Raw genomic sequence first — 62,051 nt, 5'->3', positions numbered from 1 at the left:
CGGAAGGTCTACCTTGTCTGTGGTATTCTGAGTAGGATTCAATGATTGGAATGACTGTGACGTGCTTCAAACTCCTAGCAGGCTAGGGCGTTAGTGACAGACCAAAAGTATCAATGGATATTATTCCGGCCTGAACGAGACCGACAGATGATTAGCCTATGCTGTGACAGAGCATCAAGGACGTATTTTCACTGAGAGGATGGGAGGTAGCTGCTGACAACAGTGAAACCCTACACGAGCTTGCCATGGAAAGGAGTAAGAATGATTGGAGAGGCAGTAGGAAAGCAGAGAGACGGAAGGGAATGCATCTTCATGCGCTTATCTGAAGTTCCTACCAATGAATTACATAAGTATCACTATCCTTATCTTTTATATTATTTTCGTTCATCACCATATCCATTTGAGTCTGCCTGACTAAGATTTACAAGATGACCATAGCTTGCTTCAATGCTAACAATCTCCGTGGGATCGACCCTTACTCACGTAAGGTATTACTTGGACGACCCAGTGCACTTGCTGGTTAGTTGTGCGAAGTTGTGTAATGCCATGGAATTGAACCACCAAGGTTTTTGGAGTTCATGACCAGGGATTATGAGAGTTGTGAAAAGTAATTGTTCACAATTTCGCGCTACCAAGTTTTTGGCGCCGTTGCCGGGGATTGTTCAAGTTTTGAGCAAGCTTTTGGTAACAATGCCTGGGATTGTTCTAGTTGGACAACTGACGGTTTTTTGTTGCTTAGATTAGGTATTTTATTTTATTTTTTTTTTTTTTTTCGAAATTCTTGAAGATGAATTTTAGAGTTTCATGATGATTTGTTGAAATCTGGCTGGCTGAGAAGCCATGTCTAATCTGATTGGACCGAGGTTTCAACTTATCACCACAAGAGCTTGTTGATTTTCATCAATTTTGCTTTTGGAGCAGTGATCTGCTAAGGCTTGGCTGACCTTTGGTCATGTCTAGTGTTTTGGACCGAAGCTTTCTTTGGAAGCTTGGCTGGCTGTGAAGCCATGTCTAATTCCTGGACCGGAGTCTTAGACTAGCATTGCACTGATTCCTGGAATTCTCATTAAGAATTTTGATATCTTTTTCCACTTAATTTTCGAAAAACACAAAAAAAAATCACAAAATCATAAAAACCAAAAATATTTGATGTTTCTTGCTTATGTCTAGGGTCTCATCTAAAGTTTGGTGTCAATTGCATGCATTCATTCATGTGTCTTAAGGATCTTCAAGTAATTCTTGTTGATTTCTCACTCTGATCTTTGAATTCTATTGACTTGAGTATCTTGGTGTTTCATATAGTGTCAGTAGTACACAAACTGCTAAGTTTGGTGCTTGCATGCATTGTTATTTGATTCTTGTTGCATTTTTTATTAAAAAATCCAAAAATATTTTTAATTTGTGTCTTTCAAGTCAATGATAAAGAATTGAAGATTCAGAACATACTGCAGAGGAATTATACAGAAAAAGCTGAGCATCAAAAATGCCCAGTGAAGAAGGCAGACTGGCGTTTAAACGCCAGCCAGGGTACCTGGTTGGGCGTTTAAACGCCCAAAGAGGTAGCATTTTGGGCGTTAAACGCCAGAATGTATACCATTCTGGGCGTTTAACGCCAGGATGGTGCTAGGGGGAAGATTTTGTTTTCAAAATCAAATTTTTTCAAGTTTTCAAAGTTTTTCAAAATCAAATCTTTTTCAAATCATATCTTTTCAATCAAATGTTTTCAAAATCAATTTCTTTCTTTTTCAAAGATACTTCCTAACAATTAATGATTTGATTGAACATTTTAAGTATGTTGCCTTTTCTGTTGAGAAAGGTTTAATGTTTGAATCATATCTTTTTCTTGTTAGGCAAGTCACTAATTTTTCAAAATCAATCTTTTAAAATTGTTTTCAAAACATATCTTTTAAAATTGTTTTCAAATCATATCTTCTCAATCACATCTCTTTAAAACTAATCATATCTTCTTAACCTCATCTTTTTCAAAATAGTTTTCAATCAAATCTTTTTGATTTCTAATTTCAAATCTTTTTTCAAAAATCACTTGATTTCTTTTTCACTTTGAATTTTCGAAAATTATCAACCAAATTTTCAAAATGTTTTCAAAATCTTTTAATTGAATTTTCGAAAATTCTCTTCCCTCTCTCTCACATCCTTCTATTTATGGAGTACCACTCCTTCTTAATGCACAATTCGAACCTTATCTAATTAAAGTTCGAATTCTTCTTCTCCTTCTTCTTTCTATTTTTCTTTTCCTCTGACACCTCAAGGAATCTCTATACTGTGACATAGAGGATTCCACATTTTCTTGTTCTTCTCTTTATATGAGCAGGAGCAGAGACAAAGGCATTCTTGTTGAAGCGACCCTGAACCGAGAGAACCTTGAAGAGAAAGCTAAGAGAAGCCAAGGCACAACTCTCTTTCGAGGACCTGACCGAATTCTTCAAGGAAGAAAGAACCCATGGCACCGAAAACAACAACAATGCCAACAATGCAAGGAAGGTGCTGGGTGACTTCACTGCACCTACTCCTGATTTCTATGGGAGAAGCATCTCTATCCCTGCCATTGGAGCAAACAACTTTGAGCTTAAGCCTCAATTAGTTTCTCTAATGCAACAAATTGCAAATTCCATGGACTTCCAATGGAAGATCCTCATCAGTTCTTAGCTGAATTCTTGCAAATCTGTGACACAGTCAAGACTAATGGGTTAACCCTGAGGTCTACAGACTGATGCTATTCCCTTTTGCTGTAAGAGACAGAGCTAGAATATGGTTGGATTCTCAACCTAAAGAAAGCCTGGACTCTTGGGAAAAGCTAGTCAATGCCTTCTTGGCAAAGTTCTTTCCACCTCAAAGATGGAGTAAGCTTAGAGTGGAAGTCCAAACCTTCAGACAGAAGGATGGAGAATCCCTCTATGAAGCTTGGGAAAGATACAAACAATTAATCAGAAGATGTCCCTCAGACATGCTTTCTGAATGGAGCATCATAGGTATCTTCTATGATGGTCTCTCTGAACTATCCAAGATGTCTTTGGATAGCTCTGCTGGAGGATCTCTTCATCTGAAGAAGACGCCTACAGAGGCTCAAGAGCTAATTGAAATGGTTGCAAATAACCAATTCATGTACACCTCTGAAAGGAATCCTGTGAACAATGGGGCAAGTCAGAAGAAAGGAGCTCTTGAGATTGATACTCTGAATGCCATATTGGCTCAGAACAAGATATTGACTCAACAAGTCAATTTGATTTCTCAAAGTCTGTCTGGAATGCAAAATGCACCTGGCAGTACTAAGGAAGCTTCATCTGAGGAAGAAGCTTATGATCCTGAGAACCCTTCCATGGAAGAGGTGAATTACCTAGGAGAACCCTATGGAAACACCTATAATTCTTCATGGAGAAATCACCCAAATTTCTCATGGAAGAATCAAGAGAGACCTCAACAAGGTTTCAATAACAATAATGGTGGAAGAAATAGGCTTGGCAATAACAAGCCTTTTCCATCATCTTCTCAGCAACAGACAGAGAGTTCTAAGCAGAATACCTCTGACTTAGCAACAATGGTCTCTGATCTAATCAAAACCACTCAAAGTTTCATGAAAGAAACAAGGTCCTCCATCAGAAATTTGGAAGGACAAGTGGGACAGCTGAGCAAGAAAATTACTGAACTCCCTCCTAGTACTCTCCCAAGTAATACAGAAGAAAATCCAAAAGGAGAGTGCAAAGCCATAACCATGGCCGAATATGGAGAGGAAAGAGAGGAAGTGGACGCCACTGAGGAAGACCCCAATGGGCGTGCACCAATCTCCTCTGAGTTCCTCAATGAGGAACAATGGGAATCTGAGGCTCAAAATGAGACCATAGAGATTCCATTGGACTTACTTCTGCCATTCATGAGCTCTGATGAGTATTCTTCCTCTGAAGAGGATGAGTATGTCACTGAAGAGCAAGTTGCTAAATACCTTGGAGCAATCATGAAGCTAACTGACAAGTTATTTGGAAATGACTTGGGAGGATGAACCACCTTTGCTCACCAAAGAACTGGATGACTTGTCTAGGCAGAAACTGCCTCAAAAGAGGCAGGATCCTGGGAAGTTTTCTATACCTTGTACCATAGGCACCATGGCCTTCAAGAAGGCCTTGTGTGACTTAGGGTCAAGTGTAAACCTCATGCCCCTCTCTGTAATAGAGAAATTAGGGATCTTTGAGGTGCAAGCTGCAAGAATCTCATTAGAGATGGCAGACAATTCAAGAAAACAAGCTCATGGACTTGTAGAGAATGTTTTGGTGAAGATTGAAGACCATTACATCCCTACTGACTTTATAGTCCTAGAGACTGGGAAGTGCATTGATGAATCCATCATCCTTGGCAGACCCTTCCTAGCCACAGCAAAGGCTGTGATTGATGTTGATAGAGGAGAGTTGATCATTCAAGTGAATGAAGAATCCTTGGTGTTTAAGGCCCAAGGACATCCCTCTATCATCATGGAGAGGAAGCGTGAAGAGCTTCTCTCAAAACAGAGCCAAGCAGAGCCCCCACAGTCAAACTCTAAGTTTGGTGTTGGGAGGCCACAACCAAACTCTAAGTTTTGGTGTTGAACCCCCACATTCAAACTCTAAGTTTGGTGTTGGGAGTTCCAACACGTTCTGAGTATTTCTGAGGCTCCATGAGAGTCCTCTGTCAAGCTAATGACATTAAAGAAGCGCTTGTTGGTAGGCAACCCAATGTTTTATAGTTAACTATTTTCTTTTGTTATTTTATCTTTTTTGTAGGTTGATGATCATAAGAAGTCACAAAAACAATGAAAAAAAGCAAAACAGAATGAAAAACAGGAAAAAACAGTACACCCTGGAGGAGAAGAAGCTGGCGTTCAAACGCCAGTAATGCTAGCTGTTGGGCGTTTAACGCCCAGTCTGGCACCATTCTGGGCGTTTAACGCCAGAAAGGGGCACCAGACTGGCGTTAAACGCCAGTAAAGGGCAACAACCTGGCGTTAAACGCCAGGAATGGGCACCAGCCCGGCGTTTAACGCCAGAAATGGCTCAAAACGTGAATTTTGATGCCATTTGGTGCAGGGATGACTTTTCCTTGACACCACAGGATCTGGACCCACAGGACCCCACCACCACTCTCTCTCTTCTTCCCCCATTTACCAATCACCTCAAAACCTCTTCCCCAAAAAACCCTTCACCTATCAAATCCCATCTTTCTCTTCACCACTCACATCCATCCTTCATAAATCCCCACCAACCTCACCCTTCAAATTCAAACCACTTTCCCTCCCAAACCCACCCATAATGGCCGAACCATTACTCCCCCTCTCTCCTATATATACCCTTCTTCAACCCTTCATTTTCACACAACCTAAACACCCCTTCTTTCCCTTCTTGGCCGAACACACCACCTTCTCCCTCTTCCTCATTTCTTCTTCTTCTACTCTCTTCTTTCTTCTTTTGCTCGAGGACGAGCAAACATTTTAAGTTTGGTGTGGTAAAAGCGTTGCTTTTTCATTTTTCCATAACCATTATGGCATCCAAGGCCGGAGAAACCTCTAGAAAGAGGAAAGGGAAGGCAAAAGCTTCCACCTCCGAGTCATGGGAGATGGATAGATTCCTCTCAAGGGTGCATCAAGACCACTTCTATGAAGTTGTGGCCTTGAAGAAGGTGATCCCCGAGGTCCCCTTTTCACTCAAAAAGGGTGAATATCCGGAGATCCGCCATGAGATCCGAAGAAGAGGTTGGGAAGTACTCACCAACCCCATTCAACAAGTCGGAATCCTGATGGTTCAAGAGTTCTATGCCAATGCATGGATCACAAAGAACCATGACCAAAGTGTGAACCCGAATCCAAAGAATTATCTCACTATGGTTCGGGGGAAATACTTGGATTTTAGTCCGGAGAGTGTGAGGGTGGCGTTCAACTTGCCTATGATGCAAGGAGATGAGCATCCTTATACAAGAAGGGTCAACTTTGATCAAAGGTTGGACCAAGTCCTCACAATCATATGTGAAGAGGGCGCACAATGGAAGCAAGATTCAAGAGGAAAGCCGGTTCAATTGAGAAGGCATGACCTCAAGCCCGGCTAGAGGATGGTTAGAGTTCATACAACGCTCAATCATTCCCACTAGCAACCGGTCCGAAGTTACCATAGACCGGGCTATCATGATCCATAGCATCATGATTGGAGAAGAAGTGGAAGTTCATGAGGTCATAGCCCAAGAACTCTACAAGGTGGCGGATAAGTCCTCTACCTTAGCAAGGTTAGCCTTTCCTCACCTCATTTGTCACCTCTGTTATTCAGTTGGAGTTGACATAGAGGGAGATACCCCCATTGATGAGGATAAGCCCATCACCAAGAAAAGGATGGAGTACAAGAGACCCCTCTCATCAAGAGATCCCTGAGATGCCTCAAGGGATGCACTTTCCTCCACAAAATTATTGGGAGCAACTAAACACCTCCCTAGGAGAGTTGAGTTCCAACATGGACAACCAAGGGTGAGCATCAAGAACACTCCATCATCCTTCATGAAATTAGAGAAGACCAAAGAATCATGAGGGAGGAGCAACAAAGACAAGGAAGAGACATTGAGGAGCTCAAGCACTCCATAGGATCTTCAAGAGGAAGAAAGAGCCGCCATCACTAAGGTGGACCCGTTCTTTGATTTCCTTGTTCTTTATTCTTCTGTTTTTCGAATTTTATGCTTATGTTTATCCATGTTTGTGTCTTGTGATCATTAGTGTCTTAGTGTCTATGCCTTAAAGTTATGAATGTCCTATGAATCCATCACCTTTCTTGAATAAAAACGTGCTTAATTGAAAAGGAAAGAATTGCATGAATTCTGAATTTTATAATAGTTTAATTAATTTGATGTGGTGGCAACACTTTTGTTCTCTGAATGTATGCTTGAACAGTGCATATGTCTTTTGAATTTGTGGATCATGAATGTTGGCTCTTGAAAGAATGATGAAAAAGGAGACATGTTACTGAGGATCTGAAAAATCATTAAAAATGATTCTTGAAGCAAGAAAAAGCAGTGAATACAAAAAAAAAAAAGGGGGGGCAAACGAAAAAAAAAAACCGAAAAAAAAAAAGAAGAAAGAAAAAGAATAAGAGTTGTGATCCAAGGCAAATAAGAGTGTGCTTAAGAACCCTGGACACCTCTAATTGGGGACTTTAGCAAAGCTGAGTCACAATCTGAAAAGGTTCACCCAATTATGTGTCTGTGGCATGTATGTATCCGGTGGTAATACTGGAAGGCAGAGTGCTTTGGGCCACAGCCAAGACTCAATAAATAGCTATGTTCAAGAATCATCATACTTTACTAGGAGAATCATTAACACTATCTGGATTCTAAGTTCCTAAAGAAGCCAATCATTCTGAATTACAAGGGATAGAGTGAGATGCCAAAACTATTCAGAGACAAAAAGCTAAAAGCCCCGCTCATCTAATTAATACTGATCTTCATAGATGTTTTTGGAGTTCATTGCATATTCTCTTCTTTTTATCTTATTTGATCTTCAGTTGCTTGGGGACAAGCAACAATTTAAGTTTGGTGTTGTGATGAGCGGATAATTTGTATGCTTTCTGGCATTGTTTTTAGTATGTTTTTAGTATGATCTAGTTAGTTTTTAGTATATTTTTATTAGTTTTTAGTTAAAATTCACTTTTTTGGACTTTACTATGAGTTTGTGTGTTTTTCTGTGATTTCAGGTATTTTCTGGCTGAAATTGAGGGATTTGAGCAAAAATCTGATCCAGAGACTCAAAAGGACTGCAGATGCTGTTGGATTCTGACCTCCCTGCACTCGAAGTGGATTTTCTAGAGCTACAGAAGCCCAATTGGCGCGCTCTCAACGGCGTTGGAAAGTAGACATCCTGGGCTTTCCAGCAATATATAATAGTCCATACTTTGCCCAAGATTTGATGGCCCAAACTGGCGTTCAAAGTCACCTCAAGAAATTCCAGCGTTAAACGCCGGAACTGGCACCTAATTGGGAGTTAAACGCCCAAACTGGCACTAAAGCTGGCGTTTAACTCCAAGAAGAGTCTCTACACGAAAATGCTTCATTGCTCAGCCCAAGCACGCACCAAGTGGGCCCGGAAGTGGATTTTTCTGTCATTTACTCATTTCTGTACACCTTAGGCTACTAGTTTTCTATAAGTAGGACCTTTTACTATTGTATAAAGAATCTTCGGATCTTTGGAACCTTTTTCGAGAGATCTTTTGATCACTTTGGGAGGCTGGCCATTCGGCCATGCCTAGACCTTGTTCTTATGTATTTTCAACGGTGGAGTTTCTACACACCATAGATTAAGGTGTGGAGCTCTGCTGTACCTCGAGTATTAATGCAACTACTATTGTTCTTCTATTTCAATTCCGCTTGTTCTTTGTCCAAGATATCACTTGTTCTTCAACTTGATGAAGGTGATGATTGACGCCCATCACCATTCTCACCCATGAACAAAGTGACTGACAACCACTCTTGTTCTACAAGCATCTGAGGCTTAGTGAATATCTCTTGGATTCCTGATAACACGATGCATGGTTGATCGCCTGACAACCGAGTGCTCGCCTGACAAACGAGCCAGCCATTCCGTGAGATCAGAGTCTTCGTGGTATAGGCAAGAACTGATGGCGGCATTCAAGAGAATCCGGAAGGTCTAACCTTGTCTGTGGTATTCTGAGTAGGATTCAATGATTGAATGACTGTGACGTGCTTCAAACTCCTAGCAGGCTAGGGCGTTAGTGACAGACGCAAAAGTATCAATGGATATTATTCCGGCCTGAACGAGAACCGACAGATGATTAGCCTATGCTGTGACAGAGCATCAGGGACGTATTTTCACTGAGAGGATGGGAGGTAGCTGCTGACAACAGTGAAACCCTACACGAGCTTGCCATGGAAAGGAGTAAGAAGGATTGGATGAAGGCAGTAGGAAAGCAGAGAGACGGAAGGGAAGGCATCTTCATGCGCTTATCTGAAGTTCCTACCAATGAATTACATAAGTATCACTATCCTTATCTTTTATATTATTTTCGTTCATCACCATATCCATTTGAGTCTGCCTGACTAAGATTTACAAGATGACCATAGCTTGCTTCAATGCTAACAATCTCCGTGGGATCGACCCTTACTCACGTAAGGTATTACTTGGACGACCCAGTGCACTTGCTGGTTAGTTGTGCGAAGTTGTGTAATGCCATGGAATTGAACCACCAAGTTTTTGGAGTTCATGACCAGGGATTATGAGAGTTGTGAAAAGTATTGTTCACAATTTCGCGCTACCAACGACCCAGTACACTTGCTGGTTAGTTGAACGGAGTTGTGAATTCAACCAGTGCCATAAGAAGCTTTCATCTCAAAATAGTTAGAACATGGATCACAATTTCGTCCACCAATAATAAAAGATGCAATTCTAGTGATTCCAAACCAAAAGGACTAATTTTTCCTAATCTAAGCAACAAGATTCACCGTCAGTTGTTCAAACTCAAAAAATCCCCGGCAATGGCGCCAAAAACTTGGTGCACAAAATTGTGTGTGCCAATATTAATGGACTATTTCTCACAGCTTCGCACAACTAACCAGCAAGTGCACTGGGTCGTCCAAGTAATACCTTACATGAGTAAGGGTCGAATCCCACGGAGATTGTTGGCTTGAAGCAAGCTATGGTTATCTTATTATTCTTAGTCAGGATATAATATCAATAATAATTTTTAGTTTCAATTGTAAAAAGTGAAAGAGCATGAAATAAATACTTATTATGCAGTAATGGAGAATATGTTGGAGTTTTGGAGATGCTTTGTCCTCTGAATTCCTGCAACATAATGCTTTCTCACTTTCATAAATGCAAGGCTCCTTACATGGTAAGCTGTATGTAGGGCATCGCCGTTGTTAATGGCTACTTCCCATCCTCTCAGTGAAAATGGTCCAAATGCTCTGTCACAGCACGGCTAATCATATGTCGGTTCTCAATCATGTCGGAATAGAATCCATCGATTCTTTTGCGTTTGTCATCACGCCCAACAACCACGAGTTTGAAGCTCGTCACAGTCATCCAATCCTTAAATCCTACTCAGAATACCACATACAAGGTTTAGATCTTCCGGATTCTCAAGGATGCTGCCAATGAATTCTAGCTTATACCACGAAGATTCTGATTAAGGAATCTAAGAGATACTCATTCAATCTAATGTAGAACGGAGGTAGTTGTCAGGCACACGTTTGTAGATTGAGGAAGGTGATGAGTGTCACGGATCATCACCTTCTTCATAGTGAAGCGCAAATGAACATCTTAGATAGGAACGAGTGTGTTTGAATGGAAAACAGAAATAATTGCATTAATTCATCGAGACGCTGCAGAGCTCCTCACCCCCAACAATGGAGTTTAGAGACTCATGCCATCAAAGAGTACAAAATTCAGATCTAAAAATGTCATGAGATACAAAATAAGTCTCTAAAAGTTGTTTAAATACTAAACTAGTAACCTAGGTTTACAAAAAATGAGTAAACTAAGATGGATAGTGCAGAAATCCACTTCTGGGACCCACTTGGTGTGTGCTGGGGCTGAGACTTAAGCTTCTCACGTGCCTGGGCTGTTTCTGGAGTTGAACGCCAGGTTGTAACCTGTTTCTGGCGTTGAACTCCAACTTGCAACCTGTTTCTGGCGCTGAATGCTAGACTGCAACATGGAACTGGCGTTGAACGCCAGTTTACGTTATCTATCTTCGCACAAAGTATGGACTATTATATATTGCTGGAAAGCCCTGGATGTCCACTTTTCAACCCAATTGAGATCACGCCAATTGGACTCCTGTAGCTCTAAAAAATTCATTTCGAGTGCAGGGAGGTCAGAATCCAACAGCATCAGCAGTCCTTTTTCAGCCTGAATCAGATTTTTGCTCAGCTCCCTCAATTTTAACCAGAAAATACTTGAAATCACAGAAAAACACACAAACTCATAGTAAAGTCCAGAAATATGATTTTTACCTAAAAGCTAATAAAAATCTACTAAAAACTAACTAAAACATACTAAAATTTACATGAAATTACCCCCAAAAAGCGTATAAAATATCCGCTCATCAAAAGCCATACCTAAGAATATGAAATTGGGATTAATAGTTGGAGTACTTTGAAAAATAAGTGATCCTTGTAAAGAAGAAGAAAAAAGTTTAAATGAAAAATTAAAATCATGGTAACAGAGCATAAACAAAAACAACTTAATAAGAATGAGATGTTGCACTCAAGGAAGTATGAGACATGTCTTGTTCTGAAAATTAACTGTTTCTTTCTTTCACTTTAAATTAGAACCTAATCGTTCATTGTATGATACATGCATGTCCAAAAACAAACTTTAAAGGCAAAGAAAGCTAGCAAAACTAAAAAGAAGAGCAAAAGAAAAAATACTAAACAAAAAACTTAGTTAGCAGTGCAACCATTAGAAAAAAAGCTGAAATTGATTCTTCCGTTTTCAATTTTCAGAGAATTTACCTTAAAAGCACGTCCCTTGTTACTTGGGTGAAGTATACCATCTCGATCTGTCGAGAGCTCAAGAAAAAAGAACTATCCGCGGAGTACTGCGGAAGAATGGTCTGTCGGACGATTTGGAAGCGCTAGGAGCCACCACGTATGATGAGACCTTTATATATTGTAGGACAGTAGGAAGATATAGGGTTTTGAATCTGAAAAAGTTCGACGGTCGGGTTTTAGGGTTGAACGACGTGAGACGATACAGAAAGAGACGAAGGAGGTTCAGCAGGGGAAAGGTGAAGGAAGTGGGTGATAAGGTTTGGCTTTTTACTTTTTGTTGCTGATTACTTTTGATCTTCTTAAAGATAGGGAAAAATTAAAGAAATATAAAAATAAAAGATATTTACATATTTTTTTAAAATGACACTGCACCATTATGAAGAATTAATTACTAATGATTAAAAAGACTTTTAATATTCAAATTGCTAAGAAACACTTATTTTTTTTAGTATTTATGACAATTAAAAAGAAGAACTAAATGTTGAAAAAAATATATGGTGAATTATTTTTTATTTATTTATGAGTTTTTTATATTAATAAATCTTATCTATTCTAAAGTTTAAGTAATCTTTACATTTTTTTCAACTTTTTTACGTATTCTTAATGAGCATAAGAATGACAAAAAATGAAAAAAGCTAAAAAAAATAATAAATAACTAAATAATTGATCAAAATTTTAGGTGACATAAAAATCATTAACATACAAATTATGAAAATTAGATAAGAAAATAATTACAAATATATTTATTTTTTTTATAAAATATTTGGTCCTTCTTCTTAAATACGATACATGTTAAAAGAAAAATTTATTATTGTTAATAATTTTGGTATTAAAAGTCTTTTTAATAGGACTTAATTAATGATCTTCGGTTCAAATAATAAAAAACTGACATTTTTTATTCTCAACTTCTCCTCTCTTTTTAATTAAAATTTTTTTTATATAATCTTGTAGTAGAATAAGATTAACACATTTTTATAAAATTTTAATCAATTCAAAGAAAAGTATTTTAGTTAAAAATTATTACTCAAATCACCAACAATCAGATCTTTCTTTACTTTTAAACAGACGTTCTTGTGTCCATGTGAAACTTTCCTTACAAACTCAAACGTTGTTCAACCTTGAACCGATATCAAACGACTGTGTAAGAATATATAACAAAAAATTACCTGCGAGTCCTGCACTGGCAAAAGAGAACAATATCACGGGTGTGCCTGAATTACAGAGATGTCTATGTCAGTACCATGTTACCAACTTGTAACCAGAGTATAAAAGTAAAGGTAAAATCCTAGGAGTCTTTCTCCACCACATAAGTAAAATCAGAATGAGACTTCATATGTATGAAAAGTGAATTTTATATAATCCAATGTGCAAATAATGGAAAATGAAAACAATAAGAACCACACTGAAAAATATATCATGCTGCAAACCGAATGAAGATTCACAAATTGCAAAATCACACTAATAGGAAATGGATCCAGCAGGAGCATAATTTTTTAGAAGCTAATTTGCAAATAAAGCAGAATGTTTTCTCTAGAAAATTCATTTAAACCCATGAATTATGAAGATTCACCCAGATAAAAATAAAATAAAAGCTACAAACTTTTATCAATCACCCAAAAGAGTTCAGCTGAAATTTCAAGAGAATTGAAAAATAAAATAAAACCTACACTGAAAAAAGATAAATTTCAGACCAACCCACACTAATTCAAAATCAACTAATCACTTTTTTTCCCATCGATAATTTTCTTTCAACCTGAACCTAGATTAGAAAATCATTAAGGAGGTTGATTAAAGTCTTACTTTATCACTTTTCCAACCTCCTTAAAACATATGAAGATAAGTGAATTTTTATCCTACCATACCAAACATAAGATAACTTTTATTACTAAAGAAAGCATGAGATATATATATATATATATATATATATATATATATATATATATATATGATGTTCATAGAATAAGAAATCTGATTAGAAGGAAAAGAATACAAAAATAATGTGTAAGCATCCATGAGTAAAGCAGAAAATCTAAAACAATATTAATGCAGAAAATGCTCTTTAACATCCCAAGAAGATCCAATGAAAAGTAAACCACAAAGATTGAGTTATTGTTTCCATGTATCTTTTATTTTTCCTTTTTTTTTCAAGAAAAGAGAAGAAGACAGAGTTGTTAAGAAAAGGGGTGGGTGGGGGGGATTTCCACAATAGAGACCGCAGTACCACTCACCTCATGGTAAGAATAGAAAAGGACACCATAACGGCAATCATCAATAGCGATTCTAGTGAAATGTATAGTCAATCATGTTACAAACAAATGTGTCCTTCAGTGCGCAAACTTTCTCACTCTTTGGGGATTGTCATTTGGAAAATCACAAACATAAAATTGTATTCAAGAAAATATCTCAATGAGTAGATTATATAAGAACATAAATACAGCTTATTGAAAAGAAAATCTTGAGAAATGATGATGTGGCAGTGTGGAAGTAACAGAATAAATGGACAAAAGGGGCAAGTTTCATGAATTACTCTATTGCTAGCTGATGCCAGGAAGTAACCATCAAGATATCATGTATGAAATCAGAAGAAAAAGTTAGAAAACATATTAACATAGCTTTAATTAATCTTAATGATGAATTTCTACAAACTAAAAAGCATAAAATTGATTCTGAAAACACATAATTAACTAACAATCAGAACAAAAAAAGCATCAAAGATTGTAAATACATAATAATCAAAACCCACCATTTGTTGCAAGGAATCCATATCCACGGGAAATAAAATTTAAAGAGAAGAAAAAACCCACTCATTACCCATAAAGTTATAATCTACTTACTTTAAAACATCTGTACTGAAAAATCTTTCTCCTTCATTTTATTTACAGTACATATCAAAGTTATAGCTATATGAAAGTGCTCAACCTTAACTTCAACCGGGATGCCAATAATTCAAACTCTCATCCATGTACATCACAAACCCAAAAAGCACACAATTATACCTAAGAGACACCTAATAAAAAACTAAGAGACAGAGAAGAGGAAACCACAACTACACCCAAGAATCTAATCTTATGCACAATTTCACTTAACTCTTAAAAAATATCTCGCTTCTAACCGAAATGAGATGAAACAGAACAGACAAACCCCCCCCCCCAATTACTACCTTCTGCCTCCAACTTACCCCTCAACTAACCTCATCCCGAAAACCCAAAATCACTCCAAAATCTCAAATTTATCCCGAAAATGCATAAGATCGGAAACGCGGCACAATTCTATCTCAAAATCAGCATTCAAATCCACCACACCACACACAAACGATTGCACAAGTTGCCAAAATCGCGCCCAACGCAGAACGCGAGAAAATCAACCATAGATTTGCAAAAAAAAATCAGCCATGAAAGAAGGGGGATAATAAAAGGTTCCTAGAGAAAAAGGCTAGGGTTTTGAGGTAGAGAGAAAGAGCATGAACTCACAGTGACATTAAGGTGGCTCCATTGAAGCTCGACAGTGATCCCCGCAAGAGTGTCGAGAAGCCAAAGCGTTAGGGTTTGAAAGCCGTGAAGAGAGGGCTAAATAATTTAATGAAGAAGACCCTTCTATTCTTCCCTAATTTGAAATTCTATTGCATACTCCGTAACAATTTTGGTTTTGGGGAGAAAAATGCTCACATAAGAAAGTATTCAGAGCATTTTTGAATGGAGATAAAGGCCAATTGAATACTATATTGAAAATTCAAGGGATCAACACCAAAATGTAGCACTAGAAAAGACAAAGAAGAAAGTATTCAAAATTAAAAAGAAGACACAGCTAGTTTCAAATAAATTATTAAAATTGAAATTCAAATATCTTGAAGATTGTCCAAAACAAAAAATATAATTCTAATTCTAAATCTACTATAATATTAGCAAGAAAAAAATTTAGACTTACTTTATTTAATATTTATTCAAATAAATTTATTTTTTACAGTTTTTAGAAAATTTTGGTTGTTATCAAAAGATCTGGGCTGAATCTATATACTTTGGTGATGTTGGGAATCGACTGTCCTAAATGAAAAAGGCCAAGCATAGGGTTTAGGGTTCGGAGAAATCATCATCTCTGATACGAAATTTGTGAAAAAAAGGAGCTTGCGTGTGCGAATGGCGAGAAGAGACAGCTAAGCGGCGGAAATAGAGGAAAGCACATGCGCGTTGATGTGGGGTTGCCACGCTGGAGGAGAGCATCCACCTGGGATTGGATCCGACCTGTATTGCAGGGAAAATTTCTAGTTTCACTTAATGCATAAACCAGAAAGAGAGGAGGAGGAGGGCAGGGGAAACGTTGTGTGAGAAATCATGAGTAAAAGAAAAGAAATTAAATACAAGACAAATCCTGAATTAAACACAGCTAAAACATAAAAGAAAATCAAAATCGAAGACACTGGAAAAAATTTGAATCAAATAATGCTTATAAGACTGAAAATTATTTTAATTGATTCACCTCATATTGTATTAACAGAAAATATATTTTTTCCGATAAAAAGGGAAGAAAGAAACAATAAAAAACTACCACACACACACATATTTTTTTCTTTTTTAAAATTCACTCAAATAATGTATGTAAGAGTAATAATTATTTAGAATGTTTCAATTTATAGAAAGAAAATAACTTTCTTTATATAAAAAAGGGAAGCATAAATAAGGACAAATTATAACACAATTGAAAAAAGTACATTTTTTTAATGATTTTGGGGTGCATTATATTAATTATTGCATACATTTTAATAACTTGTAAGAAAACAAAAAAAATATATGTATATACCAAACAAAGCACATGTCTATATATAATAATCATGCTTTATTCAAAAATATAGAGAAACATACTCACACAGAGAAATTTAAGTATATAAAAGAGAACAATAAGTTTCATAAACATCACAACTCCAGGAATTAGTTCATATTACATGTCAAAATAGATCTATTCACAACATACTTTACCAATTTTCCAACTACTTAACACGACTAACCAAAGTTCTGACAATTTTTTACAGACTTTGAATTATATTATAGATATCTATATATATTGTAATGAAACTTATGATTAGCCACTACACTCATCCATCCTTTCAACAGCCTCGACAGTATTTTTACATTGTCCAAAGGCACTCCGAAGCTCTTCCCTAATAGTGAGAGGCTGATGATTCCCAAATAAATTGGAACCTTGTGAGGACAAAATTCTTGCATGAAAATCATGGTTAACCATCTACAAAGAACACAGCAAAATATAAGAACAACGAATGCAAAAGCCCAAAAAAAGAGATGAGAAAAAAATTAGATATCATCAAACTTTGAAGACAAATAAAACAAATATTAAACAATTAAAAAGATTAAATGAAACATATGTATGCATATATGTATTACTATTCACATAGTTTACTAAGAGATAAAGAATCAAAGTTCATTAGGTCAAGAAATACCCAACAATTCCAGTTGAGAACAGAAATTGGGGAAACCTGATCCACTGGAGGACTTGGGCTCGATGAACATTGAATGCTTGCATTGGACTGAAACTCAACTGGATTCTTAAATTCGAAAGAAAAATGAGGAACAAATGGATCCAGATGAAATTTCTAAATGGAACAACAGAAGAATAACATCAGTAACTCTTAACACATGACACATGAAAAGCACAAAACAATATAGCCAATTCAGGTTAACTTGATCAAAAACAAAGTGGACTAACTCAACATCATATTTACATAATAATGTTATCACCTGCTGTTGATTATCATGGGTGGAGTCCTCCAAAAACTTCACAATATCAACATCATCACATATTGCACGAATAACGTGAAGAGATGTATTCAATTCATATCCAACGGGTCTAGGATCCACTATGAAGACAATTTTCTTGTTCATCAACTGAGAAATCATGCTATTCGGAACAGTGTAATCATCCTTTAACTAAGGAAAAAAAAGAAAAGATACATTAGCAAAATTCACATACCCGTAAATACTAAACTGAAAAGGACAATTAAATTAAAACCAAAATGATTACTTGGAAGGAATTTCTTTTGTCTATCAAAAATTCTGAACAACTCTTTTTGAGTATTTGTATCACCTCATCATCCTCAAGTATGAAAATATTGCTGCCATTTGAATGGAAAACAATAATTTTGATCCAATACCTAAATAATGTAAACAAAAAAAATATACACTAAGAAACATGTGCAGAAGATGCAATAAAATAAAAAGAAAACTGATACCAACAACTTCGAGAGATAAAATAGATACCTTCTTATGGCATCAACACACTCAACTCTACACAGATAATAATAAAATACATTCTCAACATGAGAAACAGGTGCATTACACAAACAGCAGTAGTACCACCACTTATGATGTTTCAGCACATCAATAATCTCACCGATCAAAAACCAAATCTGATCCTGTAGACAAACAGTAATTGGTATATTATGATACATATTTTATTATAGGGTAAAGTATACTTTTTGTCCCTGAAGTTTGGCAAAAGTTTCAAAAATACCCCTAAGTTTTATTTTGTTTCAATTTTGTCCCAGAAGTTTTCGATTTGCATCAAACATACCCTCGACGGCTAAATTTTAAAAAAATTTAAGATCAATCTAATAATAATGCATGAAAATTATGCTTGATTTACTTGTGTTGGGAGTTGTTCTTATGAAATTGTTATTGAATTGGTCTTAAATTTTTTGAAAAATTAGCCGTCAAGGGTATATTTGATGCAAATCGAAAACTTTTGGGATAAAATTGAAACAAAATAAAACTTAGGGGTATTTTTAAAACTTTTATCAAACTTCAAGGACAGAAAATATACTTTACCCTTTATTATACTACACATGTTGAAACACAGTTCAGATGGTTGAAAACACAAACATAAATACTAACATTTCTTGATGCAGAAGAATATATTTTAGCACAAAAAATATCAGCAAGCATCTCTTTAATGCTAGGCAGTTGTATTAGAACACCAGATATGACTTGGTTGTCATAACTTCTAAGCTATCCATACTGAGAGAAGTCTTCAAATATTAGGCTAAAGTCCGAATCAGAACTAACATCCTTAAAATTTAGAAGAAAAACATGAATTATAAAACGCAACCAACTTTGTAAAGTATGAGGCAAAATCATGTTGGCATGTAAAGGATACCTTTCAAAACAACAGCCAAATAATTAGAAAATGGGATCAACAAACTATATGTACAAATGATTCCTCCAATTCATTCATATCTAAAATATAGAAAGAGTACTAACCTTGATGCACTGATCAGCCTGAAGTTTGTTAAAAACCGTTCATCACTAATGAAATTGATGACTTTAAAGATACCGCAATAACCCTGAGTGCTAGTCCACTTTGCTTGAACTTTGAAAACAATTTCTTTTCCAAGGAGTTTATGAAAAAACTGTGGACAGTATCGGTGCTCAATTCTTTGTCATAGATATTGAAAAGTGATCACTAATTAGCGGACAAAATTCAACTATAAGAAATACTTATTCATAGAGTATACAACAATAAAATCTAAGTGGATAAACCATACATCCATTTCATCTTCTAACAACAAAAAGACATCAAAACAAGTTCTCCCTAATAGCGTAGTGGCTGTGCTGTCTAACAAGACAAACATTCCACAAGAAGTCCCGTCTTCAACAAGTATCTTAATCCTGTAACTATAACAAAGAAAGTGAATATAAGATTCACCTATTTCTGAGTCCAAGAAGAGGCTGATACATGAAGGCTACTGATAAACCACTATTTCATGGTTTATATTGTATTCAATTGAGTGATTTTATCAAGCTTTTTACCCACTTATTCATAGAATTTGCATGATTTTACAATTCCTTCCTAGTTTAGTTCTATGATTGAAAACATGCTTCTTTGGTCTTAATTTAGCTAATCTTAATCCATTCTTATTACCATTCGATGCCTTGATCTGTGTGTTAAGTGTTTCAGGCTTCATAGGGCAGGAATGGCTTAGAGAATGAAGAGGAAGTGTGCAAAGATGGAAGGAATACAAGGAATTGAGGAGATGACCAGCGAAAAGTCACGCGGTCGCATGGCTTACGCGACCGCGCGAAATGGAAGAAATCAGAGTGACACGTTCGCGTGCCTGTCGCGACCGCGCGGATTGGAAGCTGCACGAACAACACTAAAGCGTGGACGACGCGCGCGCGTGGTACGAGAAATGCTAAGTGACGCGAACGCATGAATGACGCGGACGCGTGACGTGCGCGATCTGCAGAATTACAAAAGTCGCTGTCAGAGATTCTGGGCCGCATTTCAACTCAGTTTTCGGCCCAGAAACACAGATTAAAGTCAGGGAACATGCAGAGACTCAACATGCTTTTCATAATTCATAATTTTAGGTTTTAGATGTAGTTTTTAGAGAGAGAGGTTCTCTCCTCTCTCTTAGGTTTTAGGATTAGGATTCCTCTTAAAGGATTTAGGATTCAACTCTTCATCAGGTTCAATATTTCATTTACTTTATATTTATCTCTTATTTTCAGATACTTTAATGCTTTTATTGGTATTTGATTTATGTTGCCCAATTGGCTTATGAACTTTTCATGTTAGGATTATACATTATTGAGATGTTTTCAGATTTATGATTTTAATTCAGCTTTCCACATTCTTGGCTTTGGTTAGGAAATCAGTAACTCTTGAGTTATCAAACTCAACGTGATCGATAACCGCTATCTTTACTAATTAGCTTGAACTTCTATAATCCCAATCTTTTCCTAGGAATTAACTAGGATTTGAAGATCAAACTAATTAGCCACTTGACCTTCCTTTGCAATAGCAGAGGTTTACTAAGTGGAGTCAAGATTCAATTTTCGTCATCATTGATAAGGATAACTAGGATAGACCTTCCAATTTCTCATACCTTGACAAGAGTTTATTTTACAGTCATTTATTTATTTTATTTGTCATTTATTTTATTTGTTCCTCATTCTCAAAACCCCCAAATTACAAACTCATAACCAATAATAAGAACATACCTCCCTGCAATTCCTTGAGAAGACGACCCGAGGTTTAAATACTTCGGTTATCAATTTATTTAGGGGTTTGTTACTAGTGACAACCAAAACGTTTGTAAGAAAGGTTAATTGCTTGGTTTAGTAACTATACTTACAACGAGAGTTTACTATAACTTCTAAACCATCAATCTTTAGTTCTTCAAAATAGCGCCGTTGCCGGGGAATTGCAAACGTGTGCCTTATTATTGGTTATTGTAAATATTTTTCAAAAAAAAATATTTCTTTTACTTGTTTATTTGTTTCTTCTTTTCCCCCTTATTTTTGACAACTACTATGAATTCTCACCCCCTCTCGCTTTGAGTTTGGTTCTAATTTTGTTGCAAGGAATGGAAACTATAACAGGACTATGCATCACGGTCAAAGCAATCAAAGATGGATGGAGCCAAGAGGATCTAATCACCCCTTTAGGCAACAACACTCTCCTAGATATCATGGACAAAGATCATTCTACAATGCATACCAAGCTGATAGATATGGTGGACCGCCTTGTAGCTACCAACAAGCCCCACCCTATGCTCAGAGATCATCCTTTCAACACAACCTCAACCCACCACACTCACAAGCTTCTTTTCACCATTCGCCACCGTACGATCCTTATCCACCCCAACACCAATCCAATTACTCCCAAGAACCACCACTCTCCCATACACCATGCCCATATCCATCAAAGCCAGAATCACAGGTTCACCTCGAAGAATCAATAAACCAATTAAATGCAACCCTTCATCAACTGGAGCAAGCAATAATTCAATTATCTTTCAGACGTTCAGACACTCAACAGACTTCCATGGCTTCATGTGGAGAATCTAATGAAGAATGTATTGTGAAGAAGACACGAGAAGCTCCAGTGGACAGCATAGAGCATAACTTCGTCCTGGAACAAGTAGAGGATGCTGTCATTGTAGAAGAGAAAGAGTTGGTTGAAGATTTAGGAGATGCTGAACCTCCATGGGAACACAGAGTCATGGAAGACTCCGTCGAAGATGCTACAATTGACACTGAGGAAGATTTTGCACCGCCTCAAATGCAAATATCTTATGAAGAACTGGACGGAATAACCTAGGACGCAGGTTTCCTTGATGATGATGATCACGAGTCCTGTTCTCTTAGTGACGAACTTGCATCCGCAAGTGATTTCTTTGAGACAGAAGAATCTTTTCCGAGTGAATATGAAGATGATGCTGAGGTAGATTTTTCTCAACTTCCAATATATGACTTGAGCGATGATGAGGGAGAAATTGAAGACTCTGATAAAGATATGGTTGAAGTGTAAGAAATTTGCAAAGAAATGAAAGAATTCACAGAAGATTATAAGGGAGTAGAACTTACAGAACCACTGGAACCACCTATCCCGAGGCCACTACCACCCAATACAAGCTTCGAGTGGGTACAATCCTTAACCATTAGCTTTATTTTTCCACTTGAATATGGTTTGCTTGAAACAGATGGCCAGCTTAGAGCTCTCTGCGACTTTAAGAGTAAGAGGGAAATAGCTCGTACTCAGAGCTGGTGCATAAGGTTCAATAAGGTTCCACACTTCAAATCGAAGTGCAAGGATTGCTGTCAAGCTCAATCAAATGGATTTCGGAAGACGTTTGATCACCGTGGTGAGAATCTACTTTTTAAACCGCCTGGATGGAAACATGTAGATCAAGACGGAGGTGGATTTAAAAGCAAAGCTTGGGATCATGGATTCTATGCTGACATACGTCACCCCGGGAGCCTGAGAATCTGTTTGAAGCTGCTCAGAAGCTTTACATGCCTAGTTTGGGACCCCGGAGGCTATTGGCATTCCAAGCATTGGTGGAGATTTTTGGATGAATTTAAACATAAGCCGCCATAACAGGAAGCTCATTCAATGTCCAACTTAAGAACTTTAACCAAAACTGCTAGGTGGGAGACAATCCGCCATGGTATGGTCGTTTCTTTTTCAGTTTTATTTCGTGTTATTTATTTTTATTTCCTTTTTAATTGAACCTGAATATTATTCATTCGCATTGCATACTGCATAATTGTATACCTGCATGAAAAAAAAAAAGGAAAAACACGCACGCGGCAGCGTCGCTGACGCGTCCGCGTCACTAGTGCATTGGGTAGAAAAGTAATTGAACAGAGAGTCACGCGAGAGCGTGGCTAGAGGTGCGCCTTTAGCATAATTTAACCCCACGCGACAGCGTCGCTCATGCGACCGCGTCACCCACGCGGCCGCGTGCCATGAAAATCGACGTGAAAAGGGTGCATAGCCGAAAGTTATGCTGGACTGGTGCTGAAAGCACACCCTTACCACGCGGACGCATGGCTCACGCGTCCGCGTCATATCCCATATTGGCCACTCACGCGATCGCGACGACCACGCGATTGCGTTACCCAAAATTTGGCAAAATAAGATTCTGAACAGAGAGTTGTGCGAGCGTGAGGCTGCCCTCGCGCCAGTAGCATAAAACGTGTCACGCGACCGCGTGACCAAGGCGACCGCATCGATTAACTTCAAACGCAAGTCATGCGACCGCGTGCCGCACGCGTCCGCGTCGCTTGCGCCGCACAGCTTATCCTAATTTGCCAAATATCTTATCTTTTCTTCCCCAATCCTAGTTTTTCCCTCCCTCATTTCTTACTCACTTCTTTCCCTTCTCATTCTTCTTATCTTTCATTTTATTTATTTGCATATTTTATTCATTGCATTTTAATTTAGTGCATGTTTTTCTTTTCTTTTCTAAATTTATTTTTTTTCCTTTGGTGTTGATTTTTCTTATTTAACTGTTGCATCTTTTCTGGTATAATTTTTAGTGACTTGTTTTACAATGTTGGGTGATGCTATTTTTCTGTCAATGTCAATCTTCTATGATACCTGTATTCCTTTTGCATTGATATGAACTTACATTGTCTTTTATTACCCACTCTCTTCCCCATTGTTGTACATTTTGTACCACTGGCATGCCATGGCTTCTATTGTTTTCTCACGTACATGTTGAAGCTTCCATGTAAATGAGACCCTTATCATTTGGCATTAACCCATCCATACTTCATTTATTTTCTTATCTTTATTTCTGGGTTACTTTTCTTCCCTTTTTCTTTCAGGATGGCCACCCAGAGGGGAACCGGAAGACGTTTACATTGGGAGACAAGACAAGTCCATCTGCACAATCTTTGGAGAGAAGCATCAGTTGGAACAACCCATCCACCTGCACATCTCAGCATGCACCGAGGACGGTGCAATCTTTAAGTGTGGGGAGGTCGATACTGATCTCCACGGGTTAGCTATTCTCTTCTCAACACCAATGTTTTATTTTATTTATTAGTTCATTATTACATTTGCATGTTTAATTGCATATTTGTTTGATTTTATGCATATTCTACTTAGTTGAGAAATAATGAATTTCTTTTTAAGATCCTATTTTTGAAAAAAATTTCACTAATTTAAAATAAAAAATTTTTCGTGTTAAATTTGTTTGGAAGTTGTATTTGGAACATAGTTAAAAGTTAGAACACACAACCTGTGAGATTTTGAGCTTATTTACATGGTTACATTATTTAACCATAAATATTTTATTCTTGTGTGTTTTCTTCTCTATTATTGCAAACTTTACTTTGTTCCAATCTATATGTCCAATAATTAGTGTATTTATATACTTGCATATGATTGAGGCCATCATTTGAATTTTTCCTCACTTATCCCAAATTAGCCCACCTTTTACATCACCTTTGTTAGCCCCTTGAGCTTTTAATCCCCTCTTGTCCTATAAACCACATTACTAGCCTTAAGCAGAAAAATAAAATAAAAATCCCAAGTTGAATCCTTGGTTAGCTTAAGATAGAAATTGTGTAATTGTTTAAGTATGGGAAAACTTTATGGGAACATGGATGATAGAAACAAGGTAGAAAGTTGAAAAGAATAAAGATATTTCAAAATAAAAAAATTTTTGGGAAGCATGCTCATGTGAAATCAAAGTAATTAAATTACCATGTGCATATATAAAAAAAATTCAGTATTTAAATAAAGGGGATACAAAAGAATTCCCCAAATGCAAAATAAAGCAATGCACATGAGACAAAATTCAGAAATAAGTTTGATACATGAGCATGTAATATAAAAGTGGGAAAATTTGGGTAGCTAGGTAAAGAATTTTAAATTTTATAAAGTATGTATATGTTAGGTGAGATCTTAGACTAATCAAGGATTCACTCTATTAGCTCACTTAGCCATACATATATCCTTACCCTTGCCTTGGCCCCATTACAACCTTGAAAAGACCTCATGATGTGTGCATTGGTACATTAAATATTTGTTGATTGGTTAGATGAAGAACAATGTTTAAAAAGTATGACTAGGGAAGAGTAGAGTGATTGACCCTAGACACTTGAGAGCTAGAGTGATATACACTACCAGTAAGGGTTTAGTGCTTAAATCTATGTTCCCTGCTTTCATGAGCTATCTTCTTACAAGTTTACTTGTCTTTTATTGTGTAATTTGAATTAGTGAAATTTGATTCATATTTGTCTTGAAGAACTTGTTTGCTTTTAACCAAGTAGGTAAAAACATTTAGCATGTAGTTGCATTCACATTCATAGGTTGCATTACATGAGTCTTGCCTTTTCCTACTAATTTATTTGGTCTCCTTGAGTTTAGCATGAGGACATGCTAATGTTTAAGTGTGGGGAGGTTGATAAACCACTATTTCATGGTTTATATTGTATTCAATTGAGTGATTTTATCAAGCTTTTCACCCACTTATTCATAGGATTTGCATGATTTTACAATTCCTTCCTAGTTTAGTTCTATGATTGAAAACATGCTTCTTTGGTCTTAATTTAGCTAATCTTAATCCTCTCTTATTACCATTCGATGCCTCGATCTGTGTGTTAAGTGTTTCAGGCTTCATAGGGCAGGAATGGCTTAGAGAATGAAGAGGAAGTGTGCAAAGATGGAAGGAATACAAGGAATTTAGGAGATGACCAGCGAAAAGTCACGCGGTTGCATGGCTCACGCGACTGCGCGAAATGGAAGAAATTAGAGTGACGCGTTCGTGTGCCTGACGCGACCGCACGGATTGGAAGCTGCACGAATGACGCAAAAGCGTGGACGACGCGCACGCGTGGTACGAGAAATGCTAAGTGACGCGAACGCGTGGACGACGTGGACGCGTGACGTGCGCGATCTGCAGAATTACAAAAGCCGCTGTCAGAGATTCTGGGCCGCATTTAAACCCAGTTTTTGGCCCAGAAACACAGATTAAAGTCAGGGAACATGCAGAGACTCAACATGCTTTTCATAATTCATAATTTTAGATTTTAGATGTAGTTTTTAGAGAGAGAGGTTCGCTCCTCTCTCTTAGGTTTTAGGATTAGGATTCCTCTTAAAGGATTTAGGATTCAACTCTTCATCAGGTTCAATATTTCCTTTACTTTATATTTATCTCTTATTTTCAGATACTTTAATGCTTTTATTGGTATTTGATTTATGTTGCCCAATTGGCTTATGAACTTTTCATGTTAGGATTATACATTATTGAGATGTTTTCAGATTTATGATTTCAATTCAGCTTTCTACATTCTTGGCTTTGGTTAGGAAATCAATAACTCTTGAGTTATCAAACTCAACGTGATCGATAACCGCTATCTTTACTAATTAGCTTGAACTTCTATAATCCCAATCTTTTCCTAGGAATTAACTAGGATTTGAAGATCAAACTAATTAGCCACTTGACCTTCCTTTGCAACAGCAGAGGTTAACTAAGTGGAGTCAAGATTCAATTTTCGTCATCATTGATAAGGATAACTAGGATAGGCCTTCCAATTTCTCATACCTTGCCAAGAGTTTATTTTACAGTCATTTATTTATTTTATTTGTCATTTATTTTATTTGTTCCTCATTCTCAAAACCCCCAAATTACAAACTCATAACCAATAATAAGAACATACCTCCCTGCAATTCCTTGAGAAGACGACCCGAGGTTTAAATACTTCGGTTATCAATTTATTTAGGGGTTTGTTACTTGTGACAACCAAAACGTTTGTAAGAAAGGTTGATTGCTTGGTTTAGTAACTATACTTACAACGAGAGTTTACTATAACTTCTAAACCATCAATCTTCAGTTCTTCAGCTACTTATATTATTGAATCAGAACACACGAAAGAAAATTTGTAAATCAGGATTTACCTTATCATAAAATGTGAACTTCTCTACTGCACAGCTGATAATGGAACACATTATCATCACCTATAATTGGATGACCACAAACACAAGAAAAAATTCACCACTCTGGATGTTCAACAATCTCCTTAATTTTTCTAACCACAAAGAATTGTCCATCCTATTAAAAAAATTTAATGAATTGAATGGGTAAGGCATGTCTACAATATTCCAAAATCAATTAACATGAGTACTTCTTACAAAGCACTAAAAGATGTTAAAAAACTAATAGTGCGCACCTCATTGTTTCCCTTAAGATTATCAATAGTCTGTATTAGCTTCCAGTCAAAAGATTCATCATCAATTACATATACTAAATCCCCAACCTCATTACTACGGAGTCTACTGAAATGGTGGCTTGCAATACCGTATCTATGTAAAAAAATTAATATTAGGATAAAAGAATTTCAGGAAGACAGTTATAGAGGGACATAAAGAGAGAGAGAGAGACAGGGAGAGAGAGATAGAGAGTGAGTGATAGAGAGGGGGGCACAAATTTCGAGTTTAGAGAGGCAAAAATTAAGGAGAATTGAATAAAACTAACTGATTCAGAAAATTCACAGTTTCCTGCATATCAGGGTTGATCGAAACTCAGAAAATATTGATCACATTTTGGAGACTGACCTTATCTACAAATCAGAGAAGACAATAAGAAGAAATTAATTCATAAAGAAACTATTCATTCGTATAAAAAAAATATTTAAACAAATCAAATTGAGACATGTGCAACATGGACAACTCTTCACCTCCATTGACTTTGATCTTGAAAGATTGTAGAATTACAACAGTTGGTCTCTGGTACCTTTTCAAAGTATTCATGTTTATAAGAGCAGGACAATCACCAACAAAATTGCAGGAGATTTTCTTCCTGGATAATGATTATAAGAAAGGATGGACAACAATAGAATAATTCAAGAGCAGTAAAAAAAACAAGAAAAACAGACATAAGGTAATTTAAAAAAAGGATCAGAAATAGAAACATAATCGATACCCATCAGCAAAAACTTCAAGGATCATAACTTTCAATATCTTTTCATTACACTCAACATCCCTTCTCTTTTTTAATCCACAAAGGACCTCGATGAAATCTATTTAGTAAAATTATAGAAGACAAGATTAAACCCTCAGATAGAATACCATGAGACATTTCATTGAATTCTTATTAATTTCAATTTAAAACACCTTTATAATGGTTCATATTTGAAAAAGTGAAACTTACCTATTAAGTACTCATAATCAATGCACTTCTGAAGAATCTGGTCTATAGAAGTTAGACTTAAACCAGGGTTAGGTATGAGTGTACTTGCAGCTGCAACAACAGAGGTACTACACTTGAAAATGATGCGAAACCGATGTCTTATAACCCTGACCAATCTACAATAGGTATCACTTTGAAGTCAGAAATAATGAATATATCTCCTTCTTTTAACTGATGAATAAAAGTTATGATCAAATCATCCTCAACAGTTGCTTGGATCTTGTGGTGCTGAAAAAAAAAAAGAAAAAAAAATATCTTAACCTTTATAAATATTATACCATGCGACATTACATGCTAAAAATTACCACATATACAATTTTAAATAACAGGTAGTTAACTAAAAAGTGAGTTTTTGATAGAACATACACACACAGACACACACACATATTCACCTACTTATCCATCAAGACCATGTGTAAGAGTTTCTGCATATTTTCATTAACAATCGTAGTATCTTCCCAAATGGTCAAGATCTTAGCCTCAAAACTCCAAGCTTCCTTCCATGGAGAGATTTTTCCAAGAGCATCAATAGCAAGACTCATCTTATAAATAGTAGAGATGAAAGAATGTCGATGAAAAAAATAGAAAGCAAAATGTTGGCAAGAGAAAACTGTGTCGGATCTGAGTCTTATCTCAAAGGAAGGGAATGCAAAAGAAGAAAAGCAAGTAAGGAACAAGTGATAGCTTTTGAGAGATCAGCATAATACTCCATCACCTCATCACTACTTATAGCAGAGAAATGAGCAATCCTGTAACACAAAGCTTGTAGAATACGTTTCTCTTGAAGTTATTGCATAGATTGATTGATTGATTGACATATGACATTCAATGTGTCCATACCTAATTAAATTATATATACTCATACCTCTATATATAGCTATGTCGTATCAACCTATCTATGAATCTATATACATCTATTTAATATCTATCTATAAACAAACCATACCTATTGATTCATGCTATCTTTGACTATATAATTATAATGTTCCCCATCAGTATGAGTGGCGAGATAGAACACATGATCAAGATTTACCCAAATAGAAATAAAATAAAAGCTACAAATTTTTATCAATCATGCCCAAGAGCTCAGTTGAAACTCCAAGAGAGCTGAAAAACAAAGTAAAAACTACACCAAAAAAAGATAAATTTGAAACCAACCCACACTAATTTAAAATCAACAAATCACTTTTTTGTCATCGATAATTTTGTTTTTAACCTGAAACAGAAATGAACATAAAAAACGGTATCCCTTTTTCAAATTCTTCGCTTTTAAAGATAGTAGAGCTCCCAATAACAACAGGCTTTGGAGATATTTCAATTCAAGAAATATTGACATCCTAGTTTGATTCTTATCAGCATAGATTTTAATGACACCATTTTCCTGAGACCAAACAGGAAAAAAAAACCTACAAAGGAAAACAAGTATACAGTCCCAAGAGCCCCTGTGTAAATGGCATAGTCCCTTGCATGCTTCCCACTTGAATCCCTTTGTCTCCTTCACTACCTGAACACACTCACAAAGAAACCAAATCACCCAAAATAGCTGGTGAGAAAAATGAAAAAACCGATCACAATTGAACATAGTTTATACACAAATAGCTCAGAAGAAAAATTATTTAACTTAACTTTCTTGCAAATTTTCCGACCCCATCTCCATTTTCAGTAGAACACGGTTGCAATTTCAGATCCAAAACCAGCTGCATTCTCAATTGATCTCTTATACATCTTCATCTACCAACAGATTATAGTATAAAAATTAGTAAATTAGAATTTTATTTGAAGCAGAAGCAAACAAATCATAGAAAATACAATGATGATAGCAATACTGTTCTGAGGGGTCGTTTGAGACCGAAAACATCGATCGAAGTGGGTAACCTTGATGCACAATTTTTTGACAGAGAAAAAACTCGGATAAGGATGGAGACAGAGGAATGGAATTCAGAACCTGAAAGAGTGGATTGAAGCCATGGGGAACAGTTGGTGGTGGTGTTAAGCCACCACCTGTGTGAAGGTTGATTCTTGGTCATTTCATCCATCATCTTCTTCTTCTTCCTCTTCTACTTCACTCTTCCCTTGTTGCTTATCATCAACAAAAACAAACATATAAATATGATGGCAAAACAACAAAGAAGAACCTCAGTTTCCCCAAACAAGAATTGTTAACTACTTGTTACTTTTAAAGATGTGGAGTTAACTACTTGTTACTTTTAAAGCCTTCACATACATTTTATATACACATATGTCAGCATAGTGAAATACACAAGAATCTGCTTAATACTCAGATAGCATCAATCATGTACAAGCCTTTCAATGAACTTTTGACCCACATTCCTAAGTTCATGATTTATGCACATTCATCCCTGCAAATAATCACACTTCACAGGATTAGTCCAACGTTTCTATAAGTTACTCATTCTATTCAAGTAAGAGACATTACTAGTAAAAGTTGTGCATTGAATTAGCTATAGCAAAATTTGAACATTGAATTTTTTACACATCATATCATTACAAGCTTCATATTTTAAGACTTAATCATAGGGTTACCATTCATGTCACCAAATTTCAATAATGAGCATCAACCAAAATTAAGTAATTTTTTATAAACCAGAGCATCTCCATAATGCATAACTCATAATTTCAATTCTATAAACAGTAATCAAATTATAGTTGGAAAAAAATATTAGCAGTAACAACAAGAGGAAAAGCAAAAGAACAAGTAATTGACAAAACAGAACTTCATCAAGGCTGATTTCATTGAGAACTTTCTCTTTATTGATATCTTTGGCAATGGAAGCTAAACCAATATATCTGATTGCATACATTTTTTGCCTCAAACATGAGCTAAAAATAAAAGCTTGGAATGGTAACAAGTAACATAAATCTAATACCATGAACATCAGGATTAACATTGAGCTGGTGAACTTGCTTAATCAAATTGGATTCGGAAACTTGCCTAGTCCCTAATTCAGCACATGTCTTTCTCTTCATTCCCACATAACTCTGTGAGTCCTTCCTTTTCCTTGCTATCACCACCGCCAGCCACAGAACCTGCAACAACACCATCACATTACATTATTCTAATTTCCAATTTTGAGTAGGTTAGATTGGGATTGGGATCGGGATTGAGTACATTGCCGACTTTTGAGAGAGGGAGCACACTTCCTCCGCGATCTCAGATCTAATAGTTTGCGGCACCGCCTTGCCCTCTATTGCGGAGCGATAGCAGCGTGAGTGTGACGGAGCGACGACGGGCACGAGAGCAGCAGAATGGCGACGGCGCTGAGGTAGTGGAGCGACGACTGCGCAGTGGCAGCGGATAGGGAAGGTTGGTGAAATGGTGGCAGTGAAATGGAGAAGGCCCAATTTGGAGTTAGTTAATTATTTCAGGTAAAATATAAACGGGGAATTGAGTGAAATGAGAGGCGTGGGAAATTTTTGTTTATAAAAGTCGACGACAAATTCGTCGATTTTAATTAAAATAAAATCAACAATGTAGCCGTCTATTTTATTTAATAAATCTATATCCTCCATTTAATTTCGAAAGGAGATCTTGATCGCTTAAAATTATCGATGACAAAAATTGTCTATATTATAATTATTAAAATAGACGACCTGTGTGTCGATTTTAAAGAAAAAATGAAGCAAAAGATGCGGGAAATAAAGGCGTGGAACTTTTTTGTTGATAAAAATTGATGGTAACTTCATCGATTTTAATTAAAATAAAAATCAACAACGTAACTGTCTATTTTATTTAATAAATCTATACCCTTCATTTAATTTTGAAAAGAGATCTCGATCGTTACAATTATCGACGACAAAAGTTGTTTTTATTATAATTATTAAAATAAATGACCTGTGTGTTGATTTTAAAGAAAAAATGAAACGGAAAAAATGCGGCAGGTAAGGGTGATGTAATTTTTTGTTGATAAAAATCGACAGTAACTTCGTCGATTTTAATTAAAATAAAAATCAACAATGTAGCCATCTATTTTATTTAATAAATCTATACCCTCTATTCAATTTTGGAAAGAGATCTCGATCGTTTAAAATTATCAACGGAAAAGCTATCTATATTATTAATTATTAAAATAGACGACCTGTGTGTCGATTTTAAAGAAAAAAAATTTTAGCCTGCCACTCCGTCTACAATGTGACGATAAAAGGAAGAGTTTTAAAAAGTTATTAAAATAATAGACGACATGGTCATCGATTTTAATATTTTATTTCTAATTATTTCTTTTTCATTTTATCGACGACAGGCCGTCGAAAAAAATCGATGAGATTTTCGGCCATCGATTTTTTGCGTCGATAATTACACTGTTTCTTGTAGTGAATTCCTAACAATAGCGCCAAAAACTTGATGCAGAATTTTACAAACCACACTTACTTTGGACAAGTATACCGAGTCGTATCAAGTAATATTACAGTGAGTGAGTTATCGCTCCCACGAGGATTAATGGACTAAGCAACAAGGATCAATTGATTATTCTAGTTAGACAGTCAAAAGTGAGTTTTTAAAATCAAAGAATGTAAACAAGATCAATTATAAACGTGTAGAATGTAATATGAGAGAAACGTTAAGCTATCGGAGATATTCATTCTCTAGGAAAATAATCTTTGTGTTCATTTATTTGACGTATGCAAAGATCAATCACGCCAAATCAGAAAGAATCAAATTCCAATTCCTTGGCAATTCAATTTCTCTTTAACCTAACTAATCGCTAATTTCTTATTCAATTATTTAACAAAAGAGGTGAAGCATAATTCTAATTTAATTTCAAATAAGATTCAAGAGTAGTCCTTAGGTTGAATTATATGTCATTTATCCAAGTTAGTCCTAAATAATTAAAACTTATAAAGTATCGCACACTCTTTAAAACTATTCCTAGTTAAATCAAAAAGTAGTGAGAGAAAGTTTCAAGATAATTCCAATATTATTTTTTCCAAAACAATATTTAGAATCCAAAACGGAGTTAGAATTTTTTTTAACAATTCTAAATCTTTAGGGATGGAGAATAAAAATTCAATCATGAAATAGATCAAAGCATAAACCTCAAATAAAGTAAAACACTTAGATTAATAATCTATAAAAAGATGAACAGAGCTCTTAACCTTAACAATGGAAGTGTAGTTACTCATGGTGCAGAAAAATTAAAAGCCTAATTATTGTCTGAAAACAAAAAAGTGAACGAAGAGGGGAGAAGAAGAAGAAGATTTGTGTGTTGTTGCCCCTCTCTTTTTAAAGGAGATCTTTTTTCTTTAATTCAGAATTCAATTTCAGCATCAAAAATGGATCTTCTCCATTCAATCCAATCAAATCTTTGTCATTAATTCCGAAGCTTAGAGTGATATCCTTGGATCTTGGGCCACGTTACAGGTAAACAGCATCAAACACCATTTTGGAGGTGTCAAACGCCACTCCTAACATCAAATTGTGCAATCCTTTCGGCGAGTCTCACGTTCAACACTGCTGGAGTGGCGTTGAATGCCATTTCGCTCTTCTTCACTGGGCTCTTGACATTGAACGCAGGGTTGCTGGCGTTAAATGCCACTTGTGATTCAGTTTATTGCATGTGGGAGTGGATGGCATTGAACGCCGCTGAAATGGCGTCAAATGCCATAACTCCCGAAATATTGTGCAGGTGGGACACGAAATAACGTTGAATGCCAATGTCACGGTATTTAGTTCCATGACTCTAGAGAGTAATCATAGACTATTATGTATCTTTGGAAAATTATGAAAGTTAGCTTTCTAATGTCGCTAGAATTGCATCATTTGGACCTCTATAGCTCAAGTTATGCTCGTTTGAGTGTGAAGAGGTCAGGGTAGACAGCGTCCACAAATTCTCTTTGTACTTGTCTTCAATTCTTGATTCCTTCTTGTTCTTTTCTTTAAGTTTTCAATACTTTCCTACATAAAATAAAGCTCAAAGCAACTCTAAGAAATATTGATTAAAAGCATAAGAATCTTAATAAAAATAAAGAAATCACTAACTTTATTCAAAGAAATAATAACTAAAAATAACTAAAGATGCTCATAGCATCACGTGTATCTGTACGCATCATATCCAGCTTGTGTCTCATTAAAAATGGCACGTCACTCTCGATTTGTAACCCCTTGTTTGGCCCAATTCAGTCCACATCTAATGCATTTGGAGGAAACATGAAGGGAGAATCAAACACAACGTATCATATACTCATTTCTTTTAGGGTTTAGATTCTTGAATTCTAGAGAGAGAAGCTCTAACTTCTCTCTAGAATTCAAGAATTTCTTATGAATTTTCTTTTAGTTTTAGATTTTAGTTTTATTTAATTGTAGTTTTTAGTTTATAATTTCTTATTTTACTACTCTAAGTTTTATAAAATTTTTTGTTATTTTGCTACGTTAAGTTCTTGAACCCTTATTAAATTTTTAATTTTTTATTAATCAATTTGATGTTTTATATTTTATTATTACTTATTTGAGATGTTATTATTGCTTTCTTGAATTTGGTAGTTATAGTTTTTATTATTATTGCAATTTATATATTTATGCTTTTCAAATATTTGGCAAAATGCTTGGACTAATTATGCGGTAGATTTTTTATAGTTGGCTTGGGTTGAAAATTTGGATAAACTTAAGTCATCAATATCTAAGTTGATTGATAATTTAGGATATTAATCAATCTTGTTTTCACTAACGCTAATCTTTTACTAATTCAATTAGTAAGTTAGTTAGAACTTGTGGATTAGAGTTAATTAAACTTAATTAACTTTTTTCAATTTGTAGAGGTTGACAAATTAGATTTACCTTTTATAAGTATCATGTTGTGGTTATTAATAAGGATGTTAATTATTAACCTTCAACTGTTGTCAAGGTCTTTTGGAATTTGAATTTACTTTTTTTTAGTTAATTTTCTTAATTGTTCTAGTTAATTTTTTTAATTGCTCTTAATTTAATTCTTTTTGATATTTAGTTATTACTTGTTTTTTGAATTTTTTATTATTTAAATTTTTGTTATTTACTATCAAATTTTCTAATTTTTCATACCCAATGATTATACATTTTATTGTGATTTCAAGAGATAATGACTTTGAGACTAAACTCTCTGTTATTATTTTGAATATTTGTGAAATCTTTTAACTAAACTTTAATAATGTTAAATTTCAGTTTAAAACTATCTATAACAAATTTTTGTAACGGAGTAAATCTTCATAATGGTTTCTGAGATTGACGCTGTGCACCAAAATCGTCTCTGAGATTCCAAATGCAATAATTACGTCCCTAAGATTGGAAAAATTAACCATAGTAGTCTCTGACCCATTTTTCGTTAACGACGCGTTGACGTGGCTTGATGACGTGGACTTTTGGTGACACGTGTCACCTCATGGTTTGGCCACGTGTAACGGTATGATGACGTGTCGGTCAACGAAACGTAGCATGCTGACGTCGATGGTATGCCACATGTCACAACGCTATTTTGCCACGTGTCACAACGCTATTTTGCCACGTGTCGCAATGTTATTTGTCCACGTGCCATCCACTATGTCATCGTTACATGTGCACCAAATTGGTCCCCTACTTTGTATCAAATGACTCATTTTAGCCCCTGAAATTAAATGCCGTGCACCAAATTAGTCCCTTCATTAGTTTTTTTCTCATTTTTCTATAAATTTAAAATTCTCATTATATATTTGAATACACTAATTTTAATTTTATCTTTTCACAAGTTATTTAAATACAAGCGTTTTTATAAAATATTTTTAAAATATTAGTTTTAATTATACAATTTTTTTCTACAATATTTTATTAAAAGAATTATGTGACACATTGATATTGATTTAATAAAGAGTGTAAGTTAAGAGTATAATAATATTCGTTAATACAATTTTTTAATATTTAACACTTTAAGAAATATTTTGGGAATACTTGATAAGACACTTATTAACTAATATAATTTCATTATTTCCATCCATTTTAAGAATGTCCGATTTTTCATATAATTAACTTCTCACTAAATTAATAAGATAGATTTATATTGTCGGTTATAATAATTCATTTTATCTATAACTTAGTTAGGCGGCTTTTTCATATATTACACTATTAATCAATATAAGTACTTACTGTAACCATGACTTGAACAGTATTAAAAAAGATAAAAATAAACACAAGAGGCAATAATAAAATTTTGATTTTAGTTAACATGTACTCTAATGATACAAGTTAACATTATTAATTAAAAAATTTATTATAAAATATGTATAATAAAAAATATAATTAAAATTAGTGTATAAAAAAATATTAAGAATTTTAAATTTATAAAAAAAATGAGAAAAAACTTATGAAGGGACTAATTTGGTGCATGATATTCAATTTTAGGGACTAAAATCAGTCATTTGATACAAAGTAAGGGGACCAATTTGGTGCACATGTAACGATGACATAGTGGATGACATGTGGACAAATAGCATTGCGACACGTGGCATAATCTGACACGTGACAAAATAGCGTTGTGACACGTGGCATACCCATCCACGTCAGCATGCCACGTGTTGTTGACCGACACGTCATCATACCATTACACGTGGGCAAACCATGAGGTGACACGTGTCACCAAATGTCAACGTCATCAAACCACTTCAGCGCATCGTTAATGGAAAACGGGTCAGGGACTACTATTATGCAATTTTTCCAATCTCAGGGACGTAATTAGTGCAATTGGAATTTCAAAGACGATTTTGGTGCACAGCGTCAATCTCGAATACCACTATGGGGATTTACTCCTTGTAATGTGAAAATTTCTAAACCAGTTCTTAACATTCACCTGCATTCGATACGGCAATTCTCCAAGGCTTGTCTTCGTCTGATGCATCTCATCTCCTTGGCTCCTCTGAGTCTGGTGCGACGGTCCTCGTCAGCTCCTCTGCCTCTGCTGCATCCTCTATGGCTCTTCACCATCGTGTCACTGCGGACTATTTTTCTTCTGATTTAGCTATCTGCTTCAATGCTTCATCAATCATTAGCCCATCAAATTGGACTTTATGCAATTCATATTTTCCCTGCTTGTTAGAACATCCAGTCAGGAGGGTGGATGAGATGGAAGATGGACAAAGGGCGAAAGGCAGAGGAAGACCTAAGAAGACCATCCATGAGGTGGTCAAACGAGACCTACATGTAAACGGTCTCTCTATAGACATGATACATGACAGAGCACAATGGCGTCGTTTGATTCATGTAGCCGATCCCACTTAGTGGGACAAGACTTTGTTGTTGTTGTTTTTGTTGTTGTTGTTAATGTTTTTCAAAAAAATTTTGCAGTTAGTTAATTTAAAACAAATTGGTATGGGTATGCTCTATTTCAAAATGGATTTTATGCAATTTTTTGTTCCTATATTTGTTTTCTTAAAACATTCTACAGTTGGTTGATTTTTTTTAAAAAATAATATGTTGCAATTTTAACAGCTTTCATAAAATGCTGCTATTCTAAATTATTTGTTTAACATATTTATTATTATTTTTTGTTATTACGTAATTTTTTTTTCAATTTTTATTTTTTTAATTTAAGATTTAATTACATATTTAATTATCTGACCTAATCCAACTCGAAAATAATCAGTTTAGATTAGTTCAATTTTACTCTCAAAAAAATATCTAATCCGATTCAAACTAGCCCAATGATAATTTAATTAGTTTTATTCCTATGTTCTTCCAAATCCGACCAGTCCAATCCGAATACCCTAGTGAGGATTTAGATGGAGTGGATAAAAGGATTGAGATGTATTTTTTATTTTTTAATTATTATTTTTATTAAGGATAAATTTATCAAAATAATATTTTTTAATTAAAGAGTTATTTTAATAGTTTATTGTAACATTAAGGATAATTTTGTAAATAAAAAATATTAAAGATAATTTTAAATTTTACTTACAACTTTAAAGATAAAAATAATACTTAATTTTTTTAATTATTACTAAATTGATATCTAAGTTGAACCAATTTATTGACGCAATAAAAATTAATTGAGAAAAAGAGAGGAGATGCATAACAAAAAAAAAGAAAAGACTTTATTTTCAACTTGACTATAAAAAAACTTATTCACCTAGTATTTTTTTATAATAATAATAATAAATTTAAAAGTAGTCAAGATAATAAATAACAATATTTTATTTCATAAACTACATATAAGACAAGATACTTTAAAAAAATAATATAGACACTAAACCACTTCCATATCTCTTTATATAATAGAAGTTACACCGATAGATTGATTCATAGATATATTGTTTTACGTATGTAACAAAAATGAAGATGTGTGATTATTTTTTTCTTTTGAAAAAGTTCAAGAACTAAATGAATTTATTATTTTTAGCCAATATTTTTAGTCATTAATTCAGCTCTTTTAATTTAGCAATCCAATAACATTCTTTTAGTCTATATTTTTAACTATTGCTAACTAACTACTAACTAAAAAATAATAAATCCTGCCTTCATGTAACATTCCTCCTTTGTTTTTAAAGGATGTCATATTTTTATATCAGTAAAATTCTACCCAACGGATTTTGCTATACAAGAAGTATATAAAATTATAAATACAAAAATGTTAATATGAACCAACCTGTTATCATTATTCACTCTTTGGGATAACAGTCACTTTAATTATTTAATTAGACATAATGGATTCAAATACTGAAAAGAGATCTTGAATGTGAAGAACAGAAAAAAAAAATAACGACAGCCAGGAATTCCTACACCATACACCTGTTCACGTCTGGTAGATTAGATGAGTTGAGTCTCTGTCTTTCTTGACAATAAGACTCATTTCTTGATCCAAACAGAAAATAAAAATTAAAAAAAAAAATAGTTTCCTGAATCTTGTCGCCTTTACGAAGGGACAAAGTAAAATAATAATTATAACAAGAACGGCAACTGTGTTGATGTAAAGATGTTGATAGCCAAATCATCCAAGGAAACCAAAGATGTTTTCCCACAATGAAGCAGCAAACTTCATAGTGGTCAACCAAGCAAATAATCATAAAAAAGTTATTGGACAAGAAACGTTTTTGACCTATTTCTAATCAATTACCAAAAAAAGGACTAATGGTGCATGTTGGTGTTAGAATTAGATTAGTAACAAGCAGTGTTCCCAAATACAATACAATCAATTAAAAGAATCAAACAACAGGGAACTAAAAAAAGCTTTAGAACCCCTAACCTAAGGTTAAACATGATTAAAAATAAATCACCACCAAAAGATAAATCATATCCCAAACAACACAAACACGAGTAATGATTTATCATCTTGAAAATCTTCTTAAACAAATTTCTAAATGCTAAATGAAGTAAAAAAAAAATCAAATTTTTTCTTCATTTAGTAACTAAAAAGATGTTTAAGAAAATCTCTGAGGACAATAAATCATTTAGCAACAAAGGGGACACTGAACAATTCCATTCTCATTGCACTTACCACACCTCACAGTCTTCTTAGGATCCTCACTATCCAAAACCTTGCAGCTCCCATTGCACGCCACACACATCAGAAACCTAACGCCACCGCATCCTTCACAGCCACCGCCCCCCACCGCCATGGGTATCCCTTCAAAAAGAGCACCGAGCTTCTCCTCTTCTTCGAGCTTCACAACTTGTTCAGCACCTCCAACCAACCTTCCCTTCACAAACACAACAGGAACCTTCACTTCTTTTGTCCCCATTAGCTTCCGCAACTCCTCTTTGAACCCCGAGTCCATGGAAACATCGCGCTCCACCACGTGAACGCAATAGGATTCAACGATGGACCGAACTTTGTTGCAATCTTCAAATGTCTTCCTTATACCTCGTAACGTTGTGGTGTATATAACAATGACGTTTTCTCCTCCAGGAGGGCACTTCTTCTCAAAAGACTGAAGAAGTTTCATCGAGTCTATTGATTTTCTTGCTCTTCGCGTTCTCGGAGTTGCCCAAATCATTCTCTTGATTTGTTCTTCTTCTTCTGAGAGTTCCCTTTCGTATGAAGCAACGAGGTCTGGATCAAACAGGGGACTCTTCCTCTGCAACGATTTCGCGGACCCGGTTTCACTCCCAACACTATTCCTTTTTGCGTGAATCGGAGACCCTTTTGGTTGAAACCCCGAATTGAACGCTGGCTTGCAAGTGTTGGGGCAAGAATGTGCGGTTTTGAGAACATTATTGCTCTTAGGGCTTGGATAATCCAAGCGCCTAACACCACCTCCTCTGGTGAAACCGTTATTATCCTGAAGAACTTTATTCTCCTTCCCGATGGATCTCTTCAACTTCAAGGAAGGGCTTCTTTTGGTGGTGTCAGAAGGAGTAGTAGCAGTGAAGCCGCGAAGAAAAGGCGTTGACTTGGGACTCTTCTTCACCGTCAGCGGTTGCAATTGTAGTTGCGTTTCCTCTTCGAGACCTTCCATGAGTTCCCAAGTGTTGATGATGGCCTCTGGCTTCTCTTCTTTACGAGCAGGTGATGGGGATGGAGATTCCCTGTGAGTCTTAGAATCAGAACAAGCAGTGGTGACCACGCATTGTGTTTTCTTGGGGGTTGGAGGTTGTTGTTCGTTGTCTAACTTAAGTGCTCCGTAGGTGGTAGAAGTGAGAGACACCACGTGGTTCAAGTAACCGCCGCCACCATTGTTGGTGAGAGTGACATGGTGGTGTTGTTCTTCTAGCTTCATTTCCTCCCTGATGCATTTTGAGGAGACACAGCCCATAGATGATGATAGGTGGGGTTCTCTAACTCCCTCTCTATGTGTTCTTCCTCGGAGTGTCTTTGTCTCAAGTTTTTGTTAAGGGGGGTTGTGCGTGATGAGAAACACAAAAAGGTGAAGACAACAACGGCACTGCTACCCAGAAAGGGAAGTTTTTGCTTCCCAATTCTAACCGTTACCTTCAACGCAACGGGCCCCAACGGTCCGAAAATTTCGAATCTCTCTGTCATAACGAAGGGCTTTTCGGTAAAACCATTTGTTTTTGTCTTAGTTTTTGTGTGTGTGCAGAAATGGTACAAGGCCCAATACCAGAAGAACTGGGCCAGCGCATAATACCTACGAAGCAAGAAACTATACTCTAATATCAAAAATAGTAAAAGAAAACTATACACGTATACATCATAGTGGTAAAAATCGTCGGTTCGATCGAAAAACTAATGAACTAGACTATAACTGATTCGGTTTATTTTTTGGATCGTTTAAGGCATAAACGGGTGAGAATTGGAGAAGATCGATTAAATTCGATAAAAACCGACAAAAATCAGTTTGATAACGGTGGACTCTGTGGTGCTCCATAGCACCGCATCTCCTCCGGTGCCTCCTACGATCCTACAGCGTGCCCCTTGTCCATCTGGTCGCATTAGTTAGTTTAAAAATTTTCAATGCTACTCTATTAAGGTGCATTTATTGTTGTTATATGTGACAAACATTAATTATATAGTAAATTTTTGAATTAAATAATTATATAAATATTTAATTTAATTTTAATTTTGTATTCTCTATTTTTTAAATTAATGATATTTTTAATTATGTATCATTATTAATAGAAATATAAATTTTACTAAAAATTTATTAATCTTTATCTATTTTAATGTTAATATTGTAATTAAAATCATCTATTTTGATATTAGTATTGAAATTTACTGATATTATGAATTGATATTCTTATTGTGTCAAATTAAAATAATATTGTAATAATATTAACTAATTTTATGTCTATATTTGTATTAGTTGTCTTTAAAATTTTAGACTTAGTTGTTCTTAAAATATTGATAAAGATGTATATTTTAAAATTTTTAAAATTTTTTACTATTTTATATTTTTTATTTATATATGATCAATTTTATCGGTTCAATCAATAAGTTATCAATTAAATCAATAAACCAATAAATTAATAATTTGACCGATTTAATTACCAATTCAATCTTACCGTCGTATACATTATTCTCACCCATCATCATCGTCATCACAGGATTATTCATGTTTTAGGAATTTGCTTTTGGTTCAAATGATAAGCTTATGTCATGTGTGAAACTGAATAAAGCCATTAGATTGATTTCTTTGTTTGATTATGTTATTATGACAAAATTATCAAGTTACCAATTCACGCATCATTGCGAGTTTGTGACCAAGTGAAGTGTAATTGCCAATTCGAAAATTGGAGGGATAATATGACATGGGACCACGCTTGTTAAGAAATATTATCATGAATCAGAATAGTGAGTTGCAACAACAACAACAACAACAACATTATTATTTAACATAAGAGAAGCTAACATTTAGTTCCCAAAATATTCAAATTTTGAGAAAATAGTCTTTAAAAAAATGAAATGACATTTTGACGGTAAAGATAATCTTAATTTGACAAAATGCGATAAATATAACGGGATATATTTGAAAAAAAATTAGAAATCAGATTTTAACCTGATTTTTTTGCAAATATATTTTAAAAAATAAGATATTTTTATGCGGTAAATTTTGTGATTTTAAGATAAATGAAATTTTGGTAATTCTTTTTACATGAATGACAATAAAATTCAAAAACAAAATCTGAAAAATAATGTCTAGAGATTGATTTTCTTTTCAGTTTTTTATATACGTTTTAAGTAATTTTTCAAATACCTCAATAAAAAATAGATCAGATGTATAAATCATTTGTCATCTTATAAAAAATTGTGATTTTGTCAAATTTAGATCAACTTTGGAGGATGAAAATATTTTTTTTCTTTTAAAATTATTTTGTCAAAAATAAAATTTTTTGTTGACTAAAATAGTATATTATCCTCTTTTAATTAGTTCATAAACATTGTTATATGACTAACAAAATTTATTATTTTTGGTCAATATTTGACTAATTTTCTATATCTTAATATAAATATTAAATACTAAAATCTAATTCTTAATAGTATAAAAATAAAATATTAATTAATATTGATAAAAAATATTAGCTTCTAATATTTTGTTATTTAATTATTTTATCTATTACCATTTGAATATAAATTATCTGTGACATAATATTGATGAATAATTTGGATTGCATAATACACTGCCTTGCCTAAAAAGAAGAAGAGAGAAAAGAAAAGGAAAGCAAATAACTTCAAATTGTGAGATATGAAAATCATTGGAACATCGATCGATGAATGAGTCTAGTCTTTAATTAGCGCTAGACTGAAGGTCCAACAACGATTAGTAAAAAATGGAGAGGAGAAGAGGGACAATAATACGAATTAAAATGGGACCAGCCACAACATTTTGTGCAGCACTAAGGTTTAAATGGAGAAGATATTATTTATCATAAAGTGTCAAAGGACATAATCAGTGGGTTTAAGAGGACCCAACGGTGCCGTCACACATTATATCGAACTTCCGTTATCTTTCATCTTCAACTGCTTCTACGTACCGCTGCTTCTTGCAAAGTCTGCATGGAACATAAGGAGAACCGGAGAAAATGCTTAGTTTAATCCATCATTTCTAAGTAGTTAAGCTTGGTGACTTGTACGTTGAACGATGCTGGGAAGGGATCGAATACTGTTGTTGTATCTCTATTAAATCTGCACTTTATTTTTAGGTGTAGAAGGGTTGTTACAAGTTACATGTAGTTTAACAGCACCCAGCCAAAATTGTTGGTGCGGCAGCCAACTCTGGCCTAAACTTTTTTTTTTGTACTAGGGTCAAGGCCCAAAAATCGGACCCAACCGACGGACCTAATCCATCCCCAACATTCCCATCCCCTAATCCGTTTCCACCCTTGCTGCCACCTCTAACGCTAACAATGGCAAATAACTCCATTGATGCTGAGAAGATGAAAAGGTCCAATTCATTCCTTTTACAAAATTTATTCTTTTGTTGTTTAATGTCTGAAAATAAATATTTACTTTCAAACATTATATCTGTATATAAAAATTAACCACTTGTATAAAATATATATTAAAATATAAAATAAAAAAATTATGATAAAAGATTGTTAAAAAAATTTAATTATTAAAAAAATTTTAATATTAAAATTATCGAAAAGGATTCATTTTTGTAAATTTTAGAGAAATGAACCAATTTTTTTTTTGTAGAGAGATGATGAATATATCTTTTAGTTATTTTTTAATTTTTTTATAAACATATTTTTTTCTAATTATCTATTATATTCAAATCTATAAAATATATATATATATAAGTCAAAATCTATACCATTTCAAAGCGTCCAAAAATGTTTAATTTGAAATCAATTAATATTTTTTGTATTATTATTAGGTTGTATATTTACCAACAGTTCATTATACATACGAGTGGACGTATTTTATATTTTGGTTTTGTTAGGTAGACAATGACCTTTTTTAATAATGTGAACAATAAGTTTTGGAATTGACCTAATAAAGTAAAAAAACAGTCAACTTCCAAATTATCTCATAAACCTTAACATTAGAATAATCATCCGCACAACTAATAAATTGAATATCCAGTCATTGTTAACGGTGTATGAATAAATCGAATAAAAAAATTATCAAATTAGAATAATCAACATAATCATATGTATACCTATTGAATATCCGACATATCTATTGTTCACATTGTTTAATATTTTTATTGTCTCTATATTTTTTTTATATTTTTACAGTGACTCAAAGGAACAAAATTTAGTCCAATAATAGAATAACTATGCAATTTTAGCCTAATCAAAAAATTTCTTTTCCAACACAACATTTATCTAACACAACATTTTAAAATGTGTCCCAAACATAGATACAATAATATAGCAAAGTGTTCATGTTTTATAAAAGTGAATCAAGCATATTTAAATTAAGATCTAAACTAAATTTGTAATAAGTAGCACTAAATAATGGTCCATCTCATCCGAGAAAACGACCCAGGAGTTGTTTAGGGTTGGTTTTTTCTTTCACCCCAGAATTTATCCGTTCCTTTTTTTCTAGTTGCTTGCTGCCATCATAGCGCACATGTTATCATACGCCAAAGTTGATTTATCATTTTTAAAGTGGATAGACTACTTTCTAATATTTTAATGATTATTTTCAACCCGGTTACTGCAACAAATCAACCACATCATTCTAAAGAGAATAAAAGTGGGGACGCTGCTAACAAAATCTATTTTTTTAAGTAAAAAAAAAAACAAAAAAAAAACAAAAAAAGAGAGAAAAGGTTCCTTCATCATGCTGACGAAAATAATTACACCATCATATATCCCACATTTTTTTATCAGAACTTTCAATTATTAGAAAATTATTTTTATTTTTTAATTTGTTTGTGGATAATACATATATTAATTATAATCACAAATTATGCTATTTTAAATTAAATGATTTATATAATGGTGATCTCATTTATTGTTATAAATGCTAAATTGAATAAGTCATTATTATTTTTTATTTGAAATTAAATGAGAATAAAATCGGATATTATCTTTTGTTTCTTAGATAATTATCTTTTTTGGATTTTAGATATATTATCTTTTAGATTTAGATACTATTTCATTTGTACTTTAGAGTTTAATGGATGACATGCTCAAATATAAATAGACCTTCAGAATTTCGGTCCCCAATATACCAAAACCGCCTTTGTTACTCTTTCCCCATAAAAAAAGTTGCAGTTCAGCCACCTAGCAATACAGAAGGCTTTGGTTGAGAAAGATCGAAAGACCACAAGATCCAAACTCTTCCGATCATGATTCACGTTTTACGAATTCAGGTACGCTTCCGCATCGGGTCCTCCGTTGCAATTGCTGGGGCCGACCGGCCTGAACAGGCCACGTGCCTGTTCTGTCCGACATGCTCGGCGGAACTCCTGTAGGGGTCGAATTTCGACGCAGTTTTTCCCAAGCACCCAGGGGCGGAGCCACATATAACCAAAGGGGGGCAATGGCCCCTCCCAAACTTTAAATTTTCTTTATAAATTGTGTACAAATTTTATTTTAGCCCCCCTTAAAAATTTTATTTTACTCTTTTTTTATTACAAGATTAATTTTTGGCCCCTCCCTCAACTTCAACCTAGCTTCGCCCCTGCAAGCACCTTTCGAATAAACGAGATCATTGCGTCGACGAAATTCGGCCAAGGCACACATGCTGGCCGTCCACACCTGGGCAGGTGCCCGTGCAGGCCGGGTCTATGCCTAGCCCGGGCACCCCCGCGGTCGTTACCCGGTTCACGGGATTCTGCAATTCACACCAAGTATCGCATTTCGCTACGTTCTTCATCGATGCAAGAGCTGAGATATCCGTTGCCGAGAGTCGTTCTTAACTCTTGTGGTCACTCGTCGCCCCACCGGATGCCGTCTCCGGAGCCGGCGGGGAGAGCAGAAACGTATTAGAGCTGTCTATGATTAAATCATTAAAAAATTATAAATTTATTTTATTTGAATTTGAATCTTAATTTGAGATTTTGAAATTAGATTCAAATATGTACTGCTTTTGGATTGCGTAGCACATATTAATAAAAGAATACATAAAAGTGCATAAAGAGTACACAAATAGTATATAAAGAGCATATAAAAAAATATAAAAGGTATATATAAAAAAAAGTTGTTGGATTTTTTTATATTTGTTTATACCATTTTTTTGTCTGTATCTCGATCCCAAATATCGGAGCTGTTGATTTATAAAATTAATAGAATTTAATTAATATTTTTTATTATGGACACTGCCCATCTATAGAATTAACATATTTATCATAAAATTTTTTTTGTATGCACTATAATTTAATCTATGAATATGAATCCAGTTTTTTTTAACAAAAAAGTTCTTCATTGTTTACCTTTTTTTTTTACAATTCTATATGGATTCATTCTTTCGGCAAATTCATTAATTTTTTTTGTTTTGTTTGGATTGAATTCAGATTGATTCTAATCTTAATGAATAAAAAAATTTTTTTGGCATATAAATTGTGTACAATTATAATCATATTTTTTTAAGGTCTAAAAAGACACCATTAAAATTTAATTCTTTTTGGGATTTAAATATTTTTTATTGTTACATAAGGAAATTAGTAATAATTTGGATTATTATACCCATCTAATATAAAGATTTGGTTTTGGAATAAATTGATTAAACATTATACTATCAAAGTAGCCTCTTTTGTGAAAATTAATTTATTCAAAACATTAGGAATATGGTGATACGTAATTCATACGAGCCCAAAGAAAAGTCTGTATTTGGCCGAATTACATACATATATTGATGGTAAATAAATATTTGGGTAACTAATTAAGAATAAAGTAATGCTTATTATTTATGCGAACAACAATCAGCTCAAAGGAAGTTTATTGTTTGGTCAAATAATAAGCATTGCACACTTTTGTTTATTTTTTATTAATTATGCGGTCAATAATCGGCCCAAAGGAAGGTTATTGTTTGGCTAATTAATAAAAAATATATGCGGTAATAAATAGGTTGCAAAGTTTAAGTTTCTATGTGCGCATTAACGGTCCAAAGAAAGGCTTAATGTGTGACAGAAATTTTGACAATATTTGATTAATGCGATGAGAGTATCACTTACAGTTAATTTTTCTATCCAAAGATTAAAAATTAATGTTGTTCTAGATATCTCAATATGGATTTTTTCCATTATTTAACTAATGTTTACTGCATGTTCCTTTTGTTCTAATCCAAAAACTATGGCTTTAGCTGCCAATGTTTCTGCACAAATTAGCAGTATTCCTATGCTGAATGGTTCAAACTTTAAGGTTTGGAAAGATACCGTGGAGATTGTCCTCGGTTGTATGGATCTAGATATAGCTCTTCGAGAGGAGAAATCCACTTCCACTCCGAAAAATCTCAATGAGGTTAAAATAGAGAAGTAGAAGAGATCCAATCGAATGAGCATTATCATCATGAAACACTTAATTCTTGAGACATTTCGGAGCTCAATTACTGATTATAAAGATGCCAAACAGTTCCTAAAGGATGTTGAAAAATTCTTTACTAAGAATAAAAAGGCAGAGGCAAGTAGTCTTTTGAGCAAACTTGTCTCCATGAAGTATAAAGGTAAAGAGAACAAAAGGGAGTACATTATGAAAATGTTTCATCTTGCTTCAAAATTGAAAGTACTAAAATTAGAGTTGTTTAAAAATTTACTCGTGTATTTCATTTTGATTTCCCTTTTTGCACACTTTGGGCAATTCAAAGTGAGTTATAACATTCTGAAGGACACTTGGTCCTTAAATAAGCTTATATCTCACTGTGTGCAAGAAGAAGAGAGGCTACAGCAAGATAAGACTGAAAGTGCTCACATGGCTTCATCTTCTCAGTATAAAAGAAAGCGTGATACTACTGCAAATATGCCTTCTCAGCAAAAAAAAATGCTAAGAAATAGGATCAAGTTTCAACCTGTTTCTTCTGTAAGAAGGCGGGACACATGAAGAAGGATTGTACCAAATATGCCACTTGGCGTGTAAAGAATGGTATAATTCTTACTTTTGTTTGTTCTGAGGCTAGCTTAAGTTATTCCCCTGTTAATACTTGGTGGGTAGATTCTGCTGCTACTACTCATGTAAGTGTTACTATGCAGGGTCGCCTGTGGAGCCGACCGCCAAGTGATGCTGAAAGATACATCTATGTGGCAGATGGCAATATAGTTGTAGTCGAAGCTATAAGAACCTTTAGATTATGTTCCACGAGTGGATTTTACTTAGATTTATTAGAGACATTTTCTGTACCGTCATTTAGACGGAATTTGGTTTCTATTTCTCGTTTGGACAAATCAAGTTATTTTTGTTCGTTCGGAGACAATAAAGTCAGTCTTCTATAATTCGAATAATATTTTCTCTGGCCATTTGGTGGATAATCTATATAGGCTTGACTTAAATTCCTATAATAATGAAATACTGCAAACGGGTACAAAACGAAAACTAAATGAGAATTCGGCATCATTATGGCACAAACGCCTAGGTTACATCTCTAAACAGAGAATTCAGAGGCTCGTGTCGGATGGAATTCTGGGACCCCTAAATTTGGCGGACTTTGAAGTCTGCATTAAGTGCATAAAGGGGAAAAGAACAAACGAAAGGAAATTAGGTGCCGAGAGAGTTAAAGATGTTTTAGAACTGATACATACTGATATATGTGGCACATTCCCTACTGTCTCTTGGAATGAACAATGGTACTTTATTACGTTCATAGATGATTACTCTCGTTATGGGTATCTATATTTAATTCATGAAAAGTCTCAAGCCTTGGATGTTTTCAAGTCTTTCAAAGCTGAAGTTGAACTTCAACTTGGAAAGAAAATTAAAGCTGTCAAATCTGATTATGGTGGTGAATACTACAGAAGATATGATGGTTCAGGTGAGCAACGTCCCGGGCCTTTTGTTCTTTTCCTAGAGGAGTGTGGTATTGTTCCGCAATACACCATGCCAGGAAAACCTAGCATAAATGGTGTTGTAGAGCAAAGAAACCGAACTCTTAAGGACATGGTGAGAAGTATGATTAGTTATTCTTTGTTGCCTAAATCACTCTGGGGAGAAGCCTTAAAGACCGCAGTGTACATCCATAATAGGGTGCCAAGTAAAGCAATTAACAAAAACCCATATGAAATTTGGACTGGGAAAAGGCCCAGTATTAAGGCATTTGCATATTTGGGGATGTCCAACTGAGGCGCAACCTTATGGGCCGCACGAAAAAAAATTGGACTCAAGGATAATTAGTTGTTACTTTGTTGGTTATGCTGAGCGTTCACGGGGGTACAAGTTTTACAATCTTGCATCAAGGTCTATCTTTTGAAACGAGAAATGCGAGATTTCTCTAGGGTCTTGAGTTTGGGGGGAAGGAAATATTAGGAATGTTGCTTTTGATGAGAATTCTATAACTGACAATGATTAGGTCCTTGTACCTATTGTTGTTCAAGATACAGTTATAGTACAAGAGCAAAATGAGAATCCTCCTGTAGATCTAACTACAGTACAAGAGAACAATGAAAATATCGTTGTTGCTCAAGATACTGCTACAGCACAGAAAAATAATGAGAATCCTTCTCAATTCCAATCCATACAGCAAGCTCAATAACCTCAAGAAGTGTCATTAAGGAGATCCAATAGAGAAAGGAAAAAATCCATCTATGGTCTCAAACAAGCTTTCCGTCAATGGTATCACAAGTTCATCAAGTCATTACCTCATGGTTTTGAGGTAAATATCATAGATGAGTGTGTATACCGCAAGTTCAATAGGAGTAAATACATCTTTTTGGTCTTACATGTTGATGACGTTCTACTTGCCAGTAACGATATAGGTTTGTTGCATGAAACTAAGAAATTTCTATCGAACAAATTCAAAATGAAAGATCTTGGTGATGCCTCTTTTGTATTAAGAATCGAGATACTAAGAGATCGCTCTCAAGGTATTCTTGGATGATCACAAAAGAACTATATCGAACAGATTTTAAGTAGATATGGCATGGAAAGATGTAGACCAATGGACACACCCGTAACTAAAGGAGACAAGTTTAGTCTCAAGCAATGCCCTAAAAATGATCTTGAAATGACAGTAATGCATGATAAACCTTATGCATCAGCACTAGGGAGCTTAATGTATGCTCAAGTCTGCACATGTCCCGATATATCACTTACAGTAGGAGCGGTCGGTAGATACTTGAGCAATCCAGGCATGGATCATTGAATAGCTGTTAAACGCTTAATACATTATTTAAAGAGAACAAAGGATTACATGCTTACTTATCGGAGATCAGAAAATTTGGAGATCATTAGATACTCTGATTCCGATTTTATTGCATGTGGTTGCGAAACTTTGTCACTGAGCTTCGTATAGTGAATGACATTGAAAGGTCATTAAAGATATTTTGTGACAATAAGTCAGCAGTACTATACTCCAACAACAATAAGAGCTTGACAAAATCGAAGCATATAGACATCAAGTTCTTAGTTGTCAAGGAGAAAATTCAAGAAAAACATATTTCCATAGAACATATAGGAACAGAATATATGCTAGCAGACCCATTAATCAAGGGATTGATCCTTAAAGTCTTTCATGAGCACACTGCTCGAATGGGAGTCAATATTTGTGATGTCTTGGTTTAGTGGGAGTTTATTTTATGCTATATGTCCTATGATAGATATTGGATTATTTTTCTACAGAATTAAATTGATGGTTGATTTCATGTTGTATGAAATGTTCATTTTGCAATATTTGTTTTGTGTTTGATCTCAATAAAGTTGGACCAGCTAGAAATAGACATGTATGAGATCACTTGGCATTTAATTTTCATATTACTCATCCAAATTTGATCTATGTCGTTAAGTATATTAGGATGGTGATTGCCGTGATTTAGTCACGACATTAATGTGATAAAAGCTGCGTTAGTTCCATATCTAATGTATGAGACAGACCAGATTGTTAAAGTAATGAGAGAAATAGCATTCAGATGCGCGCATAAAGTTTATAAGATGTGATTATGTCAAGAAAGAATATATGTATAACCCAAGTGGGAGATTGTTAGGAAATTATTTTAATTTCCTAATTTGTTTGTGGGCAATACATATATTAATTATAATCACAAATTATGCTATTTAAAATTAAATGACTTATATAATGGTGATCTCATTTATTGTTATAAATGCTAAATTGAATAAGTCATTATTACTTTTGATTTGGAATTAAATGAGAATAAAATCGGATATTATCTTTTGTTCCTTAGATAATTATCTTTTTTTAGATTTTAGATATATTATCTTTTGGACTTTAGATAATATTTTATTTGGGCTTTAGGGTTTAATGAGTGCCATGCTCAAATATAAATAGACCTTTAGGGTTTCGGTCCCCAATATATCAAAACCGCCTTTGTTGCTCTTTCCCCATCAAAAGAGTTGCAGTTCAGCCACCTAGGAATACAGAAGGCTTTGGTTGAGGAAGATCGAAAGAACCACAAGATCTAAACTCTTCCGATCATGATTCATGTTTTATGAATTCAGGTACGCTTTCGCATCCAGTATTTTCTTTCTTAATGATTTAACATGGATAATCTTTGGGCTAAGAAATTCTGAGAAAATTCCAACATCAATTAGTTGCACATAACTTAAAGCTAAAACAGAAAATGATGATAGATGGGTTGATCATGGAGCTGGAAAATAATAGAAAAGTTTTGTTTCACTATGAGAATTGGGTGAAGGTGTAGATCGAGACTTTCTTCGAGGATATTAAAATGGAGTGAGTTTTTTGAGATTGCTCATTTAACCACCTTAAATAAATGTGTTTCTTATTTTGAAAATGGATATAAATGAAACTTTTAACAAGTTCGATTTGAATAATTTAGAAATTAAATGGTTTGATATATAATTGGCTCTTACTGTTTAATCTGCTGGCCAACCCATCTGACACTTTTATTATCTCCAATTTTTTTGTGTTTCAAACAAAAGGAGAAATATGTTTAGTATAGGAATGTTTACGAGGCTGAGTGAAGTTGGATTTGTCGTGGTTCAAATCCAATTAAATTTTTTTATAGACTCGAAAAAATTTCAACAATTTAGACCAATTATAAACCAAATCTGAGTCGAGTTTAACGGAGAATAAAGTAGAAAAAAAGACAATAACTAATAATGAATAAAACAACAAATAAATTAACCAACAAGAACTAATGGTATCTGCTAAGCAAATTGATAGTCAAGAGAGTCAAAAATTGTAAAAAAAAAACTTCTTAAATATGGCTCAATATTTGAAATCAAAGTTTGTGCTTGGAGTTTATCACAATTTTATAATCATATTTTGGCATGCTTATCAAGTAGTGAGACAAGTTGCTAATTTGCTATACTAGAACTTTGTAGAGATATTAGTCGAAGTTAATTAAAAATAACTTAGCGATAAAGGAAATTAGCATATTCATGTCTACAAATAGGCATAATATATAATGGTATTATTTAAGTTTATGGGTTTAAAGAGTCTTTATTTCTTCTCTGTTACAAGAGTTAATAGAGAATATATATATATATATATATATATATATATATATATATATATATATATATATATATATATATATATATATTATTGTAGTTTTGTTTCTTTTCCTACTATATCATTGTGTTATTATTGAGAAAAAATATATTGAGGTCTTGTTGTATAGTTGTTGAGTTGTTTATATATTTGAGTGATCCTAGGCGAATAAATTGTGGATTTTTAATATACATTTGGAACCAGAGCTGATTTATTCTAGTGGCACTTGTTTGAGAGTTTGTGAGGTGTAGGAGAGTTTTTATATAATTCTTTCTTTATCAAGTCAGTTAAATTTAACATCAATTTGTGAAGAGTTAGAGAATTAGTGAGAATAGCTTTTTCATCTTAAAGCATTTGTAAAAACAAAAGTGTTCTTCTTAGAGAAGTTGTCAAAAAGAAGGTTCTTGCTAGAGAAGTGATGAGAATAAAAAAATTTTTCATGTTGGCTTATTATAGGCATAGCAGAGAAGTTCCAACATCAATGGGATACCAAGGAAGTTGATTGGAAAATAATCTCTACCCACAAAAAAGTTTATAATCTTTGAAACCTTGTTGATGCAAGTTTATGAGAAGAAGTTGATGTTGTAGCTCAAAAGAATTTTCAATTGATACTAAAAGAAATTATAGTGAAGAAAACTCTTCACATGATGCCGATGAGGTACAATATGTGGTGACTACAATATTAGAATCCCATGTTAGAAATATGAAGATATTTGATGCAGAATTGCATGAAATAAAAGATGGCCCAGCGTTTGTTGGAAGAGAGGAAACAAATCATCGTCAATCACAACAATTTTAAAAAGTCTACAAGAGAATTCAACCTGATACTGAACCAAATCATGATTGTTGAAAAGAGATTAGAATTTAATTATTGAAGCAGAAATAGAGGAGATTTTCAATACAGAGATTACAAGATCATTTATAAAAGAAGAGCTAAATACTAAAAGAGGTTCTTATATTCAAAGAATATTTTGTTTATGAAGGTTTTCAAATTAACAAATGAAAAAAGAGATTATTAGTATTATCATTTTGAAGATCAAGTCAAAGAAAGATTATTTTTTTATCAAACTTAGTTTAGGGGACTGTTGGCTAGGGTTGGGCAAAAAAAATCCAGATTTTGGATTTTAAACCAAATCCAAACCAAACCATTAAAAAAGTTAATTTTAAATAAAAAAAATTCAAACCAAATTGGATCTCTTGGTTTTCTAATCCAAACCATTTACACAGTTTAAATCCAGATCCAAATTCATATCCAAATTAAAATTCAAAATTGAAAAAATCCTAATCTAAGACTGAATTTGTGAAAACAATATACCAACACTACTACAACAACTATAACAACTCCTACAGTAATAAGAATAACAATCTGGGTAAAAGTGATGATGGTCACGCCGTGTTTATGTTCAAGTTCGAGGAGGACGAGGATTTTTTTATCAGCATATGGAAATTGTAATTTTTCTTTTGCACAAATTAGTGAAATTTTACGTGAAATGAATTGCTGATGAAGGAAATTATGCTTGTTATTATTTTTCCTAATGTTTGACAGTGTGCGTTCTAAGTGTTCGATGAAATGAGTGAATGAGAGCGTGTTAGTTAGGATCGGAGTTTAATTATTTTCATTTGGTATCCAATTAAGCTTGTTTGTACGAGGATAAAGCGTTACTAATTACAGCAAGGTTGGTTGAATAGTCCAACCAATATTCAATTGTTAGGTCCAATTCATTCAATTGTTAACATTAGTTAACATCACAAGATGTTGATGCTGTCATTTTCAACAAAAGTAAAAAAAAAAGAAAATAGAAAATTGGAAACGTACTTGCTAATTTTCAAATGGTGATTTTGATGATCAACACCCATTTGGTCAATTAGTAAGCAAGTTCGTCTTCAGAATTGTAAAAAAAAATCAAAGAAAATAAAAATAAAAACTCATCTTAATAGAGACAATAAGTGAATTTGTCAAATTCGTGATGAAGAAGAAAAAAGTTTTAGTGACGTGTGGAAGGTTGATATTTTAGGGAGATTTTTCGATGGTATCCTTTTGATATTTTGAGAATGATTAAATGTTATACAGATAGTTATTGTTATTAGATTTATAAAGAACAAATCCTAGTTGTAATGAACATATATAGTTTAAAAAGACTTTAGTATTAATTTCTCTGTTAAAAAAATTATGGTTTGAAAATTAGATTTCTAAATACTAGTTTTAAAATTGGATTTTTGGTTAAAAAATTTTATTTGAAAATTAGATTTTTAAAAACTGGTTTTAAAACTGGATTTTTGGTTAAAAAATTATATTTAAACCCAGATTTGTATATAAAAACTGGATTTAAATATCAAAACCGGTTTGAAACTGGTTTTTATTTTTCCAAACCAGTTTAAAATCGATTTCTCTTTTTAATCTGGTTCCAGTTTGGTTTTATAAACCACAAAATTAGTTTTAAAGTAGATGCAGTTTGGATTTTTGAAAATCCAAACTATGCCCATCCCTACCGTTGGCAATAAAACTAAACTTATTATTTGTTAACAAGCCTAGAGTATTCAATATAGTCAATGATGTTACAAGTTGCCAACATGAACAAGTGGTATCTACTAAACATGTAGTCAAAAAGGGTCAAAGATTACATGAAGCTTATCAAGTATGTTTTATGTTTGAAATCAAAGTTTGTGGCTAGAGTTTATCGCAATTATGTAATCATATGTTGGTATGTTTATAAAGTAGTAAAACAAGTTGCCAACTTGCTATGCTAGAAACTTGTAGAGGTATTATTTAGAGTTAATTAAAATTGACTTAGTAATTAAAGAAATTGACATATTCAAGTCTATAAATAGTCATAATATGTAGTAATATTATTTAAGTGAAGTTCATAAGTTGATATGAGCTAAGATTGAGAGTCTTCATTTTCTCTTATTGTAAGAAAAATGTCAATTATTGTCAAATTTATCCTCACATTTTATGTGCGGAAATGATGGTTTAGATTTTTTCCTTCGGATTCAATTCGTTTGAGAAATGCACTATGGTAACACTGTTGATAATTTTATCAGATTATTTCGACAAAAAATGACGTGCAGAATGACAAATTTAGGTAGGTGTTACCGTCGGATTTAACGAAACAATTGACAAAAACAAATTTTAAAAAAAATTTAAAATGAATAGCATTTATCATCGGATTTGTCCCTTACAAAATCCAACGGTAAAATGCAGAAATAAAAACTAAAATAATAAAATAAATTTGTTGAGAATTTTTATTGGATGTGTTTCATGCAAAATTCAATGGCAATTAAAATCAATATTAAAGAAAAGAAATTTAAATACTCAATTACATTATAATTTGATATTTTGTAATCTAAATATAATTGTAAATCCAGTTTCAAGGAATTTGAAATTCAATTATAATTTTTATTAAAATATTAAATAAAAGTACCAATAACACAAATAAAAGAGTTAAATTATTTTAAATTATATAGATAACAATGTCAATTATTTTAAATCATACAAAAAAATTAGAAATTACTCAAAATATACATCCTACAAGTCCACATAATAATTGTCGATGTCAATGTCGTCGCCTTGCTGATCTTGATCATTCTACTGTTGCGGCAGTGGTACATGTGCTGATGACTGCTGATGACAACCCCGAGCTTGGTCGAGCTCGCTTCATCTCTTATAATATGCAGCTGTCTTCTACCTCTTCTTGTGGATCTCCTCTCGATCCCTCAAGATTTCCACACAGGCTGCCTATATCATCTCGTCTTTCTCCTGCTAGACCAACTCGTGCTAATCGAGGTGAGCGAGCAACTCACAGATGCAATCTTCATCCTTATCGTACTATCGTCCTCACTCATCCAAGCTCTATGTGAGGTCGTGAACCCGCGCACGCAATTTAGCCATTGTATCGTGAGATGCCAAAGGAGCACTCGTATCCGAGGAGGTTGCTGCTAGAGGACCAGATCGAATAGTACTGATGAAACATGATCCTTTTTCGTAAATGCGATTCTTGTATGACTTTGCAACCATGTCACGCCATATTGCATTTGGATGCACCAAAACAACAACATTCGATTCATTGCCTTCCTTAGCACTCTTTTGAAATGTCAGGGTTCGAGTCTACATTTGTACCTCATATCACCTATGCAATACAAAGGAACTTGTTTAATGCAATTGCAATTAAAATTGTTGAAGATCAATAATAACAAATGGAGATTTACATTTGATTACCCTATATATATATATATATATATATATATATATATATATATAATAATAATAATAATAATAATAATAATAATAATAATTCAATCTGGTCCAATAAAGAATAGTAATAATTCAGCCACACTTCTTTAAATATTTTTTGAACCAATGCTGAATGTAAGATACACATTTGGGATTATAATTTTAATAAATTTTTAACATAATTTACTTCTTTCCTAACAAATTTTTAACAAAATTTCAGCATAATTTTAATAAAAATTAACAAAATTCATTCACTAACTCTTTCCCAATATTCCTTGTGTAGGAACTAGATCTGTGTATATCAATACTGCAACTTTAGCTCTTGTCGATGCTGGAATCCCCAAGTTTGTGCTCATCATCATTAATAGTTGGCTGACGAAACCGGTGTGGACTCTCCCATTCGCCCACAAGGATCAAAGAAGAGCAAGAGAAAAGGTGTCAAACGAACCATATTGTGACATATTAGAAAATCATTAAGAATTTGTTATTTATTATTATTAATTAATTATTAATATTTATAAATATAAAATAGATATAGCCCTTCGGCTCATGGCATACACGGTACTCCTTCCGTCATCCTCCATATCTCATATAATCATCGTTGATCACCATTGATCATAACTTTTTCCCTCATCTTTCATTCCTTCCGGCTTTTTCTCTTTTTTCGCTAGTGCCTTGTGTAACTTTTGTGATATAAGCAGATTTTTTATCTGCATCCTCCAATAGCCTCGTTTCGAATTTGACTTGAATGTAATTCGAATCATGCAACTTCGAATTACATGCAAACGTGAAACATACATAATTCGATATTTTTCACCAGAGTGTAATGTTGTGCTTTCCTACGGATTTTCTTAATCTCTTTTTCCTCTTTGGGGAGGATGTATATATATATATATATATATATATATATATATATATATATATATATATATATATATATAAAGCTCTAAACCCTAATTAAACCAAATTACCATAAACCAATTTATACATTTACTAAAAATAGACTAATTTAAATAGGAAACTATTTGTTTTTTGAAAGAGAAAACTTAACACAATAGATGAAGCATACAACCAACAAAAGATAAAAAAACATTAAGATTAGTCTGTAAAGCAACTCCTATGTCATCTTCAACATAGTAATTAATAACAGGAGGTAACTACCACACTATTCCCTAAAGCAACAAAACGACCTATCATAACACATTTTGCTAGTTCTGCTATTTTATTTTGAAATGTGAGATCATTCATGTGCATCCAAATATTTTATGTGGCAGAAAAGAACCCAACTAATTGCTTCTTTCACATTTCTTACTTTATATGCATAGTTAGCCTTCCAACTCTCAAAGTGCCTTTTTATGGTACTTGGGATGGTCCAAGTATGTCCAATATTAGCAATCTATACACACTACACCGGCCAAGTAAAATGACAAGTAACAAACAAGTGTTGTACAATTTCAACATTTTTCATACATAATGCATACATTATTACTTTGTTAAATGGTACCCTACAAAAAATTAGTCCTTAGTATTAACCCAGTCTCCTAGAACAAACCAAGTAAACAACCTAACTCGAAGCCTAATCAACCTTGTTATAATTTTCAAAACTAATAAAAAAAATTTCAAACAATAAAGCATGGTTCTTAAAGGCACAAAAGTTAAAACCAAATAAAATAAGCACCTTAAAAAATAAAATAAGCATTCTTTTTAATTAAACATACAAAAAAAACTTAAATAAATTAAAATCAAATTAAAAACAAAAAAAATTATAAATAGCAAAAAGTCAATGCTTTGCTTTGCTTTACAAAAAAAATTGATGCTAATCAAATCATGAAAATGAAAAAATAAAAAAATTTCAAAAAAAATAATTAATAACCCTAATCGACTGCGGAAAATTTTTCTCACGGGATGGGGATAGAGGCAAAATTCTCCCAAGGCAAGGTCGGGGACTCGAGCGGGGATTCCCGCCATATCTCTGCTAATTCACAAAATTCATAAATTTACTTAATAGTTCTTAATAGTTTATTTCTCATATATGTTTTTTAGTAATTTTATATGCCATATATAAAGAAACTTTAAATTTCTAATCCTCATCTACATAATCCTTCTCCAATTCAGAGATCTCTAACATTGTCCATACTCTATCCAATCTCTCTATAGCAAATCCCCTTGCCACTCTCCCTTCTCACTATGTCGTCACCCTTCACTGCCATGTCACCCCTCACTGTGTTATTCTCTATGTTCGCAGTGTTCTTTCTTCTCTTCGAGGGTGCGCCCATTCTCCTTTCCACAACTCTGCCATTGTGTCCATTCTCCTCTCCGCTACCGCATCTCCTACCTCGTCTTATGGATGGATACTTGCAGCTCTACTCCTATGAAAATTAATGATTAGTCAGAATTATCGAAGAGATGAGGAATAGAGCTCTACGGGGAATGCGGCACGTGAAAAATGGGGATGAGGGCAATATTCTCCCACAACGGGAATAGGGAGAAGATACGGGGAACAAATCTAGGTCAGGAACGGGGAATAGGGAGGCATCCTTCACCCCTTACCCTGCCTCATTGCCATCCCTATAAACATACCTTTGAATCCAAAACAAGGGGAGGAGAGAGAATGACTCAGCAATAGTAGTGCGCGAGAAATTTTGCTCCAATAGAGGACATGTGATAGGGGGCACCGAGGTGGTTTTCATCCATTTGGAGGGAAGATGATAACGGCAACGACAGTGGCTATAGAAGGCTAACGACAACAACAAGGCCAGCGGTGACAACGTGGAGTTGGGGAGGGAGGCTATGGATGTTGGGGGTGACTTTTGGGAGGAATAGAGTAGAGGGAAAGGGTTTCATCAAAATGAGGGGAAGGCTCGTGACTTTTGTTTAATTATCCTTATACGTAATTACTCTCAAATTAATTTGACAGTAATTTAAAATTGATTAATCAAAACGGTGCGTTTTGACTAGCGTCAGATCCAATTCACGGTAAATAAGAGACCAAAATAATTTTTTTGGTATAATATTATTGTCAGACAAATCCGACTAAAAAGTTGTTAGTATCGTTTGCGCATTTTTAATTGTTTTTCAGTGGCATATTTAGCATCGAATTTTTTAACGAATTTCAAATATTGACGATAATATTCATAACAACTCCATTTCAGATATTATTGTCATAATTTTGGCTGTAATAGTGATGAAAAATTTTCGACAGTAAATCTGACGGTTTTGAATATTTTTTCATAGTGTCTCTATATATTAGGAAAGTTAATAGAGAGTAGATATATCAATATATGTATTATTATTGTAATTTTGTTCTTCTTCTTAGTATATCATTATATTGTTGAAAAAAATTATACTAAAATTATGTTAGAGTTGTTGAGGTTTTTATGCAAGTGAGTAATTCTGGATGAATTAATCGTTGGTATTTATATTTTCAATCACGGCATATATAGTATCAAAATATGTGTTTCAAACTTCCGACTAAGTTTAATTTATATTTTTTTAGTATTTTAGTTTTCTAATGTCATTACAATATTTTTTGCCTAAAATAACCATTATTTGAAGCAACGTTTAAGAAAAATTGTCTTAGATAGGCAAAGACAACATTTTCAGCCAGTTGCCTTTAAATGGAGCAAAGATAACAAAATTTTGTGCAACTCATAAAAATAGTTGTCTTCGATATCTAAAACTACATTTACAAAATGTTTCAATATAAAAAAATTTCAGACAATATTTTTAAATAAAGATACAATATTTTATAAGAGTTATCAAAAAAATTTAACAAATACTATTTATAATAAATTGCCTAAAATTATTCATAGTTAAAATTTTTTGAGAGAAATTTTTTATCATATTCCCACCTATTTTATTTGTTTCCTCCAAATAACTTTAAAAAAAAATAAATAAAAACTTATAACCAAAAGAGTGAAAGGTCTCTAGCTCCCTAAAAACCTAAAAATCATTTGAAATCCCTAGCCCCTAAAACTCTAAAACTCCAACCACTTTCTCCAGCAACGATGACCAGCCCCACGATGCTGGTTTTCCATGACGATGCGCTTCTCGACGATGCTAATTCTCCACAGCGGTGTGCTTCTCGACGATGCTGGTTCTTCATGCGGTGGGCTTTTTGACAACGCTGGATCTCCACGAGTGATGGGCTTCTCGATGATGCTAGTTCTCCACGAAGGTGCGCTTCTTGAAAACACTGGTTGTTACTGCTTCTACCTGAAGAAAATCTCATGTCCTAAGCTGTTCAAGCTGTGATGTTGATGGTTTGATGAACCAGAAAGGATTAAGAGATTGAGAAAAATAAGTTATTCTCATCGTTGAAGAGAATGAAAAATCCTCTTAAAAATATCTGTTAAGTTATTACACTTTATATACTATGTACTTCTTATGTACTTCGACTAAAAAAATTACAATAAATAAGTGATGAGCGGATATTTTATACGCTTTTTTATGCTATTTTCCTAGCGTTTTTAGTATATTTTGTTAAGTTTTATTATGTTTTAGTAGGTTTTAATGAAAATTTCACTTTTTGAATACTACTTTAAGCTTTTGTGTTTTTTCTATGATTTTAGGTGAATTCTAGGTGAATTTGGCAAGTTTTGACAAAGTCAGATTTTGACCTCCGTGCATTCAAACGAGCATTTCTGGAGCTATATAGGTTTAAATGATGCGTTCCCAATGGTGTTAGAAAGATAACTTCCAGAGCTTTCCATCAATATATAATGGTTTATACTTTTCTTTGGATTGGACTGCCCAAACTACCCACTTTCGGGCGTTCAACGCCCCAAGAGGACAAAGGCCAGCATTGAACGCCCAAGCCTGGCATTCAACGCGCCCAAGGGAGCTCAAGGCAGCACATCTTATCCCCTAGTAGGCGTTGGAC

The 62,051-nt window shown here is 34.1% G+C and overlaps 2 protein-coding genes and 1 non-coding gene across 3 annotated transcripts; all 3 read right to left on the bottom strand.

Moving 5' to 3' along the window:
* Positions 1-2,863: 2,863 nt before the first annotated feature.
* LOC130938408 (small nucleolar RNA R71) lies at positions 2,864-2,971 on the bottom strand. The gene has a single exon (XR_009069575.1). It is a non-coding gene; the product is annotated as a small nucleolar RNA R71 (small nucleolar RNA).
* A 13,628-nt stretch (positions 2,972-16,599) lies between these two features.
* On the bottom strand, positions 16,600-28,563 carry LOC130934285 (uncharacterized). The gene is made up of 11 exons (XM_057863872.1): positions 28,418-28,563; positions 27,983-28,137; positions 27,755-27,851; positions 27,485-27,631; positions 27,003-27,135; positions 26,731-26,790; positions 17,793-17,947; positions 17,620-17,686; positions 17,274-17,462; positions 16,976-17,128; positions 16,600-16,761 (listed from the first exon to the last, which is right to left on the bottom strand). The coding sequence occupies exons 1-11, from the start codon at positions 28,561-28,563 to the stop codon at positions 16,600-16,602; spliced, it is 1,464 nt and encodes a 487-aa protein (XP_057719855.1).
* A 10,543-nt stretch (positions 28,564-39,106) lies between these two features.
* LOC130936135 (uncharacterized protein At3g28850) lies at positions 39,107-40,839 on the bottom strand. The gene has a single exon (XM_057866139.1). It carries the CDS (start codon positions 40,721-40,723, stop codon positions 39,419-39,421), a length of 1,305 nt encoding a protein of 434 aa, XP_057722122.1. The 5' UTR covers positions 40,724-40,839; the 3' UTR covers positions 39,107-39,418.
* Positions 40,840-62,051: the final 21,212 nt, after the last annotated feature.

This window comes from Arachis stenosperma, chromosome 6 (assembly GCF_014773155.1).
Source record: "Arachis stenosperma cultivar V10309 chromosome 6, arast.V10309.gnm1.PFL2, whole genome shotgun sequence".
Taxonomy (NCBI): Eukaryota; Viridiplantae; Streptophyta; class Magnoliopsida; order Fabales; family Fabaceae; genus Arachis; species Arachis stenosperma.
The sequence above is the reverse complement of the archived record's forward strand: the minus strand, read 5'-3'. Positions and strand labels throughout refer to the sequence as shown.

Coding starts and splice junctions, on each gene's coding strand:
- LOC130934285 (XM_057863872.1), bottom strand. CDS start 28,563: ATGAGTCTTGCTATTGATGCTCTTGGAAAAATCTCTCCATGGAAGGAA. Junction 27,852..27,982: donor TGATTATGAGTACTTAATAG/GTAAGTTTCACT, acceptor TTTACTAAATAG/ATTTCATCGAGGTCCTTTGT. Junction 27,632..27,754: donor CTTGAAGTTTTTGCTGATGG/GTATCGATTATG, acceptor ATCATTATCCAG/GAAGAAAATCTCCTGCAATT.
- LOC130936135 (XM_057866139.1), bottom strand. CDS start 40,723: ATGGGCTGTGTCTCCTCAAAATGCATCAGGGAGGAAATGAAGCTAGAA.